Source organism: Vigna unguiculata, chromosome 10 (assembly GCF_004118075.2).
Source record: "Vigna unguiculata cultivar IT97K-499-35 chromosome 10, ASM411807v1, whole genome shotgun sequence".
NCBI classification, from domain to species: Eukaryota; Viridiplantae; Streptophyta; class Magnoliopsida; order Fabales; family Fabaceae; genus Vigna; species Vigna unguiculata.
This window is the reverse complement of record NC_040288.1, coordinates 16,780,668-16,852,756: the sequence shown is the minus strand read 5'-3', so window position 1 is coordinate 16,852,756 and position 72,089 is coordinate 16,780,668. Positions and strand designations below refer to the sequence as shown.

Below are 72,089 nucleotides of genomic sequence, written 5' to 3'. Positions count from 1 at the left end.
TGTGGGTTGCTTATGGTTGACTTGTTTCAAAAATTTTCACCATTTGAAAATGCACTCCATGTGTTTGATAAAATGCCATATTGAAATTGTTCTTGTTTGTGATTGGTTAGTGAATTAAGCTGAATTGGTCATGTTTTTGCTGGGTTAATTCTCATACTTGCAGGTCCATGGCTAGAACAAAGACCACTGCTAGACTTCATACTACTGAACCTAGCAAAGGGAAAAGGAGAAGACGTGCAAGTAGCTCTTCTCCTGAAAGGCCAATAATCAACCGTTTTAGGCACCCCGAAAGAGAAGAACGTTACGAAAAGATAAAGAACTGGTCTTTATCAAGGAAAGAAAGGTGGTTCTACTTCCAGATGAATATGATCCTTTCTTGAATGGCCTTATCAGGAGAAACTGGATGAAGTTGGCTGACCCGCTTCCCAAATTTGACCCAGAAATTGTCAGGGAATTCTATGCAAATGCTTACTCTGAGGACAATCCTGGTGAAAAAAGATCTAAAGTTAGGGGGAGGTGGATAAACTATGATAGAGCAGCCATCAGTGAATTTCTTGGTAACCCACTACCTTTACAACCAGGGCAACGCTGTGACTTCACAACAAAAAGGAGGAGTCATGAACCTTATGACGAAAATGAAGTGGCCCTCCTTATATGCGCTGCAAATCGATCTTATCAAGTCGGACCCACTGGAAATCCTCTCAGAATTCTAAGAGGGGATATGAAAACCTTGGCCCAAGTCTGGACCACATTCCTACTTGCAAACATAGTGCCCATTGGTCATGTGTCAGACTTGAACGTGCCTAGATGTCATCTCCTTTATTGCATAATGAGGGAGGATCTCACTGTTGACGTCGCCACAATTATATCTGAAGAGATCCACAAATTTGTGAGATACGAAGTCAACAGTAGGAATGACAAGGCCAAAGGTGCTTTGGGTTTTCCGGCCTTGATCACAGCTCTTTGCCAGGAACAAGGGGTGGAGGTAGACCTAACTGAAAAGATAAGACCTGCAATTACCAAGACATTCATTGAACATTTTTGTACTCACCCAGAGGACTTGGAGCAGCAAGAAGAGCCCCAGCTGGACCAACAAGCTGAAGATCAACCAGCTGCAGAACAACCAGCAAGAGAAGAACAACAAACAGGGCCTACACAGCAACCTCAGCTCAACATGAATAATGAATTGCTTGAGCAGATGAGATATCTGAGGTTGCAGATGGAGCACACTCACCAGCAGAATGCTTCTATTCATAGAGGACAACTCCACCTTCAGGAGTACCTCTATCACAATGTCCGCGGACCATACCCAGGCATGACTCCACCAGATTTTTTCACTTATCTACAGTGGCCTGGGGACAGTCCTATTTTCCCAGGGGGAGGTGGACCTGTTGCAGGTGAGGGACCATCAGGAGCTGCTGACACAGATGGAGCAGACATTGAGGATGAGATTGATTTTGGAGGAGATTGATCCACATCACCATTCCACCCTTCAAACTCTATAAATACGGTTTCATTGTTCTTTTTTCTTTTAGTATTTTGCAGTATTTATGTAATTACTACTATTTTGCTTTAGTTGTTTTGGCTAGAATGTTATATTATCTAGTTAATTAACTGTTTAACTTTACCTTTTGGCTTAGTATTTTGTGCATAATACTTAGAAACAGCTAAAATTTTTTTGGGAATCATAGGAAGTTGGTTAAAAAGAAATCTGATTTCAGTAAGTATCCTGAGTCTTGAACAACTGAGTGAACTGAACACAGAGGTGAAAAAGGGAAATTTTGGTTGAATTCATAATTAAACAAAATTAGGATATTAGTGCTGCATAGTTAGTCAAGATAATCAGTTGTAACAACAAGTGAGATACCAAGGAAATAAACCAGAAAACCCAGTGAGTGTGTGAATCCTTAAACAGTTTGAGTGTTTCCACTGTTTGTTGACAAATTGATATTGCTTGAGTTTTCATTTAATAACATCACATTTGAAGCATGGAAATGATTAAGGCAATTTTGTTGAATTTATAACTCAGTGCCAAATAGCCAACCTGTAAATAATCATCCTTTGTTGATAGCCCATTTGAGCCTAATTGTTTGAATTATGCACCTTAACCTTAACTTGAATTATTATCCTTTCCCTTTGCACACTTAGGGATAGAGAGCATAGGTGCATGTTTCAACTGTAAGGGTAATTGGTTGGTAGAATTGAACTTAAGGAAGAGAAGGGCTGAGTATCATAATTCACTCTTTAGTATTGTGTAGGAATGTATATATTTACTCAAAAAAAAAAAAGAGAACAAAAAGAGATAAGAGTGAATTATGAATGAAAGAGAAACTTGGTGTATTGAGGTCTGAATTATGAGGAATGGAGAGTAGAATTGGGTTTGAATTGTAGTTATGCTCTCTTTTCTAAGTTGTGCTTTTTGTGATCTTGAAAAACCATTATTCTTGAAAGCCTAGCCTTATTACAACCTTGAAAAGACCTTAAGATCCATGCTGATTATGTGTTTGTGGTTGGATTGAAAATGACTAGCAATTTTGATTTGTTGAAATTCAGTGGAAAATGAGAGAGACACATGCCTGTGAGACTTAAGAGAGAATTTCCTTGGGTATAATCACTAGTTCTTACAATTAGTTTTCCTGAAAAATTGGCTGCACTCTTATCCTACTGTTGTTTGATAATTGGACTCACCATTTGCTTCTGATTTTGAATCTGTGGTTTGGAATGCAAAAGTTGTCTGGACAGGAACTGTGAAAATGATTTCTCCATAACCAATTTCAGTTTTAGTTTTGAATGGCTGTTGATTTTGTTACTTTGCTTGAGGACAAGCAAGATGCTAGGTTGGGGGGAGTTGATAAGTGCCAAAATTCAGTAAAGATTCATGACAAAATCTGGCACTTATGCTTTTAATGGATGCTCATTTCATATTGATTCTTCCTAAATCTAAGTTTCAATCACATGCTTCCAAGTTTTGATTTAAAGAAATCATTTGATCCTATTTTGTGTGTTTTTCAGGAAAGATCAAAGAGAACTCAAGAAGAGTGAAGGAGAAAGCAAGAAACAGAGAAAATAGGGAGGGAATGCTGTCAAGGTTGCTCAAACCAAAGCATTCTCGCCTAAGCTAAACCAATTGCCGCCATTCTCGCTTAAGCGACACAGATTCTCGCTTAAGCGAGACTGGAGACCTCTCTTGCCGCCATTCTCGCCCAGGCGAGTTCAGAGGCTGCCCATCTCGCCTAAGCGAGATCCTTTCTTCTGCTTGAAGTATTCTTGCTCGCTTAAGCGAGATGTTGGCTTCAGCACATCTCGCCCAAGCGAGAGGCTTTCTTCAGGATGAAGAATGTTGTCTCGCTCAAGCGAGACTTTGGTAGCTTGAGCGAGACTTCGTGGGTATATATATTTGGAGGTTCAGAACTGCGAAAATAGCTTGGAATGGTGGAGAGAAAAACTGCAGAATTGCTGGAGCTGTGACCACGAGCTACAGAGTTCACATTTTCTTCTTCTTCTTCTTCTTTAGCTCTTAGGATTTTGATAGCTACCATGAGTGGCTAATCTCTTTCCGTGGGATTGAATGTAATCTACTCGAACTTGGATTTAATCTGGTGATATTTATATATAGCATTTCTGTTTTACTCAGTATTGGTATTATTGTTCTACTCTTAATGCTTACTTCTATCTGATCAATAGATGTTTTGATTTTGATTTTTGGATCTGACTGGAAAGTATTTCTGAAAATCTGATTTGAACAATGATACTTGATATACTGTGATGCTAGGAATAGATCTCAATATATCAATTGCTTTTAACACTCGATCGTAATGCTGGATAGTTTGTTGAATATGTGAGGAATCAATATTCAGGAAACTAATCTTATGAATTTTATATGCGAGGGATCGGTATAAATGATTTTGAGTGTGCATCAATATTGGTATTTTCAGATGTTATGTATATTATATTCATCCAGATTACAGACAAGGGAGATAGATGAAATTCAATCCCAGTTTCTTTACTGTATTTTCTAAACTTTTCCGCTTTTACTGTATTAATTTTATGCAAAAGTTAAATGTCAAATCAAATTTAAAATCTTTGTATATATATGCTGATCAAGATAATTAGTTATTTTAACTGAATCCGTTCCTCGTGGGTTCGACACTCTTACTTCAAATCATTATACTACAGTTGACTTTTGGTACACTTGCCAAGAGCCCAACAGCTTTGCTTCTTGCTAATGCTTTCGTGTTCATTTTAACTTTGACTCTAACCTCTCCGTCTAAGTTTGCTTGACCATTGGCTCGAGCTTTTGCTTAATGATTAGCCTTGTGATCTCTTGGTCAATTATTATAATTTTGTCATCAATCTTTTTTAAATGAGAAATATCCACCTACTCTTGAAGCTTAGGTATTACAATCCTCCAGATTTGATGAACTAATAGTAATATGAGATGTTTATTGTGTTAGAGGGTATCGGCTTACCAAATAATACCCAACTACAATCAAGATAATACTAATATTATAAAAAATATAATATGAAATAATTTTATAATTCTGCAATCCACATTTTAGGATAAATATTATAAATATATTATAAGTATCTATTATGAAATAGGCTAAATTATTCTTTATTTAAATTACTTTTAGTCTTTGTGTTTGTCAAGTTGTGTTAATTTGGTCTTCAAATTTTTTTCTGTCTCAATTTGGTCCTTATTTTTTTTAAAAATAATTTAATTTGGTCATTATCGTTAGTTTGACCAAACAGTGTTAAAGTCAATGCTACATGTTAATTTCTGATTTTTTTAATTTTTTTTTTTGAATCTTTTGAATTTTTTGAATTTTTTGAATTTTTATTTTTTTTACATGTGTCACTTTACAATTGTGTCACATGTCAAAATGATTCAATTTGGTCTCTATATTTGTTTTTAGTTTCAATTTAGTCACATTTTTTGTAAAAATGAAACAATATTTCCCGCCTTAAATTGAGACTAAATTTACTTTTTATATAAATCTTATGGTGATAGTCTTACAAAAATTAACCTTTTTATTAAATACTTTTAGAAATATTTTTAAATTAATTTTAAATTCTATACAAAACTTTAAACTTTGATTTTGTTTTGAACTGGAAATTTAGTTCCTTAGCTTATCTGTGACAAGTTATTTAATTTTAAATCTTCACTAAGTTTGTTAAATATGGTACACTTGATGTCTTTATATATAATGGCATAATGGTTAATTATTGAAATGAGATTTGGGGTTTAACTTCGTTTAATAATAAAACTAAAAACAAAAAGTTTGTTTAAAAATATTTCTACAAATTTTTAATAAAAATGTCAATTTTAGTAAGAATATCATCATAAGATTTATACAAAAAGTAATTTGAGTATCAATTTAAGGATGAACAATATTGCTTCGTTATTACAAAAATTGGAACCAAATTGAAACTAAAAACAAATACAGGGACCAAATTGATCATTTTGACACGTGGCATAACTGTGAAGTGACATGTATAAATAATTAAAAAAAAATTAAAACAAAAAACAAAAAAAACAAAAACAAAAATTGACATGTGGCGTTGAATTTAACATCGTTTGGTCAAAATTGATAGCAATGACAAACAATAACCAAATTGAGACAGAAAAAGAAACTTGAGGACCAAATTGACACTACTTGACAAATATAAGGACTAAAAGAAAAGTTTAACCTTATTCGTTTGATCCTCATTTTTATCAATAAGTGTCAAATTGGTTCTCCAATTTTTTTTTGACACAATTTGGTTCTGGTTTTTTTAGAAGTGATTTAATTCGGTCATTGTCATTAGTTATTTAAAAGTGTTAAAGTCATTTAAAAGTGTTAAAGTCAGTGTCACATGTTAATTTTTTATTTTTGGAATTTAACACAATTTGTGACAAAGTAACAGTAAAAATTAAATTGAATCACTTTTAAAAAAAAAATCAGGACCAATTTAACACTCTTAAAAAAACAAGGAATAAAAGAGTAATTTATCCTATGAAATATGTTATGATAATTATTACATTGTATATATAATAGATGTCCAAATCAAGCAACACACAAATACCTATCATTTATACTAACCAATGTAACGGCCCATTTAATTTAATGCGTAAAATTAAAGGAAACGTCACACAGAGATAACAATGTAGCGTAGTCCTGGGGTTCTAGACGCAACCCCTACAAAAACCGGGCACACCATGATGCCAAAGGAAAACTGGAAACAAATCTAACAAAGAGTGTAGAGTCGAAATGCATAAAGAGATACATGGGCCATAGCCCTAAGGAAAACATGAAGAAAAACTCCAGCCCAGATGGCTAAGCAGCAGAATCACCATTCCCTTATTGACCACGAGAACTTCGCCCATCTGCTCCCATCAATCAAATTGATGATCATCGCAAGAAAGAACAGCCACATACAATACAACCATGCAACAAAACGGGTAAGCTAGAGCCAACAACTTATTCATCATACAGTCAAATATATTTTCATCATCCTATATCCATATAACAACCAAGCATGTTATGACTCTTCATTCAATACACTACGACTCGACTCGACTCATCCGGATACGTATAACTTGGTCGGATTCAGCGGATGCTTGCACTTGTGGTGGATACCTCTGCTCACCCCGAGCTGCTCAACCCCGAGCTATGTGTTACAAGAGTTACAAAAGTTACAATGAATTGAATTTCCCTCACCACAAGGTTAGCACGTACTGAATTTCAGGCCTCCTGCTACTCTCACCACAAGAGTCAGTCCGCTCTAAGTGAGACTAACTAGCTCCTTAGAGTGTTAGGATGCAACCTTAACTTGAATCCCTACCTAGTTATACAGATGAGGCACCACCATGAACACCCACTAACAGGGGCCATGGAATTACGTCCCGACCACTGAAGCGCGGCTTTGGGAATCTCCCCTAAAGAACCCCGAGGACTTACGCACTGACACGGATCCAACAAGCATAAATAAACAATAAGAGAATATTAATCAATGCTCACAATCCCATGTTATCCTCAACAAAATAACACCTCATTCGTATCGCATGCTGAATCCTTACCATTGATCACCACCACCCCATGAGTATAGGGCCTCATCTCATATTAATAACATGTCCCATAAGTTCCAACTCACTCATAAGTTTCACATGCCGAACTACCACATTACCCATCATTCCATTCAAGACTCATGTCACACATACATGGCGATCCATCATATATATACATACATCTTAACATACAAGCATACTCAAGCAATTACCACTCATCCAAGGGCAACACAGCGACCAAACCACACACTGTCTCGCCCAACCCCTCGCTCAGGCGGGAGGGCCTCGCTCAGGCGAGACAGTCTCGCTCAGACGAGTCCCCCTCCGCCTAGGCGAGGGCTCAAAACAGGAACCAGGAACCACTGCGAGATCTCGCTTAGGCGAGACCCCTCTCGTTTGGGCGAGTGGTTCGCTCGCTCAAAATGACGAGCAGGTCGCCTGGGCAACTTTTCGCGAAAACGGTTTGGGCGAGCCTTCGCCAGACTCGCCTAGGCGAATCCGACTCGCCTGGGCGAGATTACCAGTTCTCGCCCTGGTTTCTCCCGCAACAGATGTACATTCCGATCCAAACAACCATACAGGGTATTCCACGCACCAAAAACAATGATTTCACCATACAACATCAAGCAAACTCAAGAATAGACCAAAAATCAACTTAAACCCGAAACCCTAACTTCTCGTACTTGGAAAAGGGCTAAGAGCGGGGTTCGTCTCCAACAGCGGAACGCGAAGCTCCAGCGGCAGATTACTGAGCTGCGGGACAGATGCGGAAGAGTATATGTAAGCCTACGACGAACCCCTACTGGAAGTATAAACATAAAAGCGGAAGGAAAACAAGACCTGAGGTGTAGAGCACTTACATGAGGCTAGGAAACGTAACTAAGCTTACTGGTTCAGGGTTAGGAGTAAACCCTAGCAGAGGAAAAACAGCAGCCGCTCTAAGGATTGTGAAAGTTCTGTGTTACCAAAATGAGCACAAGGTTAGGGTTGGTAGGTTAGGTCTGACCCTTCCTCTTTGGGCCAGCCTTTAGGCCTAAAAGATTGGGGCAGCCTTTAAAATAAAAGGGACAAAATGAAACGGGCCTTACATTCTCCCCAACAAGAAAATTTTTGACCTCGAAAATAAATACTCACCAGACAAACAGATGTGGATGTGATTTTCTCATGTCCTCCTCTAACTCCCACGTCGAGTCACCTGTCCTTCGATCCCAGATGACTTTAACAAGACTAACGGTCTTTCCACGGCGTTCCTCAACCTTGCTATCCTCAAGAGCGATGGGTGGTACTTCCAGCGTGAGATCTTCCCTGATCTGTATATCCTCAACTTCCAACACGTGGGCCGGATCGAATACATACTTCCTCAGCTGCGACACATGAAACACTAGATGAAGGTTCGCCAATTGCGGGGGTAAATAAGTCACTGGTCCAATCCTTCTCGTGATCTGATATAGGCCAAGGAATTTAGGAGAAAGTTTCCTTGAGCGGAGAGCCCTTCCCACGCCCGTGGTTTGGGTCACCCTCAAGAATACATGACCTCCCGCTGCAAACTCTAAAGGTCTCCTCCTACGATCTGCATAGGCCTTCTGCCTACTCTGAGAAGCCTGCATCCTATCTCTCACCATCCTCACCTTCTCGGTGGTTTGCTCTAACAACTCAGGTCCAACCAACACCGCTTCTCCATCTTGATACCAACAAAGAGGAGTCATACACCTCCTGCCATAAAGAGCCTCATATGGCGCCATGCCAATGCTCGCATGAAAACTATTGTTGTAGGTGAACTCTATCAAAAGCAATACCTCATCCCAAGCACCCAGATGATCCAATATGAAAGTCCTCAACAAATCCTCTAATGATTGGATCGTCCTCTCAGACTGGCCATCGGTTTGAGGGTGATAAGCTGAACTCATGGTGAGCTTGCTACCCATAGCACTCTGTAACATCTGCCAAAACCGGGATGTGAACCGCGGGTCTCTGTCGGAAACTATGCTCGAGGGCACCCCATGAAGTCTTACTATCTCCTTAATGTACAACTGGGTCAGCTTGGCCATAGACATTCTCAAGTTCATCGCCAAGAAGTGTGCGCTCTTGGTCAGTCGATCTACGATCACTCAAATGGTGTCATGTCCTCTAAAAGTTCGTGGCAAATGGGTCACAAAGTCCATCGAGATGCTGTCCCATTTTCACACCGGTACCTCCAAAGGTTGTAGAACTCCCCCGGGTCTCTGGTGTTCCACCTTCGCCTTCTGACAAGTCAGACAGGCTGATACAAACTGTACCACGTCCTTTTTCATCCCCTGCCACCAGAAAGTCTCCTTGAGGTCCTGGTACATCTTAGTCATGCTAGGATGCAAGCCAAGACGACTTTTATGTCCTTCCTCAAGGATCAACTTCCTCACCTCTGCATCATTCGGTACACAGATTCTGCCCTGAAACCTCAGTATACCATCATCACCCAAAGCAAAATCCCTAGCCTCCTCTGACCCAAGTTGTTCTCTTACCCTGTTCAGACTGGCATCCAATAACTGCCTCTCTCCGATCGAGTCCAAGAAGTCACTAGATATAGTAAGGGTACTACACATGATGGACTCGGACCCCAACTCCACCTGTAGCCTCATGTCTCTGAACTTCTCTAGTAGTTCCACCTCCTTGATCATAAGGTGCGCAGTATGCACTGTTTTCCTACTCAAGGCGTCTGCCACTACATTCGCCTTCCCTGGGTGGTATAGGAGCTCGAAATCATAGTCCTTCAGGAATTCCATCCACCTTCTCTGCCTCTTATTCAGCTCCTTCTGATCAAACAAGTACTTGAGGCTCTTATGATCGCTGAACACACGGAACTGAGCACCGTAGAGATAGTGCCTCCAAATCTTTAAGGCAAAAACATAGCCGCCAACTCCAGGTCATGAGTGGGATAGTTACGCTCATGTACCTTAAGTTGTCTCGAATCATATGCCACCGCCTTCTTCTCTTGCATCAAAACACATCCAAGTCCGAGGTGGGAAGCGTCACAGTAGACCTCAAACGGCTTCCCGACATCCGGGATCACTAGTATCGGTGCACTGGTCAGTCTCCTCTTCAGTTCCTGGAAACTCTCTTCACACTTATCCGTCCAGGTGAAGGGTTGGTCCTTCCGAGTAAGCAAGGTCAAAGGTGTCACTATCTTGGAGAATCCCTCTATGAACCTCCTATAGTAGCATGCTAACCCCACAAAGCTTCTAATCTCTGTGGCCGACTTGGGACTTTCCCACTTTACCACTGCCTCAACCTTCGCTGGGTCCACCGCAATCCCCTGAGCAGATATCACGTGCCCCAAGAACTGAACTTCATCCATCCAGAACTCACACTTGGATAACTTAGCATACATTTGCTTCTCTCTCAAAACACCAAGCACCAACCTCAGGTGTTCTGCGTGCTCTTCCTGAGTCCTGGAATAGATAAGGATGTCGTCTATGAAGACTACGATAAACTTATCTAGGAAGGGTCGGAAGATCCTGTTCATGTAGTCCATGAACACCGCGGGGGCGTTGGTCACGCCAAAAGGCATAACCACATACTCGTAGTGGCCATACCTGGATCTGAATGTCGTCTTCTGCACATCATCAACCTTTACCAAGATCTGATGATAACCCGAGCGCAGATTTATCTTCGAGAACACTGATGACCCATGCAACTGATCCATCAAGTTATCAATCCTCGGGAGCGGATACTTGTTCTTGATAGTCATCTTGTTCAGTTTCCTGTAGTCCACACACAGACGTGAACTCCCATCTTTCTTCTTTACCAACAATACTGGTGCTCCCCAAGGCGAAGTGTTGGGTCGGATGAACTGTTTCTCCATCAACTCTTCTATCTATTTCTTGAGTTCTACTAACTCTGCCGGAGCCACGCGATATGAAGCCATCGATACCGGACCCGTCCCTGGTACCAGGTCAATAGAGAACTCCACTTCTCTACTGGGAGGCAACCCTGGTACTTCATCCAGAAACACGTCTTCAAACTCATGTACCACAGGTATGACTGATGGCACATCTCTCTCTCCCACCTCCATACGGGCGAAGATTATGAAGCATTGCGCACCCCTCTGAATCTTCCTCACTACCACCTGAGGGGACACTAACTCGAGCTCCTCTGAATCGGGAAACAATAACCTCTTCTCCCAGCAGTCTATAAGGACGCGATTGGTAGAGAGCCAATCCATCCCTAAGATCACTTCCAAGTCTTGTAGAGGCAAGTAGATTAGATTTACCTTGTACCTGCGTCCCTCTACTTCCACTGGACACCTAGCACACAAAGACGACGTCGTGACCAATCCCGACGTCGTAGTAGACACCGCAAGCTCGCATTGTAGCTCGCATACTGGCAAACCCAGACGTTTCACACAACTATCTGACACAAAGGAGTGTGTCGCTCCAGAGTCATACTACACACAGCAAGACACACCAGCTATCAAGCAGCAACCCATAACCAAGTTACCTGAACCAGTCGCCTCTACTCCTGTCATAGCATACACGCTGCCTGTCGCCTGAGGCCTGTTGCCTCTGTCCCTCCACTGATGCTGATGGGGAGTCTGAACTGGAGGGTGTGTCGCTGCCCTAGCAAGGTTGGGACAGTCCTTCCCAAAGTGACCTTCCTTGCCATAGTTGTTGCACCTACGGTAACCCTCCATACATGGACAAGCACTCCTCGGGTGGGGTCCTCCACATGTGTAACACCGAACTCGGCCCTGCTGAGGAGAAAAGCTCCTAGACCCCTGAGGCTGATGGTGGGGTCTATCATACGGTCTCCTCCGCTCCTCATGCCTAGGCTTGGACCCAGACGGTCCACCGATCCTCTGAGGCGGCTGTGGCTGCTGTGGGCGCTGACCTTCCACCTCACGCTTCATCTTCTCCATCACCCTGGCCTTCTCCACCAGAGCGGCAAAATCCTTGATGGATAAGGGAGTTACCATCAAGCGGATATCACCGCGAAGGCCATTCTCGAACTTACGGCATCTCCACTCCTCGTCAAGTTGTAGGGTATAAAAGCGATTGAGGTGTTGTAACCTCTCAGCATACTCCGTCACAGTCTTCCCTCCCTAAATCAATTGGAGGAACTTCACCTCCTTGGCGTACCGGATGTTGTCTAGGAAGTACTCAGAGAGGAATCTCTCCCTGAAAGCCTCCCATGTCACTGCCTCATCCCTCTCCTCCAGGATGGATCTAGTGCTGCTCCACCAATGCTCCGCCTCTCCCGTGAGCATATAAACCGAGAACGCCAACCTTTTCTCCGCAGGACACATCTTGGCGTCGTAGATGCGCTCTAGGTCCTTCAGCCATTGGTCTGCAGCGTCAGGACTGGTCTTCCCATCAAACTTTTTCGGGTGGTGTTTCAGAAAATCCTCTAAGCTCCACTCCCTGACTGCAGGTCGTGGTTCGGGACCAAACACAAGGGCAATCTCCCTGTTCTCCTCCCGCTGGCGGAGGGCCTCCATGTGCTGCCGATGAGCATCCTCAGTAGCTACCCTTGCAGCCTCCATCTGCTGCATCACCGCCTGTTGCTGCTCAAGCAACGCCACCTGTCGCTGCATGGATGCCTCATGCTGCTGCATCATCGCAGCACTCTGTTGCCCCATAGCTGCTACCATCGCCTCTATGGCTCTGGCGATATCAGGTACGTCTCCCTGGGATGGTTGTGAAGTCCTACGAGGAGGTGCCATAGTCCACTGGCACACAGAAAATCACTTGGTTAGGCTCGATAAAGACAAGAATTTAACTAAGAACACTCAGAAGACATAGAGAAAGCTAAGCGGATATCCAAGTCCACAGACCTAAGGAACGACCGCTCTGATACCATAAATGTAACGCCCCATTTAATTTAATGCGTAAAATTAAAGGAAACGTCACACAGAGATAACAATGTACCGTAGTCTTGGGATTCTAAACGCAACCCCTACAAAAATCGGGCACACCACGATGCCAAAGGAAAACTGAAAACAAATCTAACAAAGAGTGTAGAGTCGAAATGCATAAAGAGATACATGGGCCATAGCCCTAAGGAAAACATGAAGAAAAACTCCAGCCCAGATGGCTAAGCAGCGGAATCACCATTCCCTTGTTGACCACGAGAACTTCGCCCATCTGCTCCCATCAATCAAATTGATGATCATCGCAAGAAAGAACAGCCACATACAATACAACCATGCAACAAAACGGGTAAGCTAGAGCCAACAACTTATTCATCATACAGTCAAATATATTTTCATCATCCCATATCCATATAACAACCAAGCATGTTATGACTCTTCATTCAATACACTACGACTTGACTCGACTCATCCGGATACGTATAACTTGGTCGGATTCAACGGATGCTTGCACTTGTGGTGGATACCTCTGCTCACCCCAAGCTGCTCAACCCTGAGCTATGTGTTACAAGTGTTACAATGAATTGAATTTCCCTCACCACAAGGTTAGCCCTTACTGAATTTCAGGCCTCCAGCTACTCTCACCACAGGAGTCAGTCCGCTCTAAGTGAGACTAACGGGCTCCTTAGAGTGTCAGGATGCAACCTTAACTTGAATCCTTACCTAGTTATACAGATGGGGCACCACCATGAACACCCACTAACAGGGGCCATGGAATTACGTCCCGACCACTGAAGCGCGGCCTTGGGAATCTCCCCTAAAGAACCCCGAGGACTTACGCACTGACACGGATCCAACAGGCATAAATAAACAATAAGAGAATATTAATCAATGCTCACAATCCCATGTTATCCTCAACAAAATAACACCTCATTCGTATCGCATGTTGAATCCTTACCATTGATCACCACCACCCCATGAGTATAGGGCCTCATCTCATATCAATAACATGTCCCATAAGTTCCAACTCACTCATAAGTTTCACATGCCGAACTTCCACATTACCCATCATTCCATTCAAGACTCATGTCACACATACATGGCGATCCATCATATATATATACATACATCTTAACATACAAGCATACCCAAGCAATTACCACTCATCCAAGGGCAACACAGCAACCAAACCACACACTGTCTCGCCCAGCCCCTCGCTCAGGCGGGAGGGCCTCGCTCAGGCGAGACAGTCTCGCTCAGACGAGTCCCCCTCCGCCTAGGCGAGGGCTCAAAACAGGAACCAGGAACCACTGCGAGATCTCGCTTAGGCGAGACCCCTCTCACTTGGGCGAGTGGTTCGCTCGCTCAAAATAACGAGCAGGTCGTCTAGGCGACTTTTCGCGAAAACGGTTTGGGCGAGCCTCCGCCAGACTCGCCTAGGCGAATCCGAATCACCTGGGCGAGATTACCAGTTCTCACCCTGGTTTCTCCCGCAACAGATGTACATTCCGATCCAAACAACCATACAGGGTATTCCACGCACCAAAAACAATGATTTCACCATACAACATCAAGCAAACTCAAGAACAGACCAAAAATCAACTTAAACCCGAAACCCTAACTTCCTGTACCTGAAAAAGGGCTAAGAGCGGGGTGCGTCTCCAACAGCGGAACGCGAAGCTCCAGCGGCAGATTACTGAGCTGCGGGACAGATGCGGAAGAGTATACGTAAGCCTACGACGAACCCCTACTGGAAGTACAAACATAAAAGTGGAAGGAAAACAAGACCTGAGGTGTAGAGCACTTACATAAGGCTAGGAAACGTAACTGAGCTCACTGGTTTAGGGTTAGGAGTAAACCCTAGCAGAGGAAAAACAGCAGCCGCTCTAAGGATTGTGAAAGTTCTGTGTTACCAAAATGAGCACAAGGTTAGAGTTGGTAAGTTAGGTCTGACCCTTCCTCTTTGGGCCAACCTTTTAGGCCCAAAAGATTGGGACAACCCTTAAAATAAAAGGGACAAAATGAAACGGGCCTTACTACCAATGTTAGTTTTTTTTTTCTTGGCTATTTACCTTAGTATCACTAAAATAATCTTTCTAAATTCACTTTTATTCCCTAAACAATAAATTTCAGAAATTAGATATTTAAAGTTTAAAAAATAAATCTTTATAAATTAAAAACTTAAAGTCAAATTTGACAAAAAATTTAAAACTAACATAATTGATTGCATCTATAACCATTTAAAGCAGCTTTCACATTTACTGAGAAATGCTGGACCACAATCCTGTATTGCTGTTTCACGTGGAGAGTAATCTGCTACCAGTGCATGACCCTGTACAACTGCAAATGGTTTCCCTCTTTCCTAACACAGGATTCTTCGTATAAAAAGATACGAAAACAAAGAAAAACTGTTACAAAAAAAAAATATTTAGGATAGTCTAAAAGATGTAAAGAAAATATTTATAAAATAAAAAAATATTTTAATAAATAACATTAACAAGAATCAACTCTGGATATCTCGGACAGCTATATCGATATCTTTAAATGTCTTTTCCAAGTTCACTTTTCTTTTTCTTTGAAATTGTTTATCACTCTACTAAACATACGCATACTGTTAGGTATAAAAAAATACTTTACAAAAATTTAATTGCAAATAGTTTCAGCTTATTAGTATTGTTGCAAAATGAAAATTAATATTTAAGGTCACTATAAGCAATTGAACTGCATTATAATTTTAATGCACAGCCAAATCTTAAAAAAATATATAAATATGTTTCAATCTTATAATTGCTCACTTATTTATAAATATTGTGAAGAGGCATGTGCCTGTCTCCACTTTTTATGATCATGAAAGATAAAAATAAAATTAAAAAATTTATAATTATAATAAAATTAATTAAAAATATTACTAAAATGTACATTAAAGTTATAAAGAGTTGTATAATAAAATAATTTTTTAATTAAAATTTTATTATGTTATAAGTATATTATAGAATCACTACTAAAATTTCATTAAAATAATATTATAATGAAATTAAAATAAAAGTTATTCATAAAATGTTTTAATTTTTCTTTAAAAATCATGAATATAATTGTATGGTAAAAAACACTTCTAATTTTTTATAAATAACTTTCTAGATAAAAATGCTTTTACATACTTTTAAATTTTTAATCAAAATAAATATAAAATGTAAAATGTAACAAAATTTAAATAAAAGAATAGTTAGAAAATCCAATACATTATCAATTGACAATGATAGGGTATTTATGATTGTTTACTTTGTATAAACTTTTTTAATTAAACTTTTATTTTATCAATTATACTGAATAATCTTCTTTTAGGAAAATTATCTTTTTTCTGGATAAATTATTTGTTTTTTCTATTTTTCATTGCTTTTTGTTCCAAGAACACCTTAATGATAATGAGTAAGGAAGTATGCCTTACAAAGAGTTTTTGCACTTTTGTCTAAACAGATTTATTTACAGAAAAATATTTTTGAATTTTTCATAGTTTGGGTTATATAGCTCTTAATTGTCTATACTTATGAACTTAATTGTTGATTTTGTTCATTATGATGAAAGGCCACATTCAATAGTACATTAATTGGCACAGCCATGAAAAATATAAATTTCACAATCTTTAAATTTCAGGAGATTATAGTTTCCTGCATCTTAATGTAGATAAAACAAAAAATATGAAAACTGGGAAAATGGAGTGTCCTGTATTGTAAGTTACAAACAAAAACAAATATCCATTTTTTTTTAATAATTATAAGTAGGCTAAAACCCATGTCAGTATAATGCGACTTTTGATGCAACATTTATTAAAGCACAATGATATATTGGGAAACTCAATTGCAAGTTTTAAGGAATTTGGAAGAGATGAAAACGCCATGAAGGAAAATGGTGAAGTGGCATATACATATTAATGTACATAAGAAGAACTTAGACCACGTGTCTTCCTATAGATCCAGTGCAACCAATGCATGTTACTTATGGGAAAAAAACATGAACAGAGAGAGAACATTGACAAAATTTCTCATGAACCTGAAGGCTTATATAATTCTAGCAAGTCTGAAAAGGAAAATGCAAACAATGAGAGTGTGAGAGAGGATTGAGTTTGAGGTTTCACATTTTGTTACAGTTTTAGTTAGTTCTCCAATTTGAGAGAACAAAGTTAAAGCTAGCTAGCGGAGAGGAAAGGTTGGCTCAGTTTGTTGCAAAAGTATTTTTCATTTGAAGAGAGTTTCCATTATCTGCTGAAGCTATCTCAGATAGATAGCAGAATAGTTTGTAAATCTAATGTGATCTTTTCTGCATATAAATCGCTCGCATGCTGTGTTTTCTCTTGATTCAGTAATAGAGATGCAGGATTTACACCTGTATAAGCTGTTTTTATGTTTTTATCTGTTTTTATGTTTGTTCATGAAGACAATGTTGGGATTTTAATGTAAAACCATAAGTTTTATTGTTTAGAAATTCCTTCAAGTTTCTTATATGTGGTTTGTCCTGTATTCATTGCAGGAAGTGTTAATATTTTTTATTTTTATGTTTATTTTTATATGTGGCTTCCATTGTTCATGAAACTTAATTATTATATGTTGTTTTCTGTTTAATGTGTAAGGATCTGGTTTTCCTATGGAAATGGAGAATGATAACAGCTTCACACAACAACAGACTGCAAGGCCAAAATATGATTGTCTTCTATTTGGTAAGCTTTTTTTTTTTCTTTTTTCTTTTATCAGTACATGTTAGTTGTTAGTAGAGAAACTGAACCTACAATCTCTCCTGTCTTCATTCTAAATCCACCGAATCAACTCTTATTTCTCAGATGATAAGCTTTGTAATCAGAACACTATCCAGAAAATTTTCACATTTGTGCATGCTGAGTGATTATTATTATTATTTTGCAGATTTAGATGATACTTTGTATCCTCTCAATTCTGGTCTTGCAAATGCAACTCACCAAAATATCAGGGGTGAGTGATTGTGCGACACTGTTATAGTAGTTTCATTATTAGTACTGACATGATGAAAACTTTGATTTTTAGACTACATGGTGGAGAAACTTGGCATAGAAGCTAGTAAAACTGATGAAATGACCAACCTCCTTTATAGTAACTATGGAACTACTCTTGCTGGTTTAAGGGTGTGATTTCCTCCTTTTGTTTACTTATCACTTTCTGTTAAATAAGTTTAATTAGTTGTTAAATTCTGAGAATACTGCTAATTTATTTTTTGTCATGCATCTCTTTTTCTATTCAGGCAATTGGATATGACTTTGATTATGAAGAATATTACAGGTACTGTTTCATCTTTCTTTTCACACCATCACTTTGAAATGGTTAATGAGTGTGTTTACTCTGAAATGGTGATATTTGACTCTTGAAATTTTGTTGACAGTTTTGTTCATGGAAAATTGCCTTATGAGAACTTAAAGCCAGATCCAGTTCTGAGGAATCTTCTGCTGAGCCTTCCTTATAGGAAGCTTGTAAGTTATTTATAACAAAAATGAAAGCAGATGTATAAAATTGCAAAAAGAAACGTAAACATCTTTATGACATTAAAAAATATGCATTTATTTGAAATATTAATATATATTATTATATTATTGATGACACACTATATTTTCTTTATATCAAGAAAATATCTTTTATATATATATATATATATATATATATATATATATATATATATATATATATATATATATATATATATATATATATATATATATATATATATATATATCCATATAATATAACTTCTCAGAATATTTAAATGTTATCATCCATGTCATGCAACACTCAAACTATACTTTTAAGTTGGTGATGGGATTCCAACAATAATGTTATGTTGGGCAATATTTCCTGCAATATTCAAATCTCTAATTTTTTAATTAGTTGTTTTAAAGGGTTTATTAGCATTTGAGCTTTTTCCAAACTTCTCTCATTTTTCTTATTTTTTTAAAGGGTTAATTGAATAAAATTTAAGTTTTAAGTTGAGGGAAAATATTTCAAAAAATCTTCTTACAACATTCTAAATTTTTTCAAGTTATATTTTAAAAGTTTCTAAAATGATCACAGGTTTTGTTTTTTGTCTTAATGAATAGTTTGTTTTTGTGAATAGATTTTTACAAACTCAGACAAAGTCCATACGATTAAGGCACTGAAAAGACTTGGATTGGAAGATTGTTTTGAAGGAATGATATGCTTTGAGAGCCTGAATCCCATCGAAAAGGCAGTGTGTATGATGATGAAGAGAAGAAAGGTTCAAAGGACACTGATTCAACACCAAAAACTGCTCTAAAATGCTCACAAATCTTTGACATCATACAACATTTTGCTCAACCTGATCCCACTGCACTCCTTCCAACTACACCAGTTATCTGCAAACCATCAGAACATGCCATTCAATTGGCTCTCAAGAAAGCCAACATTAACCCAAAAAGAACAGTAAGAAAATCAACCACAATTCTGTTAACTTTCACAACAATTACTGCTTTAATGTTTATTAGTCACATCTCACATTTTGATTTTATTATCTCTTTTAGGAAAAAAAAAAATAGCTGTCCGTATCTCTATAATGTCAAATCAAAACATATTTTATACTATCATAGTTTTTTTTATATCATTATGTTAAACAATAAAATAGACTTTATCATGACTCTACTAATATGTAGAAAAGTGAATTTTTTTTAAGATTATACCTGCAATTACTTATATATTATAATTTGGTTTTATGTTCTGTCAAAAGTAGGATTTGCAGAAAATGTGCAATTGATAATAAACGCACCAATCGAAAAAGAAAAGAGACAAATTGGTATCCAAAAGAGCTTTAAACTTTTCTTGTTTCTGCTTATGTTTATGGAGTGACTTATTTAACTTCTTATAGTATTAGATATAAATCAATCACTTTTATTTTTATAAATATAAATTAAGTATTGTTGATAAACTTTGTGGTGTTCAAGAACTTTTTTTCTTAAAGTTTTCAAGGTTGGATTTACATTTGATACATTCTTTGCCACATTCAGTTGTTCTTCGAGGATAGTGTCCGCAACATACAAGCTGGAAAACGAGTGGGTCTTCACACTCTGCTGGTATGTCATTGTTGGTAACATTGCTATGTAGTAGAAATTCACTAATTTTAAGGAATTAATTGTCGCTTTATAAGTGTGGTAGGAACATTATTTTTAATTTTTTTTATTAGACAAGTTTTTGGTAATTTAAAATTTTGTCCCAATTGATATATTGGCACCTTCCAAAAAGAATGACCATTTTCACATAGGAAAACCAATTTGGTTCTACAATTATGTATTACTTTTTGAATTAACATATTACCCCCTTTTGATTCAAAGAAGCAACAAAGCAAATGTTAGCATCAAGTTGGTATATTTATTAAGTTTTGGGGTTTAAGAAACACTAAAAGATTATAAAAACACCTATTTTTATGTATTTTACATTTAATTTACAAGAGAGATATTAAAGATTGTTAATTAAAAGAAATGAAAGTGTGATAATATAAAAGATTGTAAGAGGAAGTTTGGTTAAGATTTAAGTATTTGTTTGAGGCTCTAAAATGTGATTGATTGGTACATCCTCCAGGTTGGTAAATCCCAGAGAGTTAAAGGTGCTGATTATGCCATGGAAAGCATTCACAAGCTTAGGGAGACAGTGCCTGAACTATGGGAAACTGAAATAAAGGCACAAGTTATTGCATGCCCTGGGACTCAGAAGCTTGCGGTGGAAACATCACTTGTAGTTTGAGAACATGCAAGAATCACCCTTTCAATTATCATCAATAAATTTGAGGATCAATCACAATTTTTAGTTCTGAATTTTGTGATAAATTTAGTTAAATCTACGTTGAAAAATGCTGAAATAAAGAACTAAGAGGAGAAGTTTCCCATCTTTTGTTTTAGTGGTTACAGTACTGGATAATTGGTTAAGTTTGGTCATTTGTTTTCTTTTGATCAAAGCATTAACGTATGTTCTTGTAATCTTTTGTACTTTTTAGTTAATCGGGTTATGTCTTTTGTTTTCTTCTTTCCATTTACTTCAAAGCATAAAGAAAAAGTTATTGTAATTTAATTAATGCATGTTTTTCTCAAACTCGACCATTGTGAAACTCAAATAAAAAAACATTTTAACTATCTTTATCTATTTTCAAAAATATGTTTTATATTTAATTGAAATTATATTTTCAAATACTTTTTTACCTACCCGGCCCAAATTATACAGGCACTTTATAAATATTTTTATAAATAAAATTAACTAACTTTCTTTATTATCCTAAGTTTAGTTAATTCTTCTTAAACAGAGGGAAACTGTGTTCTTATAATAAAATGAAAAGGTGATTTATTTAAATTGCTATAAGAAAGACAACGTATATAATTAATTAATGCACTTCTTTAGAATTTTATAAATTTAAGGATCAATTATATTTTTAAATTTTGGAAATGTTCTCGTATAAATTTTAAGGAAAGGCAACCAAGGATTAATAAGTTCTACTATCTATCATTATGTTGCTTCAACAAGAGAATGCATCATATATTCACAAGCGATCAAGTAAGAGTAAATATTTTTTTTTTATTCAATGAACTTGAATAAATATCAATATGCTCTATTATGACCTGTATCTGTTTGGATGGTGCATATAGATTATTGTTAGACAAGTTGACATTTTAATAATCATATTGCTATCTAATCTTTGAAAATGGCAAAGACCGTGTTAGTTGAGAAAAAGTTCTATATTCCATTGCAATGAATTGAGACCATGCTAATGTATGAATGTATGTGTTTGAGAAGTCACGGTTTATTACACTACCCGATAAAAGGAAGAGGCTATGGTCCAAGGAAAAAGGCGAATAACCGAATTTACAATATACCACCGTGTTAATATATATATATATATATATATATATATATATATATATATATATATATATATATATATATATATATGTATGTATATTTTGTAGACGGATAAATGTATGGCCCAGTTTTATTTCTGTCCTAATGTTTAAGGGCTGACCTTAATCCGTTGGGCCTAAGGGCTGGCCCATAGGGTGCTAAAGCTGCTAGGGTTTCCAATTCTGATTCATTCTTGCAAAACAGAACCTTAAGCGATGCCCCCTTCCTTTCATAACGCTCTGTTAAGGCTTGACTCCGATCTTGGCCAAAGATTTCTCGAGCTCAGCTTTGTTTTTCGCTCCATGTAAGTGTTTCTCAAGCTCGTACCTGTACTCCCTGAAGCTTATTTTCGTGTTCTTCCTTCTAGGGTTCCATAATAACTTTGTTCTTTCTTTGCCCCGTTGTTCTTCCAGTTTCTGAGACTGCTTCTTGAACTGTTGCACTCCGTAGTTGGTGTCGAGGTCCCGTATAAGCCCTTTCCAGGTAAGGGAAGCTAGGGTCCGTGTGTCTAAGTCGTTTTTAGCTTGCTCTAATATTATTGTATGATTTTGTGGACTGCATGCTACTGTGATTTGATGAAAATGTCGTTGTGGCCTTTGGGTTTGATGTTTGCATGACTATTGTGTGGATAAACAGTGGCAGACACTGGTTTTCTCACCCAAGCGAGCATGCCTCGCCTAGGCGAGACTAACAGAGGCTCGCCCAAGCATTTCTGTACGAATGGTCGCTCAAGCGACTTGGTTTCTTTTTTAGCGAGGTGCAGTCTCGTTTAGGCGAGAAGGGGCTCGCTTGAGCGAGACATCGTAGAACCCACTGTTTCTCTTTCGCGCTCTCGCCTAGGCGAGAAGGGTTTCGCCTGAGCGAGAGGGCCTCTCTCGCCTGAGCGAGGCCTGTTAGCTTGAGCGAGACTGCGGGCAGGTTTTGGTGCTATTGTGGAATGGTTCATTGATGTGTGGCTTGCTTGTCTGATCTAAATGCTTTACTAAAAGGCTTGCGGGATGTTGCCATGATTAATCTATGAGTTTGAGATGGAAATGGTATGTTACCTTATTGGGTATGAATTGGAAAGCATGAGTTGTATGATTTGTTGCTTATGCATGATATTAGCGTTATGGGGATTTCCTGATTTGGTGGGTGGAACATGTATAAAGTGTGGGTAGGGCGTAATTCCATGACTCTTGTGGTGAGAGCTCTTGGTGGCGCCTCATCTGTTGGACGTAATTCCATGGTCCTCTTAAGGGGAATCCCTGGTGGTGCCTCAACATAAGGACGTAATTCCACGCGAGTATCGTGGTGGTGCCTCAAGGCCAGGACGTAATTCCACGAAGGCCACGTGGTGGTGCCTCTTGTAAGGGTATAATTCCGCGAAGGCCTCGTGGTGACGCCTCATTGATAATACATAATTCCACTGCCACGTGGTGGTGCCTCATTATGCGCATCCGGATAGTCAAGTCTTGGGAGTCTTAAATGATTTTGGTAATCCACGTGTGAATGTCTGCTATTCATGTTTGACTTGAGATTACATGCTGACGGTTGTGATATAAGTTTTCTTTACACTAGCTTACCCTGTTTGCTTGTTTGGTTGTCTTGTATGTGGCTCTTCTCTTATTGCGATGATCATCAATTTTATTGATGTGAGCAAATAGAAGAACATCTGGCAATGGTAATGATGATAAAAATGATACAGCTTGATGGACCGGACGGGTATTGTGCCCACTGTGGGGCCCATCGCTGAAGAATTTATTTGCTATGTTTTTCTTATCTGTACAAGACCTCGTTCTATTAGTTCATTAGTGTTTTTTTTTTGTTTTAGGCCATGTGGGACCTCTTTTATGTTTTATGGATATGTTGGGGTACGGAGTACTTCATATTCCAAATCTTCGTACGCTCTGGATATTTTGTATCTGGCGTTTTATTAGATGGGTTTTATCTATTTATTTGGAACGTTACAATAAATAATTAGTGTTTTCAAAAAAAAATTATAATTATATCAATATTTTTAATAAAAAGTTTTCATAAATCAAATTTATACATAACCTATAAATAATTTGTACTCAAATAATGAATGAGTATAAACATGTATTATATTAGGTATAATTATTAATTTAGTATTCTAATTTCTTTAGTTGGTTCAATTTGATCTTTTAATTATTTTTATATTTAATTTGATCCTCATTTTTTAAAAGATTCAATTTAGTCCTAAATGTTTACAATACTAAAATTTTCAAAACGGCGAAGTGAGCCGGAGTGACTAAGCGGCAACAGGGTGAAATGTGGCTTTGTTATATGTCTACTAATGTGAACTTTTGGTAGAAAAAATTTATTGAGGTTGAAAATGAATAAAAAAAAAAAAAGGCCTTTGTTTGGTTGAAATTCGACACCTAAATTTGGGGCAAGAACTTGGGATTCGTTCTTCCATTGTTGAAGAAGAACAAGCTATCACATTCGGTCATTGGAGTGTTAATTTGTTCATTGGATAAGAAGCTATCGTATTCGCATTCGTTCATTGGAGAAGAAGAAGCTATTACATTCGTTAATTGGAGAAGAAGAACTTATCGCATTCGTCAAAGGTGAGTTTTAACTGTTAATTTCCTTGTCGGTTTCAAATCGTAGGTTTGTGGGTATCATTTTGGGGTTTAATATTGATTAACTGTGTGGAAAAATAAATTGGTGTTGTATTTTATTTGATTTGTTAGTGGATTCATTTGAATTTGTAGTGTCGGGTACATTGTCGATTGTGTATGCAGTGGGTGGTCCCCTCTAAAAGAGGATTACATTTTAGTGTTTGTTTTGGGGTATTAGGTTTAATTTGTGTTCTTTTTGTAGGCATTGCTATTGACATGTTAACTGGTTAAGTGGATAGTTAAAGAACACAAGAGATAATCTAAGTATAAGGATAATGGACATTTGTAACAAAATAGCCAGGAAGTGAAATGTTGTTATCAGTAAGTCAATGGCATGTAGAGTAAAGACATTGGCCAATAAGCACCTTGAAGGTTCTTTTAAAAATCAATTTAGACGAATATATGATTATGCCCATGAGACTATTAGATTAAATCCAAGATCTATCGAAAATGTTAAGGTTGATACAAATGAAGGGGGAACATATTTCATGAGATTTTGTGTTTGAAAGCAACAAAAATAGTTTTTCTCTTGTCACCCTATAATTGGTTTCAATGGATTTTATTTTAAAGTGAAATATGGACAACTATCGGAAGGGAGAAGTTTGTTGTGAACTTAGATAGCAGAGACTTAGATAATAGAGACTGCAATTGCAGAAAATGGAGCATCACATGACCATGTTGTCACTCGTTTGCTTCAATGAAATTTATGAATTTAAATGAAGAAGATCTCATCCCAGTTTATTTTAGAATCTCAACATATGAAGAGACTTACCAATCAATCATATACCCTACCAATGGTGACCAACTATGGGATGTTACAGAATTTCATAATATTTTGCCTCCATCTAAAAGAATTATACTTGGAAGACTGAAAAAGAAAAGAGAACTTGAAGCTTGGGAGTTGAAGAAGAATGAAAAACATGTGGCATACGTAACAACATATGGCCTACAAAAAAAAATGTGACATATCTAAAGAACTTGGCCACCAGACACAAACTTGCCCCAACTCAATCATAACCAACACCTACAACTAACTTGGCTCAAGCAGCATACCAGGCAGAATTACCTCATACAAGTGAAGCAACAAACTAGTCAGCACCACAAACAAGGTAGCCACCTAGAGCATCATACTAACAACCACCACAAACCAGTCAGCCACCAATACAGACAACTCAGGCAGCTGAAGCATCCCAGGCAACACGAGGCAGACCCAAAACAAGGCAGAAACTTCAACACATGAGAGGATGTGTTTGGAAACCATGACTTTAATTATGCATGTTTTGATGTTGTACTTCTTGTTTTGCATCTTTCTTATGTATTATGCAGTTTTTTGTTGTGTATGACTTGTACGTCTTTTTTCATCTTTTAAGTTTAAACATCCAAAACAATGTTCTCTGTATATGTCTTTTGTGAAATAAACATCAAGTACAATGTTCTCTCTATATAATATTGTGTTATCAATTAATTTGAAGCATATCCCACACTACTAAATTTGTATTCCAAAATAGCAAAAAATTAATACACAAATTTGGCAAATGTCAATAACTCAAACTTTTCAATAACTAAAAATTTTCATTCATTTCATAACATTACATAATACAACTCAACCTTCCCTTCACATAAAGTGAAATCCTACAACCATGAACACCTAATCTACATACCATACTCAATACACCTAATCATGGAATTTTCATCAACAAAGAGACTACAACCATGTTAACTACACCTAACAAACAAACCAACCATATTAACAACTTCACCCACTTTCTCCATACCTTAACTTCTTTCTCTAGATTATATATATTCCTTCTTTGCCTCATAATAGTAGCATCCATTTTGTCATCACCATCTTCAATGCACCATTTGAGATAATTACACCCAATCAAAGCTTCACTTCCACTCTATTATTCACAACAATAAGATGAAAACATAACTTTGTAGTTAGATACAACCCTAACAAAAACTAATCATAAAAAACTCCATGGCCTAATATTGTAGTTAGGACAACCCCAAAATTGTCACACCATTCCTAGCAGTTCTAGTTGTTCTCAACATAGCAAGCTCTCTACAGTTACAAGTGGATGTTTCACCCAACCCCCAAGAGCCACCACTATGAAAGGCAAAGCTTTGATTTCACATCCCCCACAAATTACATGAGCAAGAGGAAGAAGAATGACCCTTTAACATAACTCTAGCATGTAGAAACAACACACAAATGTAGAAGCCACTCTAATTGCCCTCCAAATTCAACATTTCTGCCACATTTTTGTTCCACGATGATAGGTCATCACTATCTAAACGCCATTTACTCAAACATAATGAAAGGGACTAATTGAATCATTTTAAAAAATATGAAGACCAAATTGAAAAAAGAAAGAAGACCAAATTGAAAAAAGAAAAGGAGATCAAATTGAATCAATTAAAATAATTAGTGGACAAATCAATAATTCTGTCATTATATTATTCTAGTTTTTTGTTCACTAAATAGTCTGTCTGGTGTAGTCTAGCTTTCTATAAGCTAGTTTCGTTCAATCTTCCCTTAAAGAACCTGTTCTGCCAATAATATGTCAATACCCTGATGCCTTTATACATAGTGATTTATGATCCTTTCAAACTTTATCCTCTCACAACTTTAAACACAGCATATATATATATATATATATATATTCTAATTTCTCTCGTACTTTTTCTATTAGCAAAACAAATTCAAGTATATTTTATATGTAATCAGTTATTCATTGAAAATTGGTAACCCTATAACATATTGGGACTCAACTATTCCCAGAAGAGTCCTACAAATTCACATAGTCTTTTCTATTTTCTTTCTATAAGTTCAATTGAAAACAGTGTTAGTAATAAACAAGGAACCAGGGACTGAAACACATTAAATGACGTAAATAATATATTCTAATTTCTTTCGCACTTTTTCTATAAGCAAAACAAATTCAAGTATATTTTATATGTACATCAGTTATTCATTGAAAATTGGTAACCCTATAACATATTGGGACTCAACTATTCCCAGAAGAGTCCTACAAATTCACATAGTCTTTTCTATTTTCTTTCTATAAGTTCAATTGAAAACAGTGTTAGTAATAAACAAGGAACCAGGGACAGAAGCACATTAAATGACGTAAATAACCGATACAGTGGAGAGCATAGAATTCTCAATTACCAATTACAAGTCTAGAATACCTGAATAAAGACTTCCACAACATCACCACTTGTTATGTTTCTCATGATAGTTGAATCACGATCCAAATTACGTAGTATCGTCATAATAAATCATGACAGAGGATTCATAAATATTTAAAAAATCATAATATATAAGACATATAAACATGTAAAAATATAATTAGTGAGAATAATCACATTTGAAAATAGTGATTATATCATTAGAGAGATGAAGTTAATGTTATAATAGTTAACTGAGCTGAGATGCATTATCAACTCCTTTGTTAAATGAAAAAAATATATATTTAAGCTAATAAATGTTTAACCCAGAGAGAACAAAAAACAAAGAAACGTTAATTATAGACTATGGAATATTTGACCATATGCTTGCCATCAGGGAAAGCATACATACAAAAAAATAACACTTCAATTTATCAGTTATGATCCTGTTTTTCTAAAACAGAAGGCTCTTCTTTGGTAAACACAAGATCGAAATATGATAATATGTTATATATTTCATCATATGTTTTGGTTATAGTTATAGTCATCGAGAGATTGTGGTTTTATATGGTTATATGACATTAGTCTTACACATATAAGACCTTTGACACTACTTTTAACCCCAAAATCTTAAGGCAATATTGTTATGGGTCTTTATTCTTATATAGTGTTTAACTATGTCTATTCTATCCAATGTGGGACTTTGACTCACAATTAAACTATTCCCAACACTAACTTATAATTGAATCCTCTGTTCTGAATAGTATATAATATGAAAGATTTAAAAAATTCCCAACCCAAAACAACCAAGCATCATAGGTGAAATTCTTCGTGGACACTAGTAGATAGTGAACTAACTCAAGTACTTTTAGCGGTGGCGAGCATGAGGTTCCACCTAATAATAGATACCATGTTAAAAGGAAAGTGAGAATATACTTGTCACTGGCATTCCTCATATATAAAACATATAATCTACACCAACTATGAGTCTCATTATCACTGACATAACAAATCTAACACATTCCTTATGCAGATGTATACCCCCATGTTGGATTTAAAAAAACATACTTCATAAAGTACAAATCTACGGTATTCAATGTGCAGAAATCTCTTTGCTTCAGCACTGTTTTCTCTTTGGGTGTACAAAGATGTTCGATTTCTCTGATGTGGTAAGAACAGGGGTTGTTTTGCATTAGTACAAAGAAAGTCGAGAAAAGGCACATGCAAGTCCAGAAAAAGCTTTAAAATGTTTAGTCAGCAGTGATGAGCACCTTAAAATCAGCCATTCATGTCAATCAGTCGTCAACATCTTCCGGTAGACGAGGCTCACCAAACCATCTAGGTGGATCATAACCATGCCCACCTAAACACATAACGAATTATCTTGCGGCACATTTAAAACCAATTATGTAACTTAAAACCAGAACAAAATTAATAAGTATGCACAACAGCTATCAAAGTAATTGGTCAATACTTACCAAGGGGATTGCATCGACAGAGACGCCACGCAGTCAAAACTGTACCCTTCACTACTCCATATCGCTTATAAGCCTCCATGGAATATTCACTGCATGTAGGAACATAGCGACAGCTCTTAGGCAAAATTGGTGAAATTTCCCCTGCACATATGAACAATAGCATGTTTGGGTAAACTAAGCTTAATCAAGCATTTATTCAAATATTATTCTACCAAACAAGACGCTGTATATATTGTTGAAAATCCAAATATAAATATAAATACCACATTGGATAAAGATGAAAAAGTTAAACACTTTAATAATAAAGAAGATCCATAAACCTTGTTGTCTAGAATGGAAATAATGTCATGTGAGGTGGTGGCTCATGACTTATTATTGTTGTATTTTATGAAGAAAACTATCACATATAATAGCCATACATAGGATACATCCGGCTATTGTCGGATACAGCTCCACTTGTAGAATACGGTTAAGTACTTGAGTTGCCTTTATAAAAATACTTTTGGTTAAGCTTTTTTAACTATCTTGGGTTGAAACTTGAATGGCTTTTTAAAAACCAAAGAAGGCTATCATGTGCTTTCACGGTTATGCTTTATAAAAGTCCTCTAATCAATAGGACCAATTTTTACAAAATAAAAAAGTTAATATAGTTTATATTATAATTATAATTAATTGAAAATTAAAGTAAAAAAAATGTTTTAAACATATAAATCGCTGTTTTAAATTTATAACAAATATTTTATATTGTGTTACACTTACTAGACTTTTTTTAATTAATGAATTTTTTATATTTCAATATATAATAAAAAATATAAACTAAATCATTAAATAAATTATTGATAAAAGTGATTCTGGAATAGTAATATTAATTTGAGAGACTATTATTAACCTTAAAGGAAGTGTAGGGCTGCGCTTATTGATGCTTATAATTCATTTTGTCCTTTTCCTTTTTCAAGGAATGAAATCTTAATTTCATTCTATTAGGAAATATCCATACAATAAAATGGAACTTTTAATTTATTATCTAATTAAGTTTTAAATTCATACAAAATTTAAATATGTTTTACTTGAGGTTTTAATAAACTTTTGAGATTAATTGAGTATTAAGACATTTTATAATTTTTCAATCCAAATCACTACTGTCTATTTTTTTCTTAATTGAATGACTATTTTTTAATTAAATTAATTAATTGTTATTTTATCTTACTTAATTATCATGTATACTATTTTATCAAATTATAAATAAAGAAATAACAACTAAATCATATCACAAATTTAACAATTAAAATTTTACGACAGAAATTCAGTTAAAAAGTATAAAACTTTTGAATACTTAATAAACCAAAAAAAAAAATATTAAACATTTAATTCAACATACCTAAAATAAAAGCTACTTACAACTTAATTAAACCTAATCTATTTCATTGCAATCATCTCCACTCCTCTTTTTTTATCATCTATCCAGATTTACATAAATAAAAAATAAAAATAAAAATAAAAACCAACCAAACGCCAACTTCATCAACAAAGAATGAAAAGGCACATAAAATACAATATATAATCACTGCAAAATTATAATTGAAATGATGAAAGAAAAAGAGTTACTCTTATAGAATCTCAACATGGACAGCGCAACTTTGACTCCTAAATTTTTCACCTCGCCATCTGATGAAAAATTTAACAGTAAAAATTAAATTATCTGACAAGTGAATTAGCTTAGCAGAGAGATAGAGGAGGGTACCTTGGACAGTTTCAGGGTTGGAATCTTCCTTTAATGCACAAACCAAGCGGATGTAATGATGTTGTAGGGTTCGGAAAGGATAGTGGCGTCGATTGATTTTGATTTTAATAGAAGAGAGGTTACGGTTTTGAATTAGAGTGGGAGAATAGGAGTTGGGAGATAGAAAAAGATTGGCCATGGTGACGCCACGACACACGCTCCACCGTTATGAAGCCTTCAGACCCGCGCGCAGAGCATTTGTGACGACAACAAAACTGTGTTATACTGAGAGCAATAATTCGAGGATATGTGTACCAGTATTTTATTTTTTTAAGGGTTAAATTTTTTTTTTATCGTAAAATTTTATATTAGTTTTTCTTCAAAATTTTGATTAACTTATTTTTTTATATTTAAAAATATATGAATTTAATTTTTTAAATTTATTTGACATTTCAAATATGTTTTATGATAATATTTAAGTTAATATTAGAGTAAAAATGTGTTTTATGATAATATTTAAGTTAATATTAGAGTAAAAATGTGCGAAAAAGTGTAAACAATTCAATAATATCATAAAATGTGTTTGAAACATCGAATAAACTTAACAAAATTTGGTTAGAAGGACGGTAATGCCCTATTCTTTTATGCCTTTAACAAGAAGGGTTGCCCCGAAATTTGATGGGCCTAAGAGCTGGCCCAAAGTATAAAGTTGAACCCTAGTCTACCCTAACGTTTCCACTTTCACTCTTTCAAAAAAAAATCAGTCGTTACCTTACTTCCCTCTCACAGAACGCTCTGCTAGGGTTTGCTTTAGGTCTTCTTCGAGCTAACTCACATCGGCTCCTACTCCACGTAAGTCACTCAGCTCATGTTCCCCCTTTTCATGGTTTATGTTCCTTGTTATCGTTAGGGTTTGGTGATGACTCACCCTTTTTCTCTATTTTTACCGTTCGTTCCAGCTTATTGACCATCCTAGGGACAGTTGTGCTCACTGTGTGCGTGTCGGAGCGTTCTGCTAGCTTGTTTTCCATGTACGGGAAGCTAAGGTTCGCCCTTTCTTTTGAGTGATATTGTTTTCGCCTTTGTTTTGTCGTTTAAATATGTTTAGTATGTTGATATGAACTTGAGTATGATAATTTTGAGCCATTGGTGATTTGTTGAGTGGTAATGCATGAGAGAACAGTGGTGAGCTATGGTTTTCTCGCCCAAGCGAGCCTGTCTCGCCTAGAGGCTCGCCCAAGATGTTTCACACGAGTGGTCGCTCAGGCGACTCATGTTGCTCCTGAGCGAACGAGCATCTCGCCCAAGCGAGAGGGGTCTCGCCTAAGCGAGATCCCGTGTGAGGCTACTGTTCCCCTTTTCGAGCCCTCGCCTAGGCGAAGGGGGCTTGCCTGAGCGAGAGCTTCTCGCCTGAGCGAGGGGCTGGGCGAGACAATGCGCTGTTTGGCTGTTTTGTTGCTCTTGGATGATTGGTATTTGTTTGGGTATGATTGTTATGATGAGAAATATATATAGTGGATTGTTATATATGCGTGATATGATTCATGAATGGTGAATGATGGGTATTGTGGGAACTTGGCATGTGAACTAAATGGGATGGTGTATGAGTTGTGATTTGCGAGTTGTAACATGATGTGAGTATGATAATTGTACGAGAAGAATCATGGAATTGAAATGATGAGTTTGGTATGAGTTCGACATGAGATATGAAAGAGTTGGTACCAAGGTGGCATGATAATAATATGAGTTGGAGTTCCGTATCCAAGGTTCGAGAATAAATGAGTTGGTATGGTTTGGCTGGGAATACGAAAGAGGTGATTTATGAGGAACTGTATGTGATGTATAAGTATCTATCTACGGGTGTGCATGCTGAATCCGTTTGATTGATTAAGAATGTTTGGTCCGTGCCAGTGCGTAATTCCTTGGAAATCTCTAGGTGAGATTTTCAGGGTCGTGCTTCAGTAGTCGGGACGTAATCCCATGGCCCTTGTTAGTGGGTGTCCATGGTGGTGCCCCATCTGTATAACTAGGTAAGGATTCAAGGTAAGATTGCATCCTGACACTCTAAGGAGTCAGTTAGTCTCACCTAGAGCGGACTGACTCTTGTGGTGAGAGTAGCAGGAGACCTGAAATCCATTAAGGGCTAACCTTGTCACTACAAAAAAAAATTTAGTGAAGGTTTATTTGTGGAGATTATAAAAATCCTCCACAAATTAATATGATTTAAGATGATTTTCTTGGATTGTCTAAATGCTAAAATTAGTGGGATTTTTTAATTTTTGGACGAGGTCTGTAACCTCCGCAAATCATTTTATACTTTTCATTTCCCTTTTATCTTTTTTCAGCTTGGTTACACTCTCCCTTCATTTTTGCTTTGGATTAGGGTTCAGTTCAGGGAAATTGGTCTCCGTCGTCACTCGTTGGCAGTCGTCGCTCGTCGGTAGTCGTCGCTCATCGGCAGTCGTCGCTCGTCGGGAGTCATCGTCGTGGGTCAGTATTCGTCGTCGGCGGCAACATTCAGTGAAATCGTCTCTGTCGTGGCTCGTTTGTCGTCGGCCTGTGCTCGTCATCGTCGACCTTCAAGGTACAAACTCTGAGTTGGATGTAATCATCGTTCTTCAATGTCCGTGTTCTTTTAGGTTGTGCTCATCACTTAATAATGTTGTGCAATGTCTAAGATTGGGTTCCTCTGTCTCAAATTATTGAGCCTTCTTGAGCCTCTGGTTGTCAAAAAATTCCAAGTGGTAGAGGGATTAGGGTGTAGAAGAGAGTGTTTATGAATGTACTTATTTATTTTTTGGGATGTCGTTGATATTTGTTTGTGTATGTACAGGCACCACCGTAAATAAACTGTAAGAACCTCCTGCACAAACACGGTCACAATCACTCTGGACACAACTGGACGCAACTGGACGCAAAATTTTCTACTCACTCTGTGAATGGTAATAAAGCATTTTTGGTATTTTGTCATATGAGCTTAGTTCCATTTAATTTGACAGAATTCTTCATGGGATACATTTGATTTTGAAGGGGCGTTGATAACCCTGCCTTGTGGGCAGGCAAGGTAGGTAACAGCTAACTGGTTAATGGTGTAATGGTTAATGATTACCTTTTTGTTGTTCCTAACTGTGTTAATGATCAATTCTTTAAGGGTAAAAAAATAAAATATTCTACATCTCAAGCCAAACACCGTCTTTTTATTGGCAATGTTCCTAGAAGCTGGGGTGTGGAAGATCTGAGGAAGATTGTTTCTGAGGTTGGACCTGGAGTTACTGGTGTTGAACTAGTCAAGGTATGTACTTTTCTGTTGTGCTATGCTTTCCATTTCCACATTAAATTATAAGTGTTGTCTAGGGATTTTTGTTCTAGTCATTCCTAAATCATCATGAAAGTCATGCTTTGCAAGCTTTATTATACTGCTTTGGCATTATGCCCAGCTGCATGTACATAAGAGTTAGCATTGTGGTTTTTTTTATTTAATTGCTCTTATATTTCTGTTTGTTCAATCCTTTATTTCAGGATATGAAGAACACCAATAACAATCGTGGCTTTGCTTTTATTGACTATTATAATAATGCGTGTGCTGAATATTCTAAGCTAAAGATGATGAGCCCAGCATTTAAGCTAGGTGAGAATGCTCCAACAGTGAGCTGGGCTGATCCTAAAAATGCTGATTCCTCTGCTGCATCTCAGGTTTTGACTCACATGTCTTCCTTCTCTTAAGCTTGGTTGATAATTTATAGTTATGGTTAAAGTTATGGGTAGAATATGTGCTAGAAAATAACTCGCATTGCGTCAGCAGTTCTTTATTAGAATTAGATACTACTGTGATGACAGTTATTCGTAGAGAATAACTGATGGCAGTTATTTAGAAGTTGTAGAGTGTGTAATTAGGCAAAGGGGATTGCTATTTGCAGTTTGTTTGCCGAGAAAAGCTCTGGTTATGCCATTTAAGATGGAAAAGAACAAAAGCTCACACAGAATCGGAGTTTGAAAGAAACGCGCCACCAGAGAATACGAGGTAAGTTAGTTGATTCCCAAGGAAATGGCTCTGTGGTGGCAGATTAGGTATGTATGAGGACCAAACTTTGAATTTCAGCCTCTCCAGAGTGTCCCTCACTAACCTTGCAGAGAAACTTAGACTGTTTTTCAGACAAAAAATTTAAGGTTTATAACAAAATCTCTTATTTTTATTTTTACTTATAATTATGATAATATATTGAGAATTACTCATATTTTATTTTAATAAAATTTAAATTATTTATATTGTATTTTAAATTAATTTTATATATAAAACTAAATAATCTTACAATTTTATTTAATAAAATATTTTTTTATCTATACACTTATGCATAAATTTTTATATTTTGTTTTCATTTTCTTTGCTTTCAATTCTCCTTTTCTTAATATAAATAACACTATTTTCTCCTCTTTTTTATTTTAAATCTGTTTTTACACCCTCTTAAATCTATTCCTAAAACAAAACCTATGTGTCACCCATGTGGTTGCTATAGTAAGTCCACTGGATGTTTTATTCCAGGATTTAACCCATGCTTCCTATACAATATGTCATAGTGGGGGAGGAAATCGAAGAGAAGAAAAGAAATGTGTAAAGAAGAGAAAATAGACGAAAAATAGAGTGAAAATAAATTATTTATAATTAAATTTATAGAATAGGAATTTTTCTGATAGATTATTGAGTTGAAAGTGGAAGAATTTTAAATCGAACTTATTTAGAATGGTTGAAGAAGTCAAATAATTACATGTATGAATAAAATAATGGGACCCACAGTGCATAATTTGTCGTGCTTTGACAGTGTTGTGCATCAAGCAAGTGCTAAAAAGCTAGAATCCTTATATACTTGAATCTGGCTATTTTTTTTTCATGCTCCAGACTATAGTTTGGTTGGATTTCTCTAGGCAAGTGAAAGACGGTGTGAGGAACTGATTACGCAAGTTCCTGAATCCACAAGGCCACTTTTAAGGCAAATTGAAGCCATGCAGGTTAATACACATGATTCAGAATTATTCTACTATTTTTTTATAGAAACGCTTATCTCAGACCTTGTCTCGAATTAATGTCCTTGAAGCTCAGGTTTTGTAATTTCTCTAGTGAAATCGCATGTTTAATGGCAATTTCTTGTATATGTGACTTTTTGCTTTAACAATGAATTACAGATTTCCTGTTTAAGAGCAGAACAGACTCAATTAAGTAGGACCCTTGAAAAAGATAGACAAAGGGCAGTTGAAAGTAGGCAGGAATATCTTGCAGCAAAGGAGGAAGCTGACACTCAAGAAGGTCGTGTGAGACAGTTTGAGGAAGAGATCAGAGACATTAGACAGAAATACAAGCTAGAGTTACAGGAGGCACTGATACACAGGGACCATCTTCAGCAGGTAGAGCTTTTTGATGGTTGTCTAAAATTATCTGTTTAAATGGTTGTCTAATTCTTAATTTTTGTTTTTAGTTTGTTTAGCATGACAACCATTAACGATAAGTGGGCTACATATGCTGGTCCTGGGGGATGGAATGGTACACATTTTGTCTTTCTTGAAATTTTATTGAAAATATTAGAAAAACCAGAAGCATTCCTACTTACATTATTTTACCGGACAGACCCAGATATGTTGGAAGTTGGAAATGGTAGCATGACTTACCAGGAATACCGAGCTCACTTCAGCATTTGGGCTTTAGCGAAGGTGCATTCATCTGCGCAGGATTTGTCATCTCTCGAAATTAGTCTCTCATCACATGTTTTTCTACATGTTACCCCTCAAATAACTGGCAACTTGAGATCTTAGGATAGCAGGCATAGTTGCAAAATTGATTCTCTGGTGTAAACAAAATAAAAAATAGGGGTACTCTGAATTCACTTTCAGTTTGGCTTAACCATGATTTCTTTTGAATAAAGCATAAACATAAGTTAAGCTTTCAAAGACTGAGACACATATTTTATATTTGAAACTTTCACATGCTCAAAATTTTGAACATGTGCATGCAGGCACTGCTATTGATCGGGTGTGATGTCAGAAATTTGACTGCTGAAACACTTGAGATTTTAAGCAATCAAGAAGTCATTGCCATTAATCAAGGTCGTACTACTGCTTTCTATTATTGTTTCCAAGTTAATGCATAACTCTTTATATGTGGTGCCAATGGTGTTTATTTTGTTACAGAAAATGGATAAATTTGAGATGTATTAATCAGTAATTTGTTTTGTACCCTTGATTTATTGTGAATCTGTGAGACAGATACGCATTCTTTATGTATTTTAATGGTCTATTATCAATACAAGTTTCACTTACTGATGGAAACATTGTTTCTTGAATTAGGTATAGGCTTATAGCTTGATTTAATGTAACTCCTACTTAAACCAATTACTTCAAAGGGTGTTTCTGTTTTAACAGTATAATTAGGACATTATTAATTAGAATTAACTAACTTAATATTTTTAGTGGATTTGATGAAATTTATTAGTTGTTTCTTATGTAAAAGATCAGAAGGAGCAAATTTTTTCATCTATCTTAGTGACTAAGGTAAGTAAGGATCTTAATTATTTATTTTGTATTTCTGCAGACTCACTTGGAGTCCAGGGAAGGAAAGTTCAAGCTTCTGGTGTAGATGGTTGCAGACAGGTAATATATTCTGAACTATTCCTTCTACTGAATCTCGTATACTTTCTGAATGGAAATCAACATCATTCAAGAGCCAAATCTCGTATACTTTGTCAGCAAATGTTCCTCTTTAGGTCTTCATGTGACAAAGTATGTCACCAAGACGAAGTTTAAAGTCGCATTCATGTTCCATCTGTATAGTCCATTATGGATTCGCTGCATGTTTCTTCTTTTCTGTTGCATTATTTGTTGGTCAGACTCAGACATGAACGACTTAGAATAATTCGACATCTTGGGTTTACATCTCAAATACATTGTGTACAGCATGGTCTGGTCCCTGCTCATTCATCATGTTTACATAATTTCTGTCCTAAAAGTTCCCTTGAATGGATTTTATATATTTCAGAAACTATGATCGAAGTTTCTATTAAAACTGTTATTAATGATTTTGTATTTTAGTTTTCAATGTGAATTTCAGTATAAAAAAGTCTTTCTATTTTCAACTCTCTAACCCATGATTAAATATAGTTATTTTCAATGTTTCATAATTAGATAAAACATTCGAAGAACTTTCACTCAATAATGCCAATCCTGATGAAAGAGTTATCTTTCTCTTCAACCAAGCACTTCGAGAAAGAATCATAAGAGGAAGAGCAACGAAGGGATCAGTAGTTTTATCTGTTTGGGTAGCTTTAAACTCTACACTTAGTTTTTATATTTAGAACACTATGTATTCTCTTTGTTCAACATCATGTATTTTCTTTTTTTAGATGTATATTGTAATTGTTAATACTTTATGAGATCATCAATAAAAGTAACTTTGGTTAATTTTTGTGTAATATACGAATTTATATATTTTATTTATTTTTTATTATAAAAGTAATTCCATTAAATTAATAAATTATAAATGTTAGTGGGTAATTACAAATAAAGGAGGTTTCAAACCTCCACAAAATAATAGATAGCAATAGAAGAGGTTAAAACCCTCCACAAAACAACCTCCATAATATAATTTGGATATCAGGGGTTGTTCAAAACCTATGCAAATAACTTATGGGGACTCTAATTGTGGAGGTCCAAAAAACCTCCGCAAATTAATTTGTGGAGGGTAAAAACCCCCGCAGATCGAAAAAAAAACCTCCACTAAATATTAATTTTTTTGTAGTGTGTGGTGAGGGAAATTGATTTATTTTAGGGGTGAGCAGCTTGAGGGTGAGCAGAGGTATCCACCACAGGTGCAAGCATTCGCTGAATCCGACCAGGTTATATGTATCCGGATGAGTCGAGTCGTGTCTTAGTGTATTGTCTGAGAAGTCATAACATGCTTGGTTGATATATGTATATGGTATAGTGAATATATTTTGATTGTATGGATGAAATCTTTTGTGCTCTAGCTTACCCTACTTTCATTGTTGTGTGTTCTGCTATGTGGTACTCTCTTTTGCGATGATCATCAACTTGTTGGTGTGAGCAGATGCGTGGAACACCCGTGGGCAACATGGAGGTGGTGATTTCGCTGCATAGTCTGCGTGGATTGGTTTCTAATTTCTTTACGAGTTTCTTTAGGGCTATGGCCCATGTATTTGTTCGTCCTTAGATTTATATACTTTTGGTTAAACTCTGTATCCAGTTTTCTTTTGGGCATCGTGGTGTGCCGTGGGTTGTAAGGAGTTGAGTTTCAAACTCCCAGACTGTAACATCCTTTTTTTTTAATAAACTATATTATTTATTTTAAATAAAACATTTAGAAAATATTCTATTTTTACTAACGTTTTGTATTTTATTATGATGTAGTTTAAGCATTAAAAATATTATTAAATAGGTATGTGTAAAAAAAAAAAAATAATAATATATGAAGAATTTTCTAAAAGAGATAAAAAAAAAATAGAAAAGAAGAAGAACGGATAAGAAGAAATGAAGAAAAGATAAGAAGAAAAGAAAAAAAAAAAAAAGAAGAAGATAAGATCATGAGAAAAGATATGAAAAAAAAAAAAAAACTAAAGAGATAAACATTATCTCTTTAATTAATAAAACCAATGATGACTTTAGCACATGCCTATGCATATATAAATATATGAATGAAGAAGTTACGTAAAAAGTGAAAGAAGAAGGAGAAAGAAAAAGAGAAAGGAAGGAGAGAGAGAAAGAAGAGAGAGAAAGAAAGGAGAAAGAAAAAGAGAAAGAGAAAGAAAGAAGAGAGAGAAAGAGAGAAGAAAGAAAGGAGAAAGAAAAAGAAAATAGGAAAAGAAAGTTTAGAGCAAAGATTCCAAGGGATCCTAGTCTTCTACAAATATTATTAGTGTGCTCTTCAATCAATAAGGTAAGGGGGGAGTGAGGTTAAGCTCTTATATATTAATCTTGATAAGCTCATGGATTTTATATTAATCTTTTATTTATTTTGACTCATATATTATTCTATTTACTTTCATTTAACTTATTTTCATTTATTATCCTCTTATATTTATTTTATTTAATCTCCAATTATATACTGATCCTGTTTATTTATTTATTTTATTTAATCTCCAAATATGTATTGGTCCTATTTATTTATTTTATTTTATTTATCTCCAGTTACGCACTGGTCCTATTTTATTTTATTTACCTCCAGTTACGCACTGGTCCTATTTATTTATTTTATTTTATTTATCTCCAGTTACGCACTGGTCCTATTTTATTTTATTTACCTCCAGTTACGCACTGGTCCTATTTATTTATTTTATTTTATTTACCTCCAGTTACGCACTGGTCCTATTTATTTATTTTATTTTATTTATCTCCAGTTACGCACTGGTCCTATTTATTTATTTTATTTTATTTACCTCCAGTTACGCACTGGTCCTATTTATTTATTTTATTTTTTATCTCCAGTTATGCACTGGTCCTGTTTATTTATTTCAATTAATATATCTCCAGTTATGCACTGGTCCCGTTTAATTTATATTTTTATATTTAATTATAATGTTCTAATCCTATCTAATTATTTACTTAAAGTTCTTGCTTTGATTCTTATTTTATCATTATTTTTACGATTAAAAATAAATAAATGTGAAGTGAAAGTATATATTATTTATTTAGTGAACTTGGATAGAAGAAAATTGCATATACATTTTATCGTTGTTTTATATTCTTGTATATTGTTTATACAATGACATGAATTGATAGTCATCACATTTTATGACCTTTGAAAATACCCAAGAGTGTGTCAGTTAAGTAAGAGTTAAGTCTGGTTTCAATAAGTTGAGATTAAACCAGTGTCAAAGTATTTGTATTTGGGAAGTCACAGTTTGGTACACTGCGGGATGAAAGGCAGGGACCATGGTGGGGTCTAAGGAAGTTTTACCAAGTAGGTGAATATCTGGATAGTTCAGAATAGCGCCCTGGACTAGGATATTCATAGGCCAAACTTGGGACTATCCGATACCTGCTCGGCATCGCCAAGGTTAGGTAGTGAGTATATATCTCTTTTGTGAGCCGATGAATGGCTAATATTCTCGAGAAATAAATAATTATGATTGTACCAATGTTTTATGAGAAATACTCAACTACCTAATCACTTCCCAAAGCAACTTTTGATGTTCAGATTGGATCATCAAAAAGTGAATATGGATCCATATGTCTGGTAAAACAAGATCAAGTTTGGTGGTTATAGGTCCAAATCTAGGCCCCCGGTGTCTGCATTGTTTGTTGAGTTTATTAAGATTGATATTTAAGGCTTATAAAGACCTCACTCCTTTCATATTTTTTCTTTCATATGTACCTGTTGCATGAGCAGAAGAGGAACCTGCTTAGTGAGAGTTGTTCGGGATATTATTGGTGGATCTTCTGAAGATTGACTCATGGATAATTTCTATTAATATCTTTAGGAGATGTTAAAAATATAGAGAATCTTCTATTCTGATGTAGGACTCTTAATATTTAACAAATATATATTTTTGTAATATTTCATGAACAATTACATAGATGCAAACTACATATATGAATATGAAGTTAGGTTATTATTAATGTTCTCTCAAGGATGATCGTATAAAAAAAAATTTGATTCCATATCTTTTTATCAGATAATAATTATTTAGTATAATAGTCGGGGTGTCACATTGAGTGGTATCAGAGCAGTTCCTTCTGTCAAGACCTTGGGTATGGTGTCTTCCATGTTTGTAGTCTCTACTAGTAAGTAGAGGTGCAAGTTGTTTGTTCTTACATTTTTCTTGTAAAGGAGAAATGCAAGATAAGTAGACTAATAAAAGTAAGTAATAACAACAATTAATACTTGTAGTAAGGATAAGTTTTAACAATAGTTAAAAAAAAAAATCTAAAGAAAACTAAGGAAATTGTTCATTCTTTCAGGAAAAGATGGATAACGGACCAAACATTACCAATGAGTTGTTGGAAAGAATGACAATTGTCCTGGAAAATATGAGCCAAAAACAAAATGTTGAACCCATGGAAAATCAAGGATTAGAAACCTTTCGCAGGAATAATCCACAAAAATTTAAAGGAGGATTTAATCCTGAAGGTGCTCAATCATGGATAGCAGAAATTGAGAAAATTTTCATCGCAATGACGTGTGCAGATACAAATAGAGTCACATTTGCTACATTTATGCTCGTTGAAGAAGCTGAAAACTGGTGGAGATTTACAAGACAACAATTGGAGGATGAAGGGAGAGAAATTACTTGGGAAGTCTTTAAACAAAAGTTTCTGGAAAAATATTTTCCAGAGGATCTTCGAAGGAGGAAAGAAGTTGAATTCCTTAATCTTCGTCAAGGAATCATGTCTGTAGGAGAATATGCAGCAAAGTTTGACGAATTGTCCAAATTTTGTCCTTACTTTCATGATAGAGTTGATGAACGTTCCCGTTGTTCCAAGTTTGAAAGTGGACTAAGACCTGATATTAAACAAGCAGTTGGTTATTTAGAGATTTCTTCTTTTCCCACTCTTGTAAATCGTTGTAGGATTTATGAGGATGATACTAAGGCAAGGCAAACTCAGTGGAGGCAAGGAGGGCCTTTGAGGCACAAAAGAAATGATTTTAATAATAAGAAACCTTACCAACGTCCATCTCATGCTTCATGGAATTCTTCAGGACAAAGACATTCCTCTCCTGCCAATAATTCAGCCGCAACCCACCCTATCAAATGTTTCCACTGTGGAGGACCTCATCTGTCAAGAAACTGCGCCACAAGGACTATAACTTGCTTCAATTGTGGGAAATTGGGTCATTATCGTAATGAATGCAAAGAGTTAATTAAGGAGCAAGGAAGTGGAGGAAGCAGCAACAGAGGAAATAATCAACTTGGAAGACCAAAGACAACCGGAAGAGTCTTCACAATGAATGGTACTGAAGCTGTTCAATCTGAAGATCTAATCCAAGGTAAATGCATCATAAATGGTCACCTCGTTAATGTACTATATGATTCAGGTGCTACTCATTCTTTCATATCACATGAATGTGTCAAACATTTAAAGTTACATGTCTCTTTATTGCCATATGATTTAACTGTGTCTACTCCTACCAATGTTCCAGTCACAACTTCACTTGCATGCACAAATTGTCATATTTCTATAGGCAATAGAAATTTTTGTGTAAATCTTATATGTCTACCCTTGTCTCATTTGGATATTGTTCTTGGAATGGACTGGTTATCTTCCAACCATGTTCTCCTAAACTGTCACGATAAAACTTTAATTTTTGAATCACACATAGGTGAAGTTTTTGACTCAAAAGAATTAAAAGAGAGTACTACCAACCACAATGAAATCCCAAAAGGATCTCAAGTATACATGATCTTAACTTCTTTAAAAGTCAAGGAAATTCCAGACATTAATAAGTTTCCTGTTGTTTGTGAGTATCTTGATGTTTTCCCTGAGGATGTTCCTGGGTTACCTCCACAAAGAGAAATAGAATTCACTATAGACTTGGTACCAGGATCAAGACCTGTGTCTATAGCCCCTTATAGGATGTCACCTCTAGAGTTAGCAGAGTTGAAAAAACAAATAGAAGAGTTATTGGATAAAAAATTCATTAGACCTAGTGTTTCTCCCTGGGGTGCACCCGTATTGTTAGTCAAGAAAAAAGATGGCACGATGAGATTGTGTGTGGATTATCGTCAGCTTAACAAAATCACCATTAAGAACAAATACCCCCTACCAAGGATTGATGATTTGATGGATCAATTGAGAGGTGCTGTGGTATATTCCAAAATTGACTTAAAATCTGGTTATCATCAGATTCGAGTCAAGGCGGAAGATATTCAAAAGACAGCTTTTAGGACAAGATACGGTCATTATGAGTACTTGGTAATGCCTTTTGGTGTGACCAATGCTCCTGCCATTTTTATGGATTATATGAACCGTATTTTTCATGAATTTTTGGATAAATTTATGGTTGTTTTCATTGACGACATTTTAATTTATTCCAAAAATCATGAAGAACATGAGAGGCATTTGAGGATTGTGTTACAAATTCTCAGAGAGAGACAATTGTATGGAAAATGGTCAAAGTGTGAATTCTGGTTAAAAGAAGTTCAATTTTTAGGACATGTGATATCACAAAATGGCATTGCAGTTGACCCCTCAAAGGTTCAAGCGGTATTGCTTTGGGAACAACCAAAGAATATCACAGAAATACGTAGTTTCTTAGGATTAGCAGGCTACTATAGAAAATTCATTGAAGGATTTTCTAAATTAGCATTGCCTTTGACTAAGTTAACACGTAAGGGACAACCTTTCGAATGGAATGAAACATGTGAGTTTAGTTTTCAAGAATTGAAGAAAAAATTAACATCTGCGCCTGTTTTAATCCTTCCTGACCCTACAAAAAATTTTGAGGTATATTGTGATGCATGTGGACAAGGATTAGGATGTGTGTTGATGCAAGAAAGAAAAGTTGCAGCTTATGCTTCACGACAACTCAAGCAACATGAGCTTAATTATCCTACACATGATTTAGAATTAGCTGCAGTGGTGTTTGCATTAAAAATATGGAGACATTACTTGTATGGGGCAAGGTTTGAAGTTTTTAGTGACCATAAAAGTTTGAAGTACCTTTTTGATCAGAAAGAACTAAACATGAGACAACGTAGATGGATGGAATTTCTTAAGGATTACGACTTTGAGCTGCAATATCACCCTGGGAAAGCAAATGTTGTTGCAGATGCTTTGAGTCGAAAGTCTATACATGCATCCATGATGATGGTGAAAGAATTGGATTTGATAGAATCATTCAGAGACTTGAACTTAGCTGTAAAACTTAGACCCAATAGCATATGCTTAGGAATGTTAAAAATATCAAGTGAATTCTTAGAAGAAATAAAGAGAGCTCAAGAAAGAGATCAATTTTTGCAAGAAAAATTGATAGCAAAAGTTGAAGGAAAGGAATCTGAATTCCACAAAGATTCAAATGGAATCATCAAGTTTAGAGATAGAATTTGCATACCTGCAAAAGAAGAGTTGAGAAAGTTGATAATGGAGGAAGCTCATAAGAGTAGCTTAAGTATTCATCCGGGTACTACAAAGATGTATCAAGACTTGAAGAAAATGTTTTGGTGGTCCGGGATGAAGAAAGAAGTGGTGGAGTTTGTTGCACGTTGTCTAGTGTGTCAGAAAACAAAAGTTGAACATAGAAAGCCTTATGGGGAACTACAGTCCTTAGATGTCCCAAAATGGAAATGGGAAAGCATATCCATGGATTTTGTGACAGGTTTACCAAAGACTGTGTCTGGTCATGATGCAATTTGGGTCATTGTAGATAGATTAACAAAATCTGCTCACTTTCTACCTATTAATATTAGATTTTCTTTAGAAAAGTTAGCTCATTTGTACATAAAAGAAATTATCAAGCTGCATGGAGTACCTTCTAGTATAATTTCTGATAGAGACCCTCGTTTCACATCTAGATTTTGGGAAAGCTTACAAAAATCCTTGGGAACAAAAGTTAGGCTTAGTTCAGCCTATCACCCTCAAACTGATGGACAATCAGAAAGGACCATTCAATCTTTAGAAGACTTGTTAAGAGCCTGTGTTTTAGAACAAACTGAAAGTTGGGAGAAATTTCTACCACTTATAGAGTTCACTTATAATAACAGTTTCCACTCAAGCATAGGAATGGCTCCATATGAGGCTCTATATGGGAGAAGATGTAGAACCCCGTTGTGTTGGTATGAGAATGGAAATTCCTTAGTTCTGGGTCCAGAGGTAATTCAACAGGCAACTGAGAAGATTAAAATGATCAGGGAAAAGATGAAAACTTCTCAAGATAGGCAAAAAAGTTACTATGACAAACGAAGGAAACCCATTGAGTTTGAAGAAGGAGATCATGTTTTCTTGAAAGTTACACCTGTAACTGGGGTTGGTAGAGCTCTCAAATCTAGAAAACTTACACCCAAATTCATAGGTCCTTATCAAATCCTTAAAAGAATTGGTTCTGTCGCATACCAAATTGCTTTACCTCCAAACCTTTCAAAACTTCATAATGTTTTTCATGTGTCTCAACTTCGTAAATATATTCATGACCCTTTTCATGTGATAGAACCTGATGTAGTACAAATACGAGAAAACCTTACTTATGATGTGCTTCCTGTAAGGATTGGAGATCGAAGGATTAAACAACTTCGAGGAAAGGACATACCTTTGGTAAAGGTATTGTGGAATCAACAAGATGAAGGTGATGCAACTTGGGAATTAGAAAGTAGTATGAGAGAGATGTATCCCCATCTTTTTGCAACCACGTGAATTTCGAGGACGAAATTCCTAAAAGGAGGGGAGAAATGTAACATCCTTTTTTTTTTAATAAACTATATTATTTATTTTAAATAAAACATTTAGAAAATATTCTATTTTTACTAACGTTTTGTATTTTATTATGATGTAGTTTAAGCATTAAAAATATTATTAAATAGGTATGTGTAAAAAAAATAAAAATAATAATATATGAAGAATTTTCTAAAAGAGATAAAAAAAAAAGAGAAAAGAAGAAGAAAGGATAAGAAGAAATGAAGAAAAGATAAGAAGAAAAGAAAAAAAAAAAAAAAAAAGAAGAAGATAAGATCATGAGAAAAGATATGAAAAAAAAAAAAAAAAAACTAAAGAGATAAACATTATCTCTTTAATTAATAAAACCAATGATGACTTTAGCACATGCCTATGCATATATAAATATATGAATGAAGAAGTTACGTAAAAAGTGAAAGAAGAAGGAGAAAGAAAAAGAGAAAGGAAGGAGAGAGAGAAAGAAGAGAGAGAAAGAAAGGAGAAAGAAAAAGAGAAAGAGAAAGAAAGAAGAGAGAGAAAGAGAGAAGAAAGAAAGGAGAAAGAAAAAGAAAATAGGAAAAGAAAGTTTAGAGCAAAGATTCCAAGGGATCCTAGTCTTCTACAAATATTATTAGTGTGCTCTTCAATCAATAAGGTAAGGGGGGAGTGAGGTTAAGCTCTTATATATTAATCTTGATAAGCTCATGGGTTTTATATTAATCTTTTATTTATTTTGACTCATATATTATTCTATTTACTTTCATTTAACTTATTTTCATTTATTATCCTCTTATATTTATTTTATTTAATCTCCAATTATATACTGATCCTGTTTATTTATTTATTTTATTTAATCTCCAAATATGTATTGGTCCTATTTATTTATTTTATTTTATTTATCTCCAGTTACGCACTGGTCCTATTTTATTTTATTTACCTCCAGTTACGCACTGGTCCTATTTATTTATTTTATTTTATTTATCTCCAGTTACGCACTGGTCCTATTTTATTTTATTTACCTCCAGTTACGCACTGGTCCTATTTATTTATTTTATTTTATTTACCTCCAGTTACGCACTGGTCCTATTTATTTATTTTATTTTATTTATCTCCAGTTACGCACTGGTCCTATTTATTTATTTTATTTTATTTACCTCCAGTTACGCACTGGTCCTATTTATTTATTTTATTTTTTATCTCCAGTTATGCACTGGTCCTGTTTATTTATTTCAATTAATATATCTCCAGTTATGCACTGGTCCCGTTTAATTTATATTTTTATATTTAATTATAATGTTCTAATCCTATCTAATTATTTACTTAAAGTTCTTGCTTTGATTCTTATTTTATCATTATTTTTACGATTAAAAATAAATAAATGTGAAGTGAAAGTATATATTATTTATTTAGTGAACTTGGATAGAAGAAAATTGCATATACATTTTATCGTTGTTTTATATTCTTGTATATTGTTTATACAATGACATGAATTGATAGTCATCACATTTTATGACCTTTGAAAATACCCAAGAGTGTGTCAGTTAAGTAAGAGTTAAGTCTGGTTTCAATAAGTTGAGATTAAACCAGTGTCAAAGTATTTGTATTTGGGAAGTCACAGTTTGGTACACTGCGGGATGAAAGGCAGGGACCATGGTGGGGTCTAAGGAAGTTTTACCAAGTAGGTGAATATCTGGATAGTTCAGAATAGCGCCCTGGACTAGGATATTCATAGGCCAAACTTGGGACTATCCGATACCTGCTCGGCATCGCCAAGGTTAGGTAGTGAGTATATATCTCTTTTGTGAGCCGATGAATGGCTAATATTCTCGAGAAATAAATAATTATGATTGTACCAATGTTTTATGAGAAATACTCAACTACCTAATCACTTCCCAAAGCAACTTTTGATGTTCAGATTGGATCATCAAAAAGTGAATATGGATCCATATGTCTGGTAAAACAAGATCAAGTTTGGTGGTTATAGGTCCAAATCTAGGCCCCCGGTGTCTGCATTGTTTGTTGAGTTTATTAAGATTGATATTTAAGGCTTATAAAGACCTCACTCCTTTCATATTTTTTCTTTCATATGTACCTGTTGCATGAGCAGAAGAGGAACCTGCTTAGTGAGAGTTGTTCGGGATATTATTGGTGGATCTTCTGAAGATTGACTCATGGATAATTTCTATTAATATCTTTAGGAGATGTTAAAAATATAGAGAATCTTCTATTCTGATGTAGGACTCTTAATATTTAACAAATATATATTTTTGTAATATTTCATGAACAATTACATAGATGCAAACTACATATATGAATATGAAGTTAGGTTATTATTAATGTTCTCTCAAGGATGATCGTATAAAAAAAAATTTGATTCCATATCTTTTTATCAGATAATAATTATTTAGTATAATAGTCGGGGTGTCACACAGACTACGCTAGTATGTATTTTTATGCGACGCTACCTTTAATTTCGCTTATCAAATTAAATGGAGTGTTACAAGGACTAAATTCACGTATTTCTAAAGATAAAGACTAAATTGGTCAAAAATTTTAAAAACAGACTAATTCTAAATTTTACTAATATTTGAGGAATTAAAATATATTTAACCCTAAATAAAAAAAGTTTAAAGTTCAATTATATTTTTTAATCTTTGTAAGAAATAATTAGACTTAATTCTTAATTTTTGTAAGCTTTGTTTATTTTAGTTCTATTATATTAAAATCGGTCATTTTTTTATAAATTGGAGTCAATTTAATTTTTTTAGACAATTTAAATTATTAATTAAAGATAAATAGTAACTATCGCCTATGTGTAAGGCCCAGTTTCCTGTCCTGAAGTTTTAAGGGCTGCCTTTAAGCTATTAGGCCTAAGGGTTGGCCCAAAGGATAAAGCCACCCAAGTCTGACCTAATTGACTCATTCCACACTTTCAGATTTCTGCTTCCTTGGTGCTTAGAGCTGCAACCGTCTTCTCTGTTAGGGTTCCATAGTACACTCAGTTCACGTTCAGCTTGACCCCGTTCTTAGCTCACGTAAGTATTCCCAACCCCTAACTTTCAATCTCTGGCCTTATTTTCGTGGGTAGTGTTAAAGCTCCGATATTAAACACCATTTTGTTCCTTGTTTCCAGCTCGCTAATCTACCCTAGGAGCTATTGTGTTCCCCTGTTCGTACCCAAGGACCCGCTGCTAACTTGTTTTCCAGGTATGGGAAGCTAGGGTTCACCCCTCTGTTCGTGTTGTGCTGCTTGTACTACTGTTTTATCATTTTAATATGCCTGGTGTGTTGGTGCGAACCTATGTATGGTATTATTGAACCCTTGGTGAATCTGTTGGATGTTTGTGCACGAGAGAACAGTGGTGAGCACTGGTTTTCTCGCCTAAGCGAGCATGGCTTGCTTAGGCGAGATCAACAGATCCCGTGTGAGGCTACTGTTCCCCTTTTCGAGCCCTCGCCTAGGCGAAGGGGGCTCGCCTGAGCAAGACCCTTCAACCTGAGCGAGGAGCTAGGCGAGGCAGTGTGCTGTTTGGTTGTTTATTGCTCTTGGATGATTGGTACTTGCTTGGGTATTATTGTTATGATGAAAAATATATAATGAACTGCTATGTATGAGTGATATGATTCATGGATAGTGAATGATGGGTATGGTATGAACTTGGCATGTAAACTAAATGAGATGGTTGGTGTTAAAGTGGCATGGTATTGGCATGAACTGAAATCCCATAGCTATGGTTTGAGAGAAATGGATGGGTATGGAACCACTAGGGAAGAAATGAAAAAAGGGTGAATTATCAAGAGATGGTATGTGATGTATATGTGTATGTGTCATAAATCTTTATTGATTGGTCTGGTATGCTTGGTCCGTGTCAGTGCGTAATTCCTTGGAAATCTCTAGGTGAGATTTCCGGGTCGTACTCCAGTGGTCGGGACGTAATTCCATGGACCCTGTTACTGGGTGTACATGGTGGTGCCCCATCTATATAACTTGGTAAGTATTCAAGGTAAGGATTGTATCCTGACACTCTAAGGAGTTAGTTAGTCTCACTTAGAGCTGACTGACTCCTGTGGTGAGAGTAGCAGGAGGCCTGAAACTCATTAAGGGCTAACCTTGTGCGTGAGGGAATTGATTCATTGTAACACTTGTAACACATAGCTCGGGGGTGAGCAGAGGTATCCACCACAAGTGCAAGCATCCGCTGAATCCGACCAGGTTATATGTATCCAGATGAGTCAAGTCGAGTCTTAGTGTATTGATTTGGAAGGTCATAACATGTTTGGGTGATGTGTGTATGTTGGACTACGAACGTATATTTGATTGCATTTGATGAAATCTTTATGGCTCTAGCTTACCCTATTTGTTTGTTTGATTCTCATGTATGTTGTTTTTCTCCTTTTGTGATGATCATCAACTTGTTGATATGAGCAGATGCGAGAAGCACTCGAGGTCAACCGGGAAGAGACAGTTCCGCTACATAGTCTGTTTGGGTTGGACATCGCATCTTGTGTGGGCTTTTGTTAGGGCTATGACCCATGTATTGCTTTACGCTTTATTACTCTACCTTCACCTGTTAGACTTTTCAACTGGTTTTCTGTTGGCATCGTGGTGTACCTAGGTTTGTAGGGGTTGTGTTAAGGACCCCACTGCGCTGTTGTACTATTTGTGTGTGACATTTATTTTAATTACGCTTATTAATTAAATGGGACGTCACACTATGATTTTGTACATTTTTTTATTTTTTTTCTATTTTAAAAAAATTGTCTATGTATTATATGGTTGTTATTATTCATCCTCGCTTAATCATTTAAACGATCTTTACGAAAATATCAAATTGATCATAATTCACAAAAATTAATTTTTTTTGAATATTTCAAAAAAACTAGGATCAAAATTAATAAAATTTACAAAAATTAACACCAATAATATATTTAAACCAAAAAATTATTAGTGAAACAAAGGTTTTACAGCTTAAAATAATACGAAGTAATTTTTCAAAATATCGTCCAGTAATGTACTTTCACGATTAATAATAATGTGGCGAGTGCATGAGATTATATTCAAAATCAATTACCTTTAAAGAATATTTTCCTAATTGTGAATCAACTATTGCCTTTTTGAAATTTCAAAAAAGTATTACTAAATTATTTTGTATAAAAAATACTTATTAAAAATATATATAAGTATTTACAAGAAAATTAATATGATGCTAAAGGTATGAATTAATTTTCTGACAAGTCATTCTTGTTAAAACAAAATGTGTCTAACTAAATTATCTTTAAGGAAATTATTCTTTATGTATACACTTCAAATGAAGACTTAACAAATTAATAGATATGAAATCAACTTCATATTTACATAGTTTTTTATCTTTATATATTTGAGTTTACTTTTATTATGAGTTAAAATTATTAATCTCAATTTAATATATATTTGTGTATATTAAAGCATAAAACAATTTTAAATATGTACAGACAACAATTTAATTTTTAACATAGCTTTTATTTGTTAGAGATAACCCATAATTTTAATTATTATAAATAATAATAAATATCGAAATACAAAACAACTTGATGCTGGACAAAGACTAGATGACACATAAAGATGTTGAGAATATTATTTAATATCTTTTTTATTTAAATTAGTTTTTAGAAAATATTTCAGTTTTAGAGATATGTGTCAGTTTTAGAAATTTGTTATTATTTTAGATTAGGAGTGAGATATTCTAAATATTTTATACTTGATATTTGTTATATTTTGCTCTATATATAGAGTATATCAATAAAATACAAAAACATGTTCCTCCGTATAACATATTACATATATCTCTCATATATTTCAAATCTCTCATATTTTCAAAAGCCCTAAAAATCTCAACAACTGGTATCAAGAGCCATTGTTCTTACTGCCGATAGAATGGAAGGAAATATGTCACACGTCGCTATTCCACTCTTTGATGGTGAAAGCTATGATCTATGGGCGGTAAGGATGCAAACATATCTAGAGGGGCTAGATCTATGGGAAGTTGTGGAGGAAGATGATGTTCCCTTGTTTGAAAATCCCACCGCGGCTCAAATGAAAGCGCATAAAGAAAAGAAAACGAGAAAGGCAAAGGCAAAATCATGCTTGTTCGCAGGTGTTTCACAAATGATTATGATCAGGATCATGACTCTAAAGTCTCCCAAAGAAATATGGGAATACTTGAAAGCAGAATATGAAGGGAACGAGAAGATTCGAGGCATGAAAGTTTTGAACTTGATAAGGGAGTTCGAGATGCAAAGAATGAAAGAGTCGGAAACAATTAAAGAATACTCAAACAAATTGTTGGGTATTGCCAACAAGATAAAATTGTTGGGAAAGGAGTTTTCAGATTCCAGACTCGTTGAGAAAATTCTGGTGACGGTTCCGGAAAGATATGAGGCATCTATTGCTTCCTTAGAAAACACAAAAGATTTGTCTAAAATTACCTTTACAGAGATGATACATGCCTTACAAGCACAAGAACAACGAAGATTGATGAGAGAAGATCATGAGGCGGTTGAAGGTAATTTAAATTACACGGAAGATAATGCTCTCATAGTCAAGAAAAATAGAAGGAGCAAATACAACAACACCCAGGTTTTTCCATCTTGTCCCCATTGCAAGAGAAAAGGTCATCAACCCAATTGGTGTTGGTGGAGGCCAGATGTCAAATGTCACAAATGCGGTCAATTGGGATATGTGGAAAAGGTATGCAAATCTAAAGATTCTCAAGAAGATGTTCAAATTGTGGAGAATAAATCAGATGAGGATAAATCAGAGGAGGATCTACTTTTTACAACATCATGTGTCACAACCAACCAATCTTCAAAAGATTGGATTATAGATAGTGATTGCACAAACCATATGACTCATGATAGAGAAATTTTCAAGGAGCTGAATAAATCAAATATTTCCAAGGTAAGAATTGGGAATGGAGAACAACTTGCTGTGAAAGGTACAGGAACAGTTTCAATTAAAACTCATTCAGGTATCAAATTAATTTTTGATGTCTTATATGTTCCTGAGATTACCCAGAATTTGTTAAGTGTTGCTCAATTGTTAGACAAAGGTTATAAGGTCTCCTTTGAAAATAAAGTATGTGTGATAAAAAATACTAACAACATAGAGGTATTCAAAGTCCACATGAAAGACAAAAGATTTGCGCTGGATTTTATGAAGGAGGAATTTGATAAAAAGAAAGTGAGCACGAAAGAAGGATCAAAATTAGAAGATAAATATCATTGAAAGAAAGTAGATGTCCAAGTGAAGAAAGTAGATGGAGGTTCACATTAAAGGTCCAATGCCACTCCAATGAAATCCACACTGGACAAAGAAAAAGAAGATAATGCCAATATAAAGGATGATGCCAAATTGAAGAAAGATGTGATGCCATGGAAGAAAAAAAAAAACAAATATTGCAAGCACAAAAAGAGGAGAAAATCAAGCATCAAAAGATGGAGAATCAAATATGAAGATATAAAATAAACAGATATTAAGCAAGAATATTACTTAATATCTTTTTTATTTAAATTAGTTTTTAGAAAATATTTCAGTTTTAGAGATATGTGTCAGTTTTAGAAATTTGTTATTATTTTAGATTATGAGTGAGATATTCTAAATATTTTATACTTAATATTTGTTATATTTTGCTCTATATATAGAGTATATCAATAAAATATAAAAACATGTTCCTCCGTATAACATATTACATATATCTCTCATATATTTCAAATCTCTCATATTTTCAAAAGTCCTAAAAATCCCAACAAAAGAAGATATATGAAGTATGTTTAGAATTCGAAAAACACCCGACGAACAGAACTGTAAAACACCTAGATGACATTAAAAAATAAGTAGCTATTCTATCCACGTAGATACCACAAAACACGATTTTTAATTACTGGTTCATATACTTTTCATCAACATTGACTTGCGGATTTGTAAATGGATAGATTCTTAGAAACCAAATCAACCATCTCTCGTATCATATATCCAATTTAGTGTTGTCAATACTGTAAAGGGAATTCTAGGAAAAAGTTGTCTTATATCAAGTTGACTACTTTTGTACCGTCATGATAGGATTCTTGGAAACATGGGTCATTTTTACCATGTTAAGTGATCACTCGTAAAAAAACAATGTTTGAACCAGAAAAAACATTGTTAAATGTACCAAATTCAGTACCACTCGTAGTGGTTTAGAATATCTTTGCCGATGCGTATGTCTGTGTTAATACATGAGATAAATAGAATAAGTTAAAACATTAACTCAATAATTTTGACCACGATTTTGGAAATGCAAATTTCAAGGAATAATGCTCACAAGTAGCATATTTGACAATAGCTTTCTTCCGTATTGTAGGCCTATAGCGATTTTAAAAAATCATAAAAAATTATATACGATTTAAAACATCTACAAAGAAATTATAAATAATTAAAAGCATAAATATTAATTTTTTATTCAATGGTATTATTGAGCTACATTATTTATTTTGGTGTCCATGGAATAACCTTTAACATGATTTCCAAATCATTTATTGACCATTATGGTATCCCTCTTCAGTTAATCAAAAACGACCATTGCATTATCTATCAAAAACGAGCTGTGATATTGGCAAACAATGCCTTGAAGTCCTTCGTTGGGGTACCCACTCCCTCAGGTTTTGATGCCAAGTCAAAAGCCTTGAATTGCACCTCCTCAAAATTCAGTGCCTGTCAAACCATTCGACTCAAAACTCGATATCCAAATCTCATAATAACTTGAACAACACACTATGAGGGAATTTTATGAAGCATGGGAAACTAATTATTTTTACTTATGAGATCAATACAAAAAGTTCTATAAAAGACCTTAGTTAAAGAACTAAAAGTGAAAAACTTTTATTGTAACATGTAAAAATGTTTCTATGGTGATTTTTTAAGGATACTTTCATAAGATTTCTAATAGAAACATCTTTTAATTCCTTAACCACTGATGGTTACCAAGACCTTATAAAAAATATATACCTGAATGCAGACTTCGGCAACATCAGCTCGAGGAATGGTTTTGGTTTCGGTCTGAAGAAGCTCGTCATCTTTTCCCACAATAAGTTCCCTAATACCTCCTTCTTTATCTAGTAGACCACCGGGCCTGATTCAGCACAAAACGTGACGAACTATTGTGCAGATGGACACAATTTTGAAAAATATTCAAAATTTTAAATTTACATCGGCAATAAGAATATCGTATTTGTATTGCTAAGCATCAGATTCAAATCGAGTAATGAAGGTGTTGGGAATAGTCCAAGTGTGAGTCAAAGTTTCACATTGGATAGAAAAGACAACGTTAAACACTATATAAGAATAAAGACCCATAACAACATTGCCTTAAGGTTTTGGTGTAAAAGTGGTGTCTAAGGTCTTATATGTGTAAGACTAATGTCATATAACCATATAGAACCACAATCTCTCAATGACTATAATCATAACCATATATGAAAAAATATATAACCTATCAGAAGGGCACCAAAAGAATGAACAAATATCAATGTTGTTACCTCAGGATCTTCAAAAACTTTCATAAACAAGACACGGCATCAAGTATGAATATTCTCTTAAGATTGCTGGATAATTCACTCAACCAAAACAGATATCAATATAAGGATGTTGAGTTGTTTCAAGAGAATGGGCCAATTGAACAGCATGAAACAGTAAGGTAAAACAAAACAGAGGGAGACGTAGGACAAACAATACTTCTTGATATGGATAGAAATTAGTGTACCTTATGATTGTGTATGGCAGACCAGAATCAGCCAGATATTGTTCAGCCTTTCTCTTCCAAATCTGAGATCAATATAAAACTATAAGCTCCCAATGAAAGAGGAAAGAAAACGATAGAGGGGAAGATAAAATGACAGTATCTTTGAACTAAATTGCATTATGCTACGAAATGGATCTTAAGCTACTATATTATAATAGAAAACAAGGCCATGACCTTATGAAAGAATTCAGTTAATAGTATGATAGAAAATATGACCAACCAATATATTCCCATTTCCCAAGCTGTTCAGAGGATGATTAGTGTTTGTTCCACCCATAGACCCAACCAACACAACATGCTTCACTCCTGCAGCCTTGGCTATTCATAGAGGTAATATAGTTTCAGTATCACATGCATGGATGAATTTGTATCATGATTTACAATAACAAATATAAATAAATGCAGATTCTTACCAGCATCTATTTGATTCTTCTGCCCAATCCAGTCAACCTAAAATATAAATGAGTAAGCTATAGTATTAATAAAACCATATTCATATATAAATAAACTGAGCATGCATAGGTAATATGTAATGGCACCTGTTCAGGATATGCACCATCATCAAAGTAGAACTCAGGCCTTCCACCTTTTGTTGGATCAAACCCGGGCTTCATTTGTGGAACTGCACTTGTGAGGATTATGAGAGCATCTATACCTTGAAATGCAGGAGTAATACTTCCAGCATCTCTGATATCCCCAATAAAAACATCATTTGCACCGCCAATTTTCTGTTTACTTTCTTCTGTTCTAACAAGTCCTCTGGTAACATACTGATTTGGCCTCTCCTTTAATTTTTTATACACAATTTGTCCTGAAAAATTGTCCAACGAATGACATTGAAAATTGTAAATTAGAGAGAGAAAAGGATAGTGTACCTCACATTATCATACAAAGAGAGATTGAACTGTAGTCATGTAGTCACAAATAACAGACCATAATTTCAACTTCCAGATCAAATGATAATGAAGAAACCAACAACAACATAAAACATGATGAAGAAAAGCAACCGGTGACATTTAGCATGTGTATGTATTTACACTGTACAAGTTACTAATATCTCATATGACAAGAAGAACATGTATGTAGTAAATGCAAACAAACAGCTGAAAGAGATTAGTATGAAGTCATATCCACAGGAGAACTGCCCTTAAACTAGAAAGGGTAATGACAGAGCAAAAATTGTTGCTAGAGTATAAGAATATCCAGCTTCCAAATTAGGTACTGCTGTACACGATAAGGCTGATAAGAGCTTAAAACGATTAGTGACAGATGTGGTTACGGGCCTCTAGTACCATGTTGAGAAGGGAGAAACTGAGAAGAAGTGTGTTGTGTATTCACGAGCATTCTTATTCATAATAAAGAAGAGATACAATAACGAGGAACAAATTAATATCTAGTTATGGAAAATATTTGGCAAGATATTTTCCTTATCAAATCATATCATGTCTCTCTATTTAATGTAATCAAATCATATCTCCAACATTCCTCCTCAACAAACTTGTTACCAATATCACCAACACAAGATGCTTTGACAGACTTAGTAAATATGTCAGACACTTGGTTGTTGAAAATGACAAAGTAAATAATCACAAAGCTAGTAGATATTTCGCCGGCATCACTTACTCTCTATAAAAATGACCATAAGTCTTCAATATAATTTACCAGATCAAAGTTCAACAAACCCTTGTAACTTGTACAGTTAGTTTGACTCAGTGGAATCTTACTATTGTGGATTAGACAAACCAATATAAAAAAATCTAGCGTAAATCTCTCCATCTTATCCCTTTTCTTTTGCATGTTATTAACCAAAGGAGGAGAGTTTTGCGAAAACAAATTTTGAAAGGTGGATTTTGACAACAACTGTGTCAAACTTAAAGAATAATGCTTGACTGTCAAATATAAACTTTGTCGGGTTCACATTCACTAAACAAAACTTAGCAAAAAAATTTTAAAAGTTCTAAGACACAATTTAACCCTTCCTTCTTGAGTATTTAGTTTTTCACACAATCCATCCTTTCAAATCATATATGTAACACTTCTCCTTAACCTAGAACATATGTATCATGTGTCAAGCTAGTTAAAAATGGTCAAATAGCAAAGTGGCTGAAAGAGACAAAAAGGGTAGATGTCAAAACAGTTGCTAGAAAGCCAAATACAAATCCTCAGATAATGCAAAGGCAGCTTGAAACAAAAAATGAGTAGGGTAGTACACAATAGCTGTCAGAAAGCATGAATGCTCAGAGCACACACGGTGACCATTGGAAAGTAAAATTGCTCAAACAACACTATAGCAAGTAGAAACATAAACCACTGAGGTGCTGAACAGATTCACTTTCTATAAAATGGAATAAAGAAGTCTAAACCACTGAGGTGCTGAACATGTTCACTTTAATACATAGCTGACCCGAGTTTCATTGAATTGTATTTCTCTGTTTCACTCCTACTAAACGGAAATCCTTCACCTCGAAAGGCGTTACTATACTTAATAGCACAGCACAGGTTCAGAGTTTACTTTTTTTTCATCAGTCTTAAACCTGAACCCTATTATCTACAAAAGGCATGATTTTCCTTGCAAGGACGCCCAAGACCAAGATATTAAATCAAAGTCGACAACTGATGTTTTAAACACTACATGCCGTGAGAGTGAGACCAGCAAAAAAACATGATTTAATGAATCTGTTCTTCAATATTTAATATTCTACCTTAAGCAGATCCAAATCCTACCCAAATGAAGAAAACTCTACAACCCTCTTCCACACTGCAAATAAAATCATTAAAACATGTACTTAAAAGCATTTGCAAACCAATGGTTTGTGCAGCTGGTGAAATTTTTATTTTACTAAATATTACCTAATCGCTCGGACAATTACTATATTTTTTAATACCACGAATTATTATATGTTCATTATTGTTCATTTAAATTTAAAACCAAAATTTTAATCATATAATATGAAAAATCTTGGTTTACTGAATAAACCCCTAATATTGCTCCTGTATCAACCGTCTCTGACAAAATTCTCAACAATCCGAAATACAGATAATAATAATAATACAGTGAAACCCCTGAATCTCAATTAAAATACGAACAAAACAGATACGAGAAAGTAAGCTGCAGAAAGAGCACCTGTGCGGCCACCAGATCCGGTTACAAGCACGGTTTTAGGGGAAGAATCAGCCATGAACGTAATAGTGGACTGTTATTGGTACTGTGAATGTGTTGAAAATGGTAAAGACAAAATGGGAATATAAAAGAAAAAAAAATAGATATTTCAGAAGAGAGACTTAACCAACAAGAAAAGATGACACTGAATGTCTTGACTGCATTAACTTACTGCCTGAATGAGTAAAGAAATTTAATTATTACTATTATTATTTTATGGTGAAAGTTTTAAGTTTAATGTAAAATTAATATTTAAAATTATATTTCATATCTAAATAGTCTTATAAAAGTAACATACAGAGAATTTTAAACATTTGATGCACTAAGATAAATATTTTATTTTAAAAAAAGAAATAGAATAGGCTAAAGAAAGCCATAATTTGATATTAAAAATGGCAACCTTCCATCATAATTAGTGGAGTTATGGCACTGGCAGGTAGGTTTTAGTGTTTATTACGGCACTGGTAGGTAGGTAGAGTGAGTTTATTTACCAACGACACCTTATTGGTGTTGTTGCTGTTAGTTTTGACATTAGATATTCATAAAAGAATATTTTTTATTTTTTATATTTGTGAATATTTATAATTTTTTTTATATTTTATTTTTCAAAAATTTGAATAAAGTTATATACAAATAAATGTAAATAAAAATAATTTTAAGTATAATTTAAATCAAATTATTCAATAAAATATTAATGTAAATAAATTTAATTTTTTGGAACAATATATTTATATAAATTATATCAAAATATAAAGGAATAAATATGTTTTAATTTTTATAATTAGACGTAAAATTAAGATTTTTTTTATCTCAAATTTTGATATATTTTAATTTCTTAACTTTATAAATGAATAAATATAATTTTCCTAATCTAATTGTAAATTCAACTAATAGACTCTTAGAAAAGAAAGTTGTAATCACAATGAACACACTTAAAATTCTAGTTTGGACTTTCCTCATATATTACTTCCACGATTCTTAAAAGAAATCAATTTCTTTAAAATAAAATCAGTAAGACCCACTTTATTTTTTCTATTTCTTTTCTGCCCTAAATCTTAAGGGCCTACTTTAATCAGATGGGCCTAAGGCTGGTCCATTGAGTGCCAAGGCCCCTTAAAGCAGCCAAACCCCCCATTCTGGTTTCACTTTTACGAAATAGTGCTTACTCCTCACATCTTCTTCCCAACAGAAAGCTCTGCTAGGATTTGGTCCCCTCTTGGTCAAGCTAGTTCAAAACTCAGCTCCTACTCACGTAAGTTGATTCTTTAACAGTACCCTCTTTGTTTTTGGCTCTATGGTCATGATTCTAGCTAGGGTTCCACCTTAGTAACCTGTTTTGAACCTGTTTTGCCATTTTTCCAGTTCGTGAATCTGCTCCGAGGTCCGTCGTACTCACTAGCTTGGGGTCGGGGTGCTCTTTTAGCTATTTCCAGGTAAGAGAAGTTAAGGTTCACTTGTTTTGTTTGTTTTCTGTTTGTTTTGCTGCTATGGTATGATTTTATGGTTTGTATGCTACAGTGAGTTGATTGAAAATGCCTTTTAGCCGTTGAGATTGCGTTGGTCTGACTGTTGCACGAGAGAACAATGGTGAGCACTAGTTTTCTCGCCCAAGCGAGCGTGTATCGCCTAGGCGAGATTAATAGAGGCTCGCCCAGGCCCTTTTACGCGAGTTGTCGCTCAGGCGACCAACCATTGTTTTGAGCGAGACCTTTCTGCTTGAGCGAGGAGCTGGGCGAGAGTGCATCCTTGTTTTGATATCTCTCTATTTTTGGATGTTTGGCATGTGTTTGATTGAATTACTATATTAAAGCATGATATTGGTGAATATGCATGAGTAAAGATGGTTTATGGGTGGTGAATGATGAGTTTGGCATGATCTTAGTATGGAATATGAATGAATGGTTGGTTATATATGTGATCATGGATTGAGTATGAGCATGAAAATTGTATTGATTAATGGAATATGTTATTGGTATAGTTAGGACGTAATTCCACGACGGTGTCGTGGTGATGCCTCATTGGTTAGGACATAATTTCATGAGTCTCTAGGTGAGACTTCAATGTGGTGTCTCAGTTGGTCGGGACGTAATTCCATGACCCTTGTTAGTGGGAGTTCATGGTAGTACCCTATCTATATAATTTAGTAAGGATTTAAGGTAAGGTTGCATCCAAACACTCTAAAGAGTCAGTTAGTCTCACATAGAGCGTACTAACTCTAGTGGTGAGAGTAACAGGAGGTGTGAAACTCATTAAGGGCTAACCTTGTGTGTGGGGGGTGAAACATTGTAACACTTAGCTCGGTAGAGCAGGGAAGTCCACCACAAGTGCAAGCATCTGTTGAATCCGAGTAATTATATGTATCCAGATGAGTCGTGTATGAGTCTTAGTGTATTGTTTGAAAAGTCATAACATGATTGGTTGGCATATGCATCTTGAACTGTGAAACTGTATGTAATTGTATGATAAACTGTTTTCTACTCTAGCTTACCCTTTTGTTTGTTGTATGTTCTGTTGTGTGGTTTTCTCTTTTTGCGATGATCATCAACTTGTTGATGTGAGCAGATGTGAGAAACACCCGTGGTCATCAGGGTGATGGAGGTTCCGTTGCGTAGCCTACCCGGGCTGGATTCTGCTGTTTTGGGCTTTCTTATAGGATTATGGCCCATGTATTGGCTTGTCTTTTAAAATCTCATTTTGATTACTATTGAACTTTGTATCTTGTCTTGTTTTGGCATCGTAGTGTGCCTTAGATATTGTAAGGAGTAGTTTTATACTTCAGGACTGCGCTACTATATTATTTTGTGTGACGCTTCCTTTAATTAGGATTATTAATTAAATGGGACATTACAAAATCCTCCTTCCCCCATCATACCACATACTTATTTCAAATATTGTTCTAAATGAACTTGTTTTGGGGGAGAAGAGAGAAAAGTTTTAATGACTTCTAGCTCAATTTGGCATATGTCAAAATTTATTTTTTTATTGATTTTAAAATTATTTTTATAATTAAAAACAAAAAACATATTTTTTAAAATTTTATGAAAAATTTTCTACTTGGTTTACACCTGAATAAATTATGAAAATTTGAGTAGTATAGGTTTTTCTTTAGAACTTGTACTTTAGGCTTGAGTAAATTAGGGTTAAGCAACCGATTTAGGGTTCCAATTTGATTGCCTAAGCTCAAGAGAAACCCTAGATTGGCCACTTTTAGAGAAGGCATGCATATGCTCCATAATTTGCACATGTTGCAACGAGGAAATCATGAGTGGAAAAATGCTTGTGATCCAAAATAGGACACATAGGGAAATATTTAAATTTGATTTCCCTCCATTTGTGCAGCCTTAGGTCATTGTGAGCCCTATAAATTGAGGTGTTTGTCCTTTGTAAATTAACCTTTGATTTGAGTAAAGAAATGTAGTAGAGATTGCAATACATTAATCTTATAAGTCCTTTAGAATAGGCTTTTCTATTCACGACTACTAGCCTTCTTCCCTAAGAGAGTTGGCCTTTATCTACATGAACACTTCCATCACTTCAATTTATCTTCACTTCATTATTCTCCAAGCTTTCGCCACCACCTCTTCAATTCTATCGATCCAAATCAGTAAAGCATGGAGTGACTTCCATCACTAGGAAAGGTCCAATCAGTTTCTCTAGCCTTATCTTTAATTTCTTGCAACACACATTTTTCCTACTCCAAAACCATGTCAACAAAGATAACCACAAATAATTTATTTTCATTCTTCACATCAACAAACATAAATGTGTGGAGGGTGTGGCTTCAACTCAATTTGAGCATCATCAGGTGCATTAGGATAGTCAACAAGATCATCAATAATCCTTATAATATCATCTTGTTAGCAAAGATATACACCTAAAGTAGTAGACTCTTCAACTTCATCATTAGCCAAGTCAAATGCAATAGTTGATGTTATAAATGTTTCATTCAATACCTTTGGTTCTTCTACAACACTTGGCTCCAATTGCATTTGTAACACCCCGTCAGGATGCTACTAAAATACATAGAAATTTTTCGCAACTACAAAACTTCTTTTAATTCAACAAAACAAACCTTCCAATTTAAAAGAATATGCAACGTCCAAATCATTTGACTTATATATTTTTCTAAAATAAATTGTCTAAAAAAAATATTACAAATAAAAATTCTTCTTACCAAGGTAATCCTCAAGGTCCTCATTGGTGTGCACCTCCACTAGCATCTACATCAACATCTGTTCCCGTATAACACACACATTATATGATCATCGCACAAACACAAATAACATACAAAAGCAAGGGTGAGCTAACCAAATAACACATCATAAAATAGTATATTACCCACATCAAACTCACCTCAAATGATCCCAACATATGCATAACTCAACAAAGATAACAACCTGACACATGTTCCCAAAACCAAAACATGCAATCATCAACATATTACCACCAAGTAACATCCAACGATATGCCATCCTCTGATAACCAACAACTATACCTTTCCTAGGCAACAACGCCTCTTGGAAAAAGGCATTTTCCCTACTTTACATAGACTTACAAGCAATAACTTTACCCACTCAACAAAGCCTTGGGTAAGAGCACTCTTGCTAAGTTCATGCCAAAGACTTATGGTTGAAAAAAACCCTTTTACCCTGACTCAACAAAGCCCTTTGGGTAAAAGAACCATCATGGCTTTACAGTTATCAAAGAATTCATATTGTCATGTCACATATGTACACACATGTATATCATACCTCATCATCATCATCACGTCATAACCCAAGTATTCGTTTTCCTTACACTTAAAGATTTTAACATACAACTCACAAAAAAAAAATTGCACCAAATAATACAAAAACAACAACATTTTTAAACTAGCAACAACACCATTTAAAAAAAGCAACAACATCACCCAATTTTTAAAATAACAATAACATTCTATTTTTATAACAACAATAATATTCTAGTTTTAAAATAGCAACAATAATCTATTTATAAACCAGCAACAACATTTTAGTTTTAAAACAACAACAACATTTTAGTTTTAAAATAACACCAACATTTTAATTCTAAAACACACTAAATTAAAATTTTCTTAAAATAACTAAATAAAAACATCAGGTCGCATATCTAATTGATAAAATAATGCTCATACTATTAAAGGAAAGGTCAAATAATTTCAGAGGTCCCCATTTTTATAACGAAATCTCAAATATGCTGCCCTTCTTTTTATTTGATGCAATTGGGTCCCTATTTTGGAAAATTCGTTGCAATTAGGTCTTTTTTGTTAGTAGTACAGTAACAGTGTTGACTATGTGTCACGTGTCAACACGTGGTTTTTTTTAAATTTTTTTATAATTAAAAAATTGTCACTTGTCAATCTGACGCTGTGCCACGTGGTAGAGACAATGTGATTTGGCAATGAGAGTCTCATATGTCACTATTGGATGTGAAAAGTCTGAATATAGTTCTTGTATTTGTTATTTTGTTCCAATTTGATCTTAAATTTCTTAAAACTAAATCAATTTCATCCCTATATCAAATTTAATTTTTATATAAATTTTACAGTGGTATTTTTATTGTAAGGCCCATTTTATTCCTGCCCTAAAAGTTAGTGGGCAGCCCTACAGTATTGGGCCTAAAAGGCTGGCCCATGATATAAAGACCCTTAGCGTTGCCCTAATTCCACACTTCTTGCACTTTCAGAAAAGAACCAGCCGTCACTCCCCATACCCCTCACAGAACGCTCCGCTAGGGTTCCTCCCCAAGTCCCTTGAGCTAGCTCCGAATCAGTTTCTACGCCACGTAAGTACCCTCTAGCTCACCGGAGTTTCCCTTTTTGGCTTTCACTTGTATTTCCGCAGTTAGGGTTAGTACTAATCTGCCTTGTTCCGTGCACATTCTATTTTCAGCTCCGTAGTGAGTCCTTGAGCTTCTGTGCTCCTTGGTTGCGCGTTGAAGGTCCTGTGCGAACCTATTTCCAGGTACGGGAAGTTAGGGTTCTAGTTTCGAGTCTTTCTTGGCACTGTTTATGAGTTATTTGTTGATTTTACGGTTGGATCTGTCGTTTGGATGTGTGAGAGTGCTTTGTATGGGTGGTTTGGCCGGAAAACATGGCTGTGGCAGTGAAGAACAGTGGCGAGACCTGTTAATCTCGCCCAAGCGAGTCCATCTCGCCTAGGCGAGATGAAACAGGGAGCTCGCCTAAGTTTTTTGCGCGAAAAGTCGCCCAGGCGGCTCGCTCAACTTTTGAGCGAGCAGGCAACTCGCCCAAGCGAGAGGGATCTCGCTTAAGCGAGATCCCGTGTTGCCCAGGCCCTGGTTTTCCTTGAGCCCTCGCCTAGGCGAAGGGGGGCTCGCCTGAGCGAGCCTGTCTCGTCTGAGCGAGACCCTTCAGCCTGAGCGAGGGGTTTGGGCGAGACAGTGTGGTGTTGGATTTCGTTTTTGTCCTCTTGTGCTTGGATTTGTTTGGGTATGACTGCTATGATAAGATGCATGTACTGATGTATGAATATATGCCTAATGGGTTGCTATATATGCGTGACCTGATTCATAAATGATGAATGATGAGTGTGGTGGGGACTTAGCATGTGAAATGAGTATGCGGTTTGAAACTGAAGGAACATGGTATAAATATGAGACTAGGCCCCAGACTCATTGGAGTGGTGATGATCAGAGGTATGGATTTGAGATGTGATTGATATGAGGATTAAACTTCAAGGGTTGACATAGAATTGGAAAATATAATTTAATGTTCTCTTATTGCTGATTCATGAACGTTGGTCCGTGTCAGCGTGTAATTCCTTGGGGTCTCTAGGTGAAACCTCCGGGGTCGCGCTTCAGTGGTCGGGACGTAATTCCATGGCCCCTGCTAGTGGGTGTTCATGGTGGTGCCCCATCTGTATAACTAGGTAAGGATTCAAGGTAAGGTTGCATCCTGACGCTCCGAGGAGCCAGTTAGTCTCACTTAGAGCGGACTGACTCTTGTGGTGGGAGTAGCAGGAGGCCTGAAACTCATTAAGGGCTAACCTTGTGGTGGGAGAGATTTTGATTCATCGTAACACTGATAATACATAGCTCAGGATCGAGCAGCTCAGGGTCGAGCAGGGGTATCCACCACAAGTGCAAGCATCCGCTGAATCCGACCGAGTCATACGTATCCGGATGAGTCGAGTCGAGTCGTAGTGTATTGAATGAAGAGTCATAACATGTTTGGTTGCTATGTGGATGAGATAATGAGAATATATTTGATTGCATGTTGAATATGTTGATTGGCTCTAGCTTACCCGTTTTGTTGCATGGTTGTGATGTATGTGGCTGTTCTCTCTTGCGATGATCATCAACTTGGTTGATGGGAGCAGATGGGCGAGGTTCTCATGGGCAACAAGGGAATGGCGATTCCGCTGCTTAGCCACCTGGGCTGGAGTTTTCCTTGTGTTATATTTAGGGCTATGGCCCATGTATCTCTTTCTTTATTTCTACGCTACACTCTAAGTTGTATTCATATTCAGCTATTCTACTTTTTGGCATCGTGGTGTGCCTAGTTTGGTAGGGGTGATGTTGGGAACCCCAGGACTGCGTTGTTATGCTATCTTATGTGTGGCGTTCCCTTTAATTGCGTTTATAAATTATATGGGACGTTACATTTATTATAATTGATATTTTTAACAAAATTAAGCTTATTTAAATGTATATTTTGCATTAAATTTTATTTAAATTTTGTTTTAAATATTTATATATATCTATAATTTATAGATAAATCTTAAAGTTGCTTTAAAAATTAAAACTTTATAAATTCAAATATAAAATTTTAAAACAATTTTATAACAATTCAAAAAAAAATATTTATTTAAAATTTTACAATTTAATTTATAAAAATGTTATTTTAAAACCAACTCTAATATTTGTCGAGATAAATTATTGATATATAAAAATTTGAAACAATATTTAAATAAAATTTAATGTTAAATAAAAACTTAATCTTGTTAGAAATATCATTGTAACATTTATATAAAAGTAAAATTTGTCTCAATTTGAATACGGACTGAAATTGATTCAGTTTTAAAAGAATTGAGACCAAATTGAGACAAAATTATAAATACAGGAACTACATTGAGACTTTTCACATCTAATAGTGACATATGGCACTACCATTGTTGCATCACTCTGTCTCTACCATGTGGCACAACGTTAGATTGACACGTGACATTTTTTTTAAATTTAAAAAAATAATAATAAAATTAAAAGAAAACTTTGTGTTGACATGTGATACATAATTAACATCATTAGTAATGAAAGTGATATAATTGCAACAAATTTTTCAAAAGAAAGACTCAATTAAGTCACATGAGAAAAAAAGACGTACTTGAAATTTCGTTACAAAAATTAGAATCTCCGAAACATTTAACCAAAAAAAACAAACTTGTTTCACGTATTACTACTACTTAATCAAACTTGGCCTGTACTGACCTTAAACTACCTATACAATTACCGAACTCCAATTTTCATCCACATTTTCTACAAAAATACCATATTAAAAAGAAAAAGAAAAAAAAAATCTACAATTTACATCATATACCAAACCAAACAACTTCATCTTTTATTTACATTTCATATTCTAATCATACTTGAATCATAATTACGTATATAAAATAAAAGAAATGAAAACCACAACTTTTTTTTTCTTCGCCCAATAAGAAAATCCGTAACAAACTATTAAACCCCGAGAACCCTTTGATGTTCTTTATATAAAAACACCATTCCGCAAATAATAAAATCTCTCGTTCATTTCTAAAATAGATCAGTCACATCACATGATTGATGTGCATAGAAAAAAAATATTAAAACAATATCATCCTGTAACTATTCTTATAATAAGAAAAAAAGACCCCAAAGTTGTTAATACAAAATAAAGCACCGCAAAATCCAAAATGCTTATTATTAATATATAGGAAAATTATATTTTGACTCTTATCTTTTATTTTCTGACATGATATGGACCATTAATTTTTTCAGAGAAAAAATAATGGTACATTAATCAATGATCTATACTAAGCCACATCAAAAAATAAATGATGAGAGTAAAAAATTAAAGTTATAATATCATTATCCTAATACATAATACTTAAAACCCAAACCTGGAACTATATTCACCAAATTAGAAAATATTATTTTAATATTTTATTATACCAACACTGAATTCTTTAATTGCTTCAAATATACATATATTTTTTATTCTATACATATAAAGCACGTAATATATATATATATATATATATATATATATATATATATATATATATATATATATATATATATATTGTTCCTGCAGAAATAATAATAGATTATGAGACTCAAATCTTATCTTACTCCAATTTTTGAATCTCTTGGATTGATACTCTTCGGCCAGATTCGATGTGTCTTCACATCTTGGTACTAGGTGGAACATTTTAGAGGTTACCTACAAAAAGGACTTCAATGATCAAGTCAGCAAAAACTCTCAAAGTCAAATCTCACTTTGTAGCATTAATGAATTGCATATATTTAATTGTTGGGGTCACATTTTCCTTTGCTTATGGGTTAGGCCCTTATTATGCTCGTATGGGCCTGGTTTAAGGCCTAGGCTTCAGGTATAACACCTGGCTCTAGGGTTTTAGCTATTTTATCCTAAGTTGTGGTAGGTGGCCTTTACCGGCTAAAGAGGAGTTGTTTGATCTATATATTTTGGCTGCTATGTAAGCGTTTTCTCTTTGTATAGTCAACCGTCCAAGCTTCTAGTAATATTAGTGATGTCTCATCCTTAGCTATGGGACCAATCACAACAAGCATGGCTAAGAAAATTCAAGAAGAGTTAACAATATCTAGTCAAGGTGAAGTTAAACTCCTTTTCACTTGGGCCATCATGGAGCATTTTTAGACCTTGTATTAAGGGTCATGTAGTGTAGGTTTTCCTTTGAAGGCCTTGTATTAAGGGCCATGTAGTGTAGGGTTTTAAAAACAATCTTGCTTAAGTATGGAGCATCATATGCGCCTAACTTAAGCAACTCTTTAATGTTTAATTATGTTAAGCTAGCTTAGGAAAAGCATCCCACATGTGCCACATGGCAAGTTCTTTAATGAAGAATTCTCGTACATATGTAGTGTCCATGTGTCATTATCCTAGAGAGACTTTTCATAAAGTAGCTTTTCACATGGCAACACACGAGTGGTTTGTTTTGTGAGAGTGAGGATTGCCACATGTCAAACTCTGCTTCATCAAGATAACACTTTTAGGGTTTTCATGCATGTTATCATTCTAGGGTTTTAACCATTTTCAAGACACCTTACTCTATAAATAGAGGTGTCTCCCCATGTATTTCTCACTATGAGAATGATAATGTTATGCTGCCAAAATTATTTTTGAGCTATACTTCTTCTCTTAATCACTTGCTAGAGCATCCCAAGAGGTCCCTATAGCACCCCTTTCTCTAGAGTTGGGCTAACCTCTTTTAGAGCTCCACAAACAACCTTCATCCCACTGTTAAATCACCAAAATTGAGAGTCATTTTCTCTCAACACCAAGCTTCTGCGAATCCACCATCCACCATACTCACCATTTCAAGCTTTAGCCCAACCTAGCTTGGCACTACAACAAAAATCACTTTAGGCTACAACATAAAACCGTAGCCTAAAGCATAAAAATCGTGGTCTAAACTTTAAGCTACAGTTTTTCAGGTGTGGACTAGGTTGTCGTGGCCGTAGGTAATAAGCTAGGATTTTTTATATGACCACATTTTCATAATCGTTGATTAAAATCTTAGAAATGACCACGATTTTCAACCTACTTTAGACCACATTTATTGAACTGTTGTTTTATGCTTTAAACCACACTAATATATGCATTGTCTTTGGATTTATGCCACATTTATTCAATTGTTTTTATGTGAAATAAGTTTTTTAATTTTGTATAAATTGCTTATGCAAGACTTGAAGATGGAAAATTTGTAATATATATCCCCAAATCACAACATCACACATCAAGAGACTGCGCAACATTAAGTGAAAATAACATTTAAATAATCGTATATACAAAATGTATATAGATGAAACATATATTTGAAATATATTTGAAGGTTATAAGAATTCAAATTACATGACAAAATAATTGTCATGAAGTCGTTACTAAAGATCAACTTATCATAGTTAAAACTACAAATTCAAAAGAACTATATACATGGAAGCACTTCTTTACTACATAATTGTAATTTCATTAATCTAAAGATTGTCTTCATTGTCTTCATCATCTTCATGCTCTTGAATTATTAAGTTCTACCATAACAAACTTTGATAGATATCCATTGCCTTGGGACACAATAACTCTTAAAATTTTAGCATGTGAAAAAAGATTAATAAATTATCAAGAACACAACTTGTCAAAATATCAACTAACAAGTTTTTCTTTACTACTAATGGAGCCATATGCATTGTAAAAAAACTTACTCACCATCACCTAAAAACAAGGACATTATAGATTAATAAGGTGAAATGGTATTCTACCTGTTCTCCCTCGCTAACAATGCAATGCTCAAACTCCTCCACTACCTTGTTTAAGACTGATTCAACTAATTGTTCCATGGACTCTCTTGCATTACAGATGACAAGATTGAAATGCGTGAATGCAAGATCAATGTACTTTACATACTTGTTCATGATCAGATGACTCAAAGGTAGGATTTCCAATCTCATGCACAACCACCAAAAAGTTCCTCATGTTTTCAAAATACTGATATGTAATAAGGCTGCTCCATCTGGGATTAGTGCATAATTAAGAGGACTCTCCACAAACTTTAAGAGTAATACAAAGTTTACATTAGCAAATAATGAAAACTTAAAACCAAGTATAAAAAACTTATGTCTAGATTGAGTAACTAACGGAAATCTAATAAGCTTATCTAGTTTTGGTTGTACATTCAATCATACTTGTTGTCATTTGTATCGTAGGACGATGACAAAATACTTATTGTTAGGTATGAGATGAATTTCTGATATTCACTTCATAAGGTCAAATGAAAATGATAATGATTTATTGTTAGGATATTAACTTTTACCTTTATTGATAAATAATTCATAGAAATACTTTTTTGTTCCTTCCATTTAAACTTGCTTATTTTCCATGCTAGTTTAATAATGACCAAATTATTATTATTTTATTGATTTATCTAGGATACAAATTATTATTATTTTATTGATTTATTTAGGATACAAATGTACTGCTACCCCTTTAAATTTAAGATACCGAAATAATTAAACTTTTCATACTTCTTAGATAAATTCTAAGAAAAATCTTAAACAAGTCAAAAAGTCATTAGCATATAAAATTAATTAGACATTCAGATTGTACCAATCTAAAGTTTAATACCTAGTGACTATTGGCTAATTATTAAAATTAAGAAAATTGAATTTGTCCACTCAGCAATGTCTAATTTAAGTAAGCAATTGCTCTTGAAGCAAAAATTTCTCTAGTCTCCTCTACCCATTTAGTTGATCCTGTCAGGAGGGAATAATCATATCAAAAGTTTCATCAAATACGTCACTTGTTCCACCAAATTTCCACACACCAGATTGAACCTTATTAAGGACATTATAGAGGATGATCCCATCTTTAAAACTATGTGTAGCACTCAAAATGCAAGGTTGAGGACAAAGGTAAAGGTCTGTGTCAACTACTGAAAAAACTAGTACCTTGGCTGGTTATTGTTATCCATGTGTAATAATTGAGGTGGACTAGTTAACTAAGAAGATACATTAAACATTGAAAAAGATCTTTAGTCAAAGTATAATTACCGCGACAGGAACTAAGATGTTTTTCATAAGACAAAAGTAGCATTACAAAAGGGAAAAAAGAAAATTAAAATAGAAAACTATGAATTCAGACAAACTTTCAGCCCTTTCACCAAGACCTTGATCAGAACCTTTTT

At 35.0% G+C, this 72,089-nt stretch overlaps 4 protein-coding genes, 1 long non-coding RNA gene and 1 pseudogene across 9 annotated transcripts; 3 read left to right on the top strand and 3 right to left on the bottom strand.

Annotated features, from left to right (window-relative positions):
• Positions 1-13,129: 13,129 nt before the first annotated feature.
• LOC114166610 lies at positions 13,130-14,788 on the bottom strand. Its single transcript, XR_003599973.1, has 3 exons — positions 14,699-14,788; positions 14,522-14,591; positions 13,130-13,164 (listed from the first exon to the last, which is right to left on the bottom strand). It is a non-coding gene; the product is annotated as an uncharacterized LOC114166610 (long non-coding RNA).
• Positions 14,789-16,905: 2,117 nt separating this feature from the next.
• On the top strand, positions 16,906-20,922 carry LOC114166623 (annotated as a pseudogene).
• A 5,031-nt stretch (positions 20,923-25,953) lies between these two features.
• LOC114166000 (UPF0161 protein At3g09310) lies at positions 25,954-31,102 on the bottom strand. Of its 5 annotated transcripts, none has more exons than XM_028050652.1 (5): positions 30,820-31,099; positions 30,684-30,743; positions 29,079-29,219; positions 28,872-28,963; positions 25,954-26,327 (listed from the first exon to the last, which is right to left on the bottom strand). In XM_028050652.1, exons 1-4 carry the CDS (start codon positions 30,995-30,997, stop codon positions 28,896-28,898), a joined length of 447 nt encoding a protein of 148 aa, XP_027906453.1. In that variant the 5' UTR covers positions 30,998-31,099; the 3' UTR covers positions 25,954-26,327; positions 28,872-28,895. The 5 variants fall into 5 exon arrangements, with proteins under 5 accessions (XP_027906453.1, XP_027906454.1, XP_027906452.1 ...); XM_028050653.1 differs by lacking the exon at positions 25,954-26,327 and adding an exon at positions 28,280-28,495; XM_028050651.1 differs by lacking the exon at positions 25,954-26,327 and adding an exon at positions 28,526-28,761.
• A 2,552-nt stretch (positions 31,103-33,654) lies between these two features.
• On the top strand, positions 33,655-39,086 carry LOC114166882. The gene is made up of 9 exons (XM_028051760.1): positions 33,655-33,740; positions 33,829-33,862; positions 33,950-34,090; positions 34,318-34,491; positions 35,719-35,802; positions 35,977-36,195; positions 36,801-36,891; positions 37,376-37,434; positions 38,888-39,086. Exons 4-9 carry the CDS (start codon positions 34,321-34,323, stop codon positions 39,008-39,010), a joined length of 747 nt encoding a protein of 248 aa, XP_027907561.1. The 5' UTR covers positions 33,655-33,740; positions 33,829-33,862; positions 33,950-34,090; positions 34,318-34,320; the 3' UTR covers positions 39,011-39,086.
• Positions 39,087-52,075: 12,989 nt separating this feature from the next.
• Positions 52,076-53,425, top strand: LOC114165302. The gene is made up of 3 exons (XM_028049953.1): positions 52,076-52,405; positions 52,502-53,098; positions 53,216-53,425. Exons 1-3 carry the CDS (start codon positions 52,076-52,078, stop codon positions 53,423-53,425), a joined length of 1,137 nt encoding a protein of 378 aa, XP_027905754.1.
• Positions 53,426-54,601: 1,176 nt separating this feature from the next.
• Positions 54,602-59,293, bottom strand: LOC114167633 (uncharacterized protein At2g37660, chloroplastic-like). Its single transcript, XM_028052748.1, has 7 exons — positions 59,101-59,293; positions 56,516-56,787; positions 56,390-56,426; positions 56,197-56,294; positions 55,938-55,999; positions 55,184-55,307; positions 54,602-54,889 (listed from the first exon to the last, which is right to left on the bottom strand). Exons 1-7 carry the CDS (start codon positions 59,153-59,155, stop codon positions 54,770-54,772), a joined length of 768 nt encoding a protein of 255 aa, XP_027908549.1. The 5' UTR covers positions 59,156-59,293; the 3' UTR covers positions 54,602-54,769.
• Positions 59,294-72,089: the final 12,796 nt, after the last annotated feature.

Bases quoted from the DNA above. Each gene is read 5' to 3' on its own strand.
- LOC114166882 (XM_028051760.1), top strand. From the start codon at position 34,321: ATGAAGAACACCAATAACAATCGTGGCTTTGCTTTTATTGACTATTAT. The intron at 34,492-35,718 runs GTTTTGACTCAC...GGATTTCTCTAG, and splicing joins ATTCCTCTGCTGCATCTCAG to GCAAGTGAAAGACGGTGTGA. The intron at 35,803-35,976 runs GTTAATACACAT...AATGAATTACAG, and splicing joins GGCAAATTGAAGCCATGCAG to ATTTCCTGTTTAAGAGCAGA.
- LOC114165302 (XM_028049953.1), top strand. From the start codon at position 52,076: ATGGAAGGAAATATGTCACACGTCGCTATTCCACTCTTTGATGGTGAA. The intron at 52,406-52,501 runs GTTTTGAACTTG...ATTGCCAACAAG, and splicing joins AGAAGATTCGAGGCATGAAA to ATAAAATTGTTGGGAAAGGA. The intron at 53,099-53,215 runs GTAAGAATTGGG...GAGATTACCCAG, and splicing joins ATAAATCAAATATTTCCAAG to AATTTGTTAAGTGTTGCTCA.
- LOC114167633 (XM_028052748.1), bottom strand. From the start codon at position 59,155: ATGGCTGATTCTTCCCCTAAAACCGTGCTTGTAACCGGATCTGGTGGC. The intron at 56,788-59,100 runs GTGCTCTTTCTG...ACAATTTTTCAG, and splicing joins CGGATCTGGTGGCCGCACAG to GACAAATTGTGTATAAAAAA. The intron at 56,000-56,196 runs GTTGGTCATATT...TATTGATCTCAG, and splicing joins TGGGAAATGGGAATATATTG to ATTTGGAAGAGAAAGGCTGA.
- LOC114166000 (XM_028050652.1), bottom strand. From the start codon at position 30,997: ATGGCCAATCTTTTTCTATCTCCCAACTCCTATTCTCCCACTCTAATT. The intron at 29,220-30,683 runs GTAACTCTTTTT...TCATATGTGCAG, and splicing joins CATGTTGAGATTCTATAAGA to GGGAAATTTCACCAATTTTG. The intron at 28,964-29,078 runs GTAAGTATTGAC...TTATGTGTTTAG, and splicing joins CTGTCGATGCAATCCCCTTG to GTGGGCATGGTTATGATCCA.